The 52,623-nt window shown below is 34.6% G+C and overlaps 3 protein-coding genes across 6 annotated transcripts; 2 read left to right on the top strand and 1 right to left on the bottom strand.

Annotated features, from left to right (window-relative positions):
- Positions 1-2,439: 2,439 nt before the first annotated feature.
- On the top strand, positions 2,440-11,167 carry LOC106054294 (suppressor of fused homolog). The gene is made up of 12 exons (XM_013210102.2): positions 2,440-2,618; positions 3,266-3,400; positions 3,593-3,729; positions 3,830-3,972; positions 4,858-4,943; positions 5,593-5,665; positions 6,169-6,376; positions 6,946-7,012; positions 7,177-7,320; positions 8,526-8,664; positions 9,197-9,265; positions 10,458-11,167. Exons 1-12 carry the CDS (start codon positions 2,470-2,472, stop codon positions 10,527-10,529), a joined length of 1,422 nt encoding a protein of 473 aa, XP_013065556.1. The 5' UTR covers positions 2,440-2,469; the 3' UTR covers positions 10,530-11,167.
- Positions 11,168-11,812: 645 nt separating this feature from the next.
- On the bottom strand, positions 11,813-29,949 carry LOC106054293 (biorientation of chromosomes in cell division protein 1-like 1). Of its 2 annotated transcripts, none has more exons than XM_056018343.1 (16): positions 29,641-29,949; positions 27,890-28,014; positions 27,164-27,230; positions 26,481-26,652; positions 24,816-25,944; positions 22,692-22,855; positions 21,349-21,510; positions 21,081-21,193; positions 20,176-20,341; positions 18,519-18,655; positions 18,223-18,402; positions 17,073-17,265; positions 16,747-16,876; positions 16,468-16,593; positions 15,762-16,376; positions 11,813-14,801 (listed from the first exon to the last, which is right to left on the bottom strand). In XM_056018343.1, the coding sequence occupies exons 1-16, from the start codon at positions 29,776-29,778 to the stop codon at positions 12,827-12,829; spliced, it is 5,592 nt and encodes a 1,863-aa protein (XP_055874318.1). In that variant the 5' UTR covers positions 29,779-29,949; the 3' UTR covers positions 11,813-12,826. The 2 variants fall into 2 exon arrangements, with proteins under 2 accessions (XP_055874318.1, XP_013065554.2); XM_013210100.2 differs by having other exon boundaries at positions 21,349-21,513; positions 29,641-29,948.
- An 8,695-nt stretch (positions 29,950-38,644) lies between these two features.
- Positions 38,645-52,000, top strand: LOC106054292 (mitoferrin-2-like). 3 transcript variants are annotated; one of them, XM_013210099.2, is made up of 5 exons: positions 38,645-38,932; positions 42,191-42,410; positions 42,811-42,867; positions 43,331-43,914; positions 47,638-52,000. In XM_013210099.2, exons 1-4 carry the CDS (start codon positions 38,807-38,809, stop codon positions 43,885-43,887), a joined length of 960 nt encoding a protein of 319 aa, XP_013065553.1. In that variant the 5' UTR covers positions 38,645-38,806; the 3' UTR covers positions 43,888-43,914; positions 47,638-52,000. The 3 variants fall into 3 exon arrangements, with proteins under 3 accessions (XP_013065553.1, XP_013065552.1, XP_055874317.1); XM_013210098.2 differs by having other exon boundaries at positions 38,646-38,932; positions 43,331-43,883; XM_056018342.1 differs by lacking the exon at positions 38,645-38,932 and adding an exon at positions 39,012-39,035 and having other exon boundaries at positions 43,331-43,883.
- The last annotated feature ends 623 nt before the right edge of the window (positions 52,001-52,623 follow it).

Below are 52,623 nucleotides of genomic sequence, written 5' to 3'. Positions count from 1 at the left end.
AGACTGACCAGAACTCGGTCTTGACAACGTTAAATTGTTTTGATAAAAATTAAATAAATGGAGTGAACACTATCAAACTCTTTACACCAAAATTCACCAACGACTCTTCTACCTTAGAAAGCTAAGGAAATTTAACATCGACAAAACAATAATTAAACTTTTCTATACAGCAACCGTCAGCAGTCTAATTAACTTTGCCATCACCTTCTGGTATGGTAATACTTCACAGACACAAATACATAGACTAAATAGACTAATTAAAAAAAGCATCGTATATCACTCGAACATATCTACCATCTCTTGAAGAGCTTTTTCATGAAAGATGCATTTCCAAAACACTCACGATTCTTAAAGACAACCTGTAGCCTACCCATTAAACCACTGTTAGCCTACATCGGATCTGAACGAAGTGGTCGTCTCCTTTCCATTAAGACTAAAACAGAAAGATTTTTAAAAACTCCTTTATCCCACTTTCGGTCAGAGTGTTACAAGATCATTTGTCGTCATCGAGATGTACATAGAAGTCTAATTCATGTGTATGTGTTTCATGTGTGAATGTTGTTCCCTTTTGCATCTATATTGTTATTGTTACAGGAGTTACGCTGAGATGGTCAATTGTAGTCAAACTGAATTTCCGTTTGATTGGACCAATAAAAATTATCTTATCTTATCTTGATAAGGTATTCAAACGAATGAAGGACTCAATTGTCCAACAGTTAGTACGAATTGAAATTTACTATAGCCTCTCAAGTCTTTCTAGATGTAGAAATACTAAACGTTAAATTAGGCCTACATAACCCCACAGCATTCTTGCATTCAGTTTTCGATACATTATCTAAACTTAAAACTATTTTAAGGCACTCAATATGGTAATCCCAGGGCCGATTTTGACACCCAGACCCAGTCCGTCCCTGATAACGCTCCCACCGCTCGACCACCAATTAAAAGGAAAAAAATGGCATGAACTTAAATTAGCAGACACTATATGAAACATTGAATTTAAATAGAAGAAAACAAGAAGTAATATTGCTTAGTTCTGAGTTACGCAAAGAATAATGTGGTCATTGGAAAAAAAAAAGAGAATTTAAAAATACAATTGGGAAAGTTTGGTATTGCTTGAAACATCCTACGAAATTGTCTTGTCTTGGCTTATAAAAAAAAAAACACTTTTTTTTCGGTGAAGAAACTGTTAAACCAATATAGCTTTAGGGCTAAACCATATCTCCAAATTCCAAATATTTGCAAAATGTGTAGCAGCAAATTATTGAAAGACAGCAAAGATATCGCTCTCAAGAAAGACAATCACAGGATGCATTGAGGAGCTTTAAATTGTCATGATGTATCGATGCAACTCAACTAGAAAAAAAGATGAGCTGCCCCGCAGGAAAGAGGACTTTTATTTATGCGATGAAAATGGATGCTTGATTTAGCATTTTCAGTTGATGTTATGGGCCATCTAATCTAGCTGTCCTAAATTAAAACTGCAGAGCAAAGGCGACGTTTTTGCGTAGCTTAATTAAGTGATATAGATCTAGTAACTTCATTTTGTTAAAACTGTTTCTATTTCTATCTCGGAAAACAAGAGTTACTTAATATTTAGAAGAGCATAGTGAGTATGTTGAAAATCAAATATAAAATTATAGAGGTCTTTCATATTCGTTGTAATGATTTTGCTGATAAAGACGACCAACTTGCATTTATAAATCAAGCTAGAGCTATAAATATTCACTGGGAAGAAAGAGATTATTTTTATAACGGAAAACCTGCAACGAACCCCCCCCCCCCTGAGAATTAAATTGATGGCCTCACCTCCCCCCCCCCCATTTTCACATTTTCAACCGCCCCCCTTCCCTAGTCAGGACCTGGCGCCCCCTCCTCTTAGCCCTACGGACCTAGTTAGGTTGGGGCGCCACACAGTCTGATAAGCGCTGACTTTGCCTTTTAAAATGTACTTTTACAGATAATGCTAAAATACTGAAACATTTTTTTAGGAAATAACTATTTTGTTTTTAAAGAACACAAAACGACTTTGTATGCTACTCATTTTAAAAATTATAGATTTAGTAATCTTTAGTAATTTAGGAGTCTAGTTGGTGGCCTAGATTTGCGGCTACGCAAACTAGACCTATCAGCTGTTAGTGTGAATCATGGTGTGAACGCAGTAACTCATCCTCATCATATATATGTAAGTGGGACCACCCTAATTTTGACTTGCTGGGTGGTCTCTTACATTGTTGTGGCTGTTCCATTGATTGGTATTAACACACGTCTTATTAACAATGCATGAATGTTTTATAAATTAAAGTTGATAGCATATTTCCACCTTAAAACAAATAACTAACTCAAAATAAATATTTTTCCAAAGGCTTTAGATATTAATTGGCATTTAAGAAAACATTTTGAAAGGTAATATATTACAATTTATAGAAAGCACGTAATTAGGACACAATAGCCACTAAAACTTCCAAAATGGACGACAGAGAAAGAGTTTCGGGTGTTTATACTCCTGGAAATATACCAATTACTCCTCCTGGATTAGAAGCTATTTATTCTGCGTGCAGAAGACTTTACCCCGATCAACCAAATCCATTACAAGTTACTGCTTTAGTGAAATACTGGTGAGATTGATTTCTTACTTTTTAGATCGATTGATAACACTATTTACAGAGTCTACAGTACTCTACTACAGTGACAGTTACAGTTACTACAGTAGTCAGTACAGTGAGTGAGTAAAGTAACTGTAAACTAAAACTAGATCTAGTTTAGTAGTACTAGACTAGCTAGTACTCGTAGCTACTTAGTACTAGTAAGTACTACCACTACTCCTGTACTAGTACTAGATCTAGTAGTGAGTAGTAGTATAACTGTACTGTAGTGTGTAGTAAACTTAGTTCTAGTTGTACTTGTAGTGTAGTGACTAAGACTGTGTAAAGTGTGTTGAGTAGATTATACTATAAAAGACTATTAGTCTAAAACAAAGTAACTAAAATATGTCTAACTTGAACAAATTCTAGTTAGTCATCAGTTTATCAGCCAGATAGCCTGTAGAGATGTTTTGCATGTTCTTTGTTGTTTACCAATACACACAAGTATCCATTTCATACTGAGTTGACAGATGATGTCATAATATTAATAATTAATAACATTCTTATTCTTACCTTTCCTGGAAATCAACAAGACATTAGCTTTTTAAAAAAAATTGCTACCCTCAACCCTCTAATGTTTAATTATTAATTTAAAATTTTTATTTTTTGCTCTCATTTAGGTTGGGCGGACCAGACCCCCTGGATTACATAAGCATGTACGCTAACCCTGGAGATCCTGATCGTAATATTCCACCACACTGGCATTACATTAGCTTTGGACTTTCAGATCTTCATGGTGACTGCAGAGTCTATGAGTATGTGGAATTCTATTTTTAGATCTCAATACTTTTGTTAAACAAAGCTCACCTTTTGAACAAGAATAAGCTCCGTTACCAATATAAGTGTGTATAAATATATATGAAAATATATGTAAAAATACTTAATGATTATTTATTTAAATATATATCTAGTGTTAATGTATGCTGTTGTTTTCTTAAATTTTACAGACTTGGAGTCTCAGATGGCCCAAGTGGCTTTGGCTTTGAATTAACATTCAGATTGAAAAGGGAGCCCGGTGAAGCGAATCCACCTACGTGGCCCGCAGCATTAATGCAAGCACTTGCTAGATATGTCTTTCAGTCTGGTAATGTATCCATCCCTAAATTTTCCAAGCGATCTTACTTACTAACAAACTTACTATCGATGACTTTATTTCTTTACATGTAACTAATTTTGTTGTGCAGAAAATGTGCTATGTAGTGGGGACCATGTTTCATGGCATACACCCTTGGACGGCAGTGAATCACGAATACAGCACATGTTAATGACAGAAGATGCACAAATGCAGCCTATCTCTTCAATTTTGGGCGTTGTCAACTTTATACAGGTACGAAAATATAGTAATGAAACATTCATTCTAATGACCTATGACCCCTAAAGTTAACTGTTGATTCACACTGGAATTGGCTGAGTACTTCTGTTGTTAGAAGGTATTTCTTGTTTCCAGTGCGAATGGGAAGCATTAGTTGTTGTTTTTTTCATCAATGTTCAATTTACTAACAATTAGAAAGTGTGTTGGTGTAAATAGTTTGATTGCTTACATTAATTAATTAAAAATGACTTGCTTTGTGTAATTTGTTTGTTAATTGTGAGCTCTAAAGTAAACATTTAAACCATGCATAACAAGCCATATATTTATGTCTCTGTCTCTCTACTTTTTAAAAAATCAAGCTAAAACTAAAAATATAACTGTTGCATTCGGAACAATTCTTATCTAATCATATAATTTATCATACAAGAAAGAGAGGGTTAGTAGCTATAAAACTAAATACATTACACTATATTATTTATTACATTTTTTCATAAAAGAAAAAAAAAGTTGTTAGTTCTAAATACATTATTAATTATTTTTCTGATATTAATGAACTGAAAATGTTTCTTATTGGTGCATTAATGTAATATAAATATTTTAAAGTAGTTTAATTTCTTACACGTATAGCATTAGTGATTGTTTTCATTAATATAATGTACAATGGTGAACAGTGTATATAAAAAAACAACACATATAAACATAAACTTGTGGTCCAATATTTTTCAATGTAAAGACCTCAACAAGGGAACTGTAGGGAAGGGAAGTATGTAGGTCAAGTATCCATCAAAGCTCAGGAGGGTGCCCTTCTAAAATGTCAAAGTAAAAGTACAATGTTTCTCTTCATACTGATAATCCTAGGAAGTGTCTTGAAGAATTTTTCTTCTTTCCTCTGTAAATCAGATAGTTGGTGTGTGTGGTGAGGAACTCAAAGCAGCGCAACACTGGAATGGTCCAGGTATTATAGAGCTCCTCAGATCTAAACCAGCGTAAGTACTAAAACATAACATTACTCATTGTGTCCTACTGCCAATGTTTACTTGTGTTAAGTGGTCCCTACTGTTCCAAACATATCTTCTTATTCATTTACATAAACTGGATTTTAAAAAAATAATCCCCGAACCAATTATTAGAAAATATATTTCCCAAAAATAAAATCTAAATGATGTCTTGAACTTTATTTATTTTTTTTAAATGAAACTAGCATAGCAAAGACATTGACATTGTTTGTCATATTCTAATTTGTTGACTTACAGGTTATTTGACATACATTTTTTTGAGACTCTAGAAATGGATCATTTAACATGTAATGTTTGATATAAAATTCTATTTGGCCTTGTGGCTGAGTATTTTGAATCCCTATGAAGATCCCTATGGGATTTTATTTTTTTGGAATTTTAAGACTACCGGTACCATGAGTCCACCCAACTTTAATGGATACCTGACATACACTTGGGAAGTAAAGGCAGTTGGTCATTTTGCTGGTCACATGTTCATCCTCATAACCTTAAAAAAAAAAGGAGATTTATATCATCTGCCCACATAGATCTCAAGGTTGAAAAGGGGTACTTTTAAGATATTATCTTGTCCACTTTATTTGATGTCCAGTCTTATTCACATATCATTTTTTTTTTTTAGAGCTGGAGGTGCATGGCTAGTCACAGACATGAGAAGAGGGGAAACTATTTTTGAGCTAGACCCACATTTGAAGGTAAAGTCTTTCTTCCCTTCTTTTTTGTGTCATATTTAATCAAGGGCTTCCTTATCATGGTATCAAATAATTGATTTTTCAAGGAAGCAAAAGTGTTGGTTATTGTATGATCTTTGTGAAGGTAGAAGAATAAAACTGATGTGTTTTGAGCATCTTTTGCACATTTCCTTAGAATGTTCTTTTCAAACAGAAATCTGAATGTGATTGAAGGCTCAACAGAGCCTAATAAGAATCTTGTGGCCATTAATTTAAGAAAGCAGACTTAGTTGGTACAGATATTGCGCAAAATCCACTTTATTTGTGAATAACTTTTTGTAAGAAATAGTAATAAGGGGAAAGGTAGGCTTTTGCAAGAAATATGCTCCACAGGGTGGGATGCTGCTGGCATAGGAAATGGAGTGACTTTATGAAAGATTTTTTAGACTGAGTAAATTCAGCCTCTTGTACTCAGACCTAGTCAAGTTACCAGCTGAACAAGTTCTGACTTTTTTGTATTTTTGCAGGAAAGATTAGACCAGGGCATTGAACAAGAAGGGTCCAATCTGAGCGGAGTTAGTGCTTGGTGTTCGTGGGATGAACCTGGAGAAAACCACAGCTCCGACAGTGAGGACGATAAAGAAAACAAAAAAGACAGATATGAGGATGAACTAGAAAGGGAAGAAGCACGCAGGAGTGGGAATGAATCAGACAGGAGGGCAATCAGTCATTATGGTAAGCTTTTTTAAATATTTTGTGTAATGCCAGGATCGACTACTACATGATGCATAACAACTGTGTCTTAATCAATCATTTTAAGTAAGATGCTTTGTCCAAATCATCAGTATAACTACTGCATCCAAATCATCTGTTGGTTTTAATTTGTATAAAAATCATCTGTAAGTCTCAGCAATGTATAACTTCTGTGTCCAAATTCTCAGTCAGTGGTGTACGACCACTTTTCCAAACCTAGACAAAAGACACCTAAATCTTTGCATGTTTTTTTCCTAGGAGATTTAAACTTCAAATTTCAGGAGGTAATTATCTTTTCATCTCATCTCATCTCTGCCTGTGGTCCCTTCTGGGGCATAGGCCACCAACTTCCTCCAGGCATCTCGGTTCTGGGCGAGTCTCTCCAACTGTCCCAGTCTCTCCAACTGTCCCCACATCTTGCCCAACTGTTTGGCATCTGCTTCCGAATCCCGGTGCCATGTATTATCTTGTATGACCTAAAAAAATCTTTTTTTTAAGGAATATCTGTAATGTGTAGGATGTATATCATGCTGTCAATTTTTCTATTTCAGATCAAGAACAAATCAAAGCAACCTTGAAAAAAGGTCTTAGCAGCACACATCTTAATGTTAAAGATGAGTAAGTCAAGATTAATATAAGATAATTTATTGTAAGAAACATTTTGTTCTGGAAAAAACTTGCTACAGTTTAAGTTTTACAATTTACTTTTCTTCTTTAGTATTGCTAACTTCATTAGTTCACATTTTAATCAATATATAATATATTTAAATTCTTTTTTCCAGCTCCCAGTCCCAGTCGAGGAAAGAGTCCTTTGACAGCACAGTCAGTTCTGAAGGTCCAACCGAGTTGATTAGAACACGCTCACTGGATTCAGTGCATCTTAAGTTCAATTTGGAAGCTGGTTCACTTCTACCTCTAGCTCTTAGGTATTGTCTTATTTGATGGACTATTATTGAGAAAACCAAGTTTAGTCAAACCCCAATTTACATGTGCCCTGTTAAGGCTCCCGCGCGGTGTTGATTCTTTGAAATATAACTAGTGTAGATCTACGTCTGACTGGAAGTAACACTGAACTCAAACTACTTCAGTAACACCGGCGAAAGGCCGAAACAATCAAAATATGTAGTCGACGCTGATGTTGGTCTACAAATATATTTAATAATCACGAAGGGAATCGTCTGATGTCAGCTATGTCCGTAAATCCATATATCTATTCTACTGCTCTACACGAAGCATCTTCTTTGTAGCGTCACTTAGAGTGTTCTTGTTTTTTAAAGATCTGTCACGTTACTAAGTAAAACTTTCCCCTTATTTCCGAAACAAATAACTAAATCCTAATCATGTCATAACAGCCCCCAAATGGCAGTAGCTTTCCAAAACAAAGATTGGATTTTGCAACCATCTTTCTGTACACAAAAAGCTTAATTTTTTAATGAGTTTCACAAGTTCCTTCGGATAATAAAGCACTAACTCACTCAGGACGATAAGGGATGGGAACAGTAAGGGTTCAAACTTGGGACCATTGTGACAATTCAAAGCGGATATCACATAACCAGGCAGCCATCTTAAACTGTGATGGCTATTTTATTTGGCGCTCACTGGGTATCACTTTCGAGTGATCTGGCATTTTGTTACATTAGCTATTCTACTTAAACTCTATTTATACCAGTCCTCATAACTTTGCAGTTCAGTTATAAAATGAAAATTAAAACTCTTTTTAAAATATTTTTTTTGGTATACATTACATTATCTTCCACTGAATTAAATAACTAACAGTTTTAAATAAAATTGTATTTGACATAAGTGAAGACAGTATTTTGATAGTCACAAGATTTCAAGGATAGGGCAAAACAGAAAAACATTACAAGTTTAAATTTTGTTTTGAAATTTTTTTTCTTATTGATATTTGTTAATTAAGTAATACTTCTATGCTCAAGCCCCTTTCTCCATATTTGTTGCATTTGTTTCTTTTATTATGGATTGTAAAACAAAGTTAGGGCTAGGTAAACCAATGCTCACTGTTGGAACTTGTGGCAATTGTTTTACAACTGGCTCAAGCAAAATGTTAACATGCAAAAGCATAAGTCATTGGTAGTTTAATATGCAGTATCCCACATTTTCTTTCTTTAAGGGGGCGCTTAAAACATGGTCGGCATTTCACCTTCAAAGGCATAATGAACGACATTGCAATTACTCTAGTCTCTTCATCTGTCGTTGGTTCTATAACAGATGATGAACATCCATTTGCAGCACATGGCACATGGTTACAGGTAATGGCAATATTTGTCTTTTTTTTTTTTTCTAACTAATTCATCATTTCTGTTTGTAGTCTTCTAATTTGTTGACTTCCAGGTTATTTGATTTTTAGGGATACCCAGAGTCCATCCAACTCTATTGGGTACCTGACATTAATCACATTAATTAATTAATAATCCTAATTATCCATTCAAAAATTTGTTTTTCACATAACAGTACAAAAAAAAGAGAAAACAATGTATATGATAGCACACTACAATGCAAGAATGATATAAACTTTGTATTTGTGGACAAGTCACTCGTACAGTGGAGCAATGATGATTGTGAATGAAGGGAATAAGAATGAAACTTTTCAGTGTCAAAGCTAGACTGTTGAAAGGAAATGGACCCCCATTCATGAGAACATTTTTGTGTCAGGCAGTGCATTATTAAAAACGAATGTTATGCTTCTGTTGTTTGGACTTGTTTTGAATCCATGTGTGTTTATGATTTTATTCTGTGATTCTATTATTCACTGTGTGTTTGAATACAAATCTGTTCTACCAGGTGTTGATTCAAGAAGATGCTATTGATGAGATGATTGATGACCTCGATGAATTGTCCAATCCTGATGAGGTAATTCTAGGCGTTTCGCTAGTTTAAGAGACTAAGACAAATTTAAACTCATTAAATGCTATTGCTATTGTTACGCTCCACTTGCTCCACACACAAGTAGGTAGAAAGTTTCCGCATAGTGGGTCAAGATTTGTGTGTGTGTGTGTGTAAATGACCAGATTTTCTTGTAGTGTTGAAGAGATTTGGTTAACAGGCAGGCAACGAACTGAAAGAAGGCTTGAAGAAATAGAAGTAATGTAACTGTCTAGAAAAGTCTTTTCTGAGATATAAAAGTAAAAAAAGGCTAGCTATTGGGGTCATTAATTGTTGGTCATTGATAGTCAGTCTTTTGATCAGTAACTATAGACTATTTAATAGTAATATTATTTGTTAGTCAAGCTACTTGTAAAACGCCATTTATGTTTTATGTGAATTTTGTTCATGGCTGGGATAAAATTGTTTTGTAGAATTGAGTTTGAAGATATTAAAATCAAGGAAATTGTAGTGTTTCAGCAGTGTGTTTAATAGAGGCATTTCCAAACCCACATATAAAACATCTAATGGATAGCATGAACAACAGAACTCTCAAAGCAGTGTAAAGTCTTAAAACTTAGGGGGAAAAAAAGACATTTATATCGAAATAATTGTAAGAAAAAATTCTTGTGAGGCCATATTAATTTTTGTTCAAAAATTTAATGCTTTCTAATAAATTATTTAAAAAAAAATAGAGTTTGAAAAAGAAAAGAAAAGATAAATGACTGATAAAACAGTGGTCAACAGAATGGAAATATTTTTGTGCAGTTAAATGTTTTTTTCTCAGGTCAAATCATGTTCTACATGAAATGAACATATTTTGGTTCATTTTATAACCTACCTATGTGAATATGTTATTGTGTTTCGTTCTAACTATATCAAAAGCTGTTTAATACATAAAATTTACAATTTGTAAAAATTTAAAATTAAAAAAAATAATCTCTTTGAATTCAAAATTCTCTAATAAAAGCATATCAGTTTTTCTTTCGTCACCCATCAATATCAATTTACCAAACTTCAAGGCATCAGTTCAGGGACATAAAGGTGTAAATTGTTGAGATGTGAATTTTTTGTTTTACCAAGACCACAACTTAAGGTTGTTGTTTTTTTTCTGTTACCAGTACAACTGAAGGTAATAATTGTGATGTAATAGTCTTTATTTGTATTTGTTTATCTGCAGATATTATGCCCCAAGACTTACAGTTGGCCAGAGAAAAAGTTGTGCATAACAATCTTACCAGACGAAAGCTAGTGATTTACGTTCTCTTAGAATTAACTTCTTTTACATTTCAAGACATCAAGTTTTTTTTTTTCTTTTACTAGCGGAAGTATAAAACTAAGATCTGTCAGACATTGTGTTCATTTGACTGTTGCCTCTTAGTTTACTGTTCTTCTCTTGGACTTAATGTTTGGGAGGAAGGGAGGGCGGTAGTAAGGTGACGAAAAATAAAAGTTTTTATAATTGAAGTATAAATCTGTATATTGAAAAGTAGCTTTTGAAAAAAAAAAAAATAGATCTATTAGCAGTAAGTTTATGATTGTTTTTGATTCTGTAAATATTTTTCAATGCTGTGACACATTCTATTATTATAGAATTAAAAAAAAATGTTATTTGGTTACAATAATAACCATTAGCACTTCAATATTATTTATGGTATCTCTCTCTAGACCGCTTTTTTTTTTTTTGTGGTGCACATGATTTGTGCATGGCATAGACCGACATATCAAAATAATGTCTATAAGTGAAATGATTAATTACTGATCTTACCATGTTTATGTTGAGTCTGTACCTTTAATTTATTCACCTGAAATCATTTGTCGTTTGTTGTGTCACTTTGTTGTATGTAAAACTGGGCATTTAATTTATTTGGGGTGTGAATGTGGAGAGATTACAAAACTGGAAACCAAAAATCATTTTAGACCAGCATTATTTATACCATGTATTATATGTATGTCAAATTGTTGTGACCCATGATTGAAATGCAGCTATTACTATTGAAAAAAATTAACATGTACAGGCCATTCATTGTTTTCAACTTTAAAAAAAATGCTCTCATTAAAATCTTTTGGTTTCTTGCAGAAACATTTTTTTTTTGGACTCAGTATCTGAATTGTTGTCATTGTCCTAGATATTATTTATCAAAAATGATAGAATTAGCAACTAAGATAAATTTAAATGATGAGGGCATGTTATTAAAAGATTTTAATGTCTTCATTTCTTTGGTTCTTCTAAGTGATTTGGTTTATTTCAGTTGTGTAGTGTTTTTTAAGGGATACTGAACAGATTATGTTAATTTGTGAATTAGTTCCCCACTTGTTCAAAGCAAAACTGTACTGTGAAATTCACAGGAGATTTGAATGTCAAGTACAGGCTTTGAAATGGTTTTGTTAAATGATCATGTTGTGAGGACTTGCTAAACATTTGTTGTGAAATACTTTCTTATTATTGGATGTCTATTTTTGCTAACATGTTGAAGAAAGTGTGAGGTCATTAATGTAAATAAATCTTTATACAAAGTCCAACAAATAAACAAAAACTTTGTTGTTTTTTTATTCACAAACAACATTGGAGTAGCCAGTCAGTAACAAAAAAAACAGTAACTTACAAATAACAAATATATGCTAACCAGAAGAATGAACTATACAAAAAGACCAATGATATTAAAATAGTGTCAAGAAATGTAGACCAAGTGTATAGGTGCAGACATTCAACAGAACTAGAGGAAAGCCGTAATGTAGAAAGATCCCTGATTTAATGACTGGGAAGCTCTGAATACAAACTTGTCATCTCTCATGTCTAACTTAGAAACACAACTGTTTACATCAATATATGTATTACACAGAAAGAAAAGAATCCATATCATGTAGTTTATCATATAAAACAAAAATCAACAAAAATCTTGTACAAATTTCTGTAAAAATAGTAAAAAAAACTAGGCAAAAATATTTGGTATAAGTGTTAATTTCTTCTTAGTGTCTTAAGTTATATAGTGTCTTGTAAACAAAACAGATTACAAGTTAATGATTTGTATTCAGAGCTACTCTCTGTTACACTGGCACATAACAGCATGTATTGTATACAACAATCTGATATTTTTAATAACTATTTAAAATAAAAATAGTTCTAAAGTATTGGACCCAAACTTATTTCTCTGTTGAAGAATCTTATGTAGTCTTAGGCAGACAAAATCCAGGATCCCCCCAATGACACATCCTTACACTCAAGTGAACAAGATAAATGTTGAACATTAGAAATGCATTTAAGTTTAGATGGTAGAGAAAGTTAAAGGGATTTTAGCAAAGACATTGACTTAAAGTTTGCCCCATAAGACAGTGTCTCCATCTAGTTTTGGACAAAGAATGTCAATGGCAGTAAAAGAAGGAAGCTCCCAACATTTGAATACTAAAAAACAAAACTGAATCCAACATAATAAATTTCATTGTAGTTTTTCCCCATACATAAATAGTTTAATAATTGACTAAAGCACGATTCATATCCAGGTTCTACTGTAAGCTGGAATTCCCAGCACATTCTGAATCTGTTGATTTCTATACACTTTCTGAAGCTTTTGGTTCATGTGTTCTATCCACACTTTCTGAATCTTCTGGTTCATGTACTTTAGCCACACTTTCTGAAGCTTCAGGTTCATGAACTTCATCCACACTTATTGAAGCTTCTGGTTCACATACCTCCCCCAAACTTTCTAAAGCTGTTGGTTCATGTGCTTCCTCACCAAGGGACTGTGAAAGAGAATGGTCAAAGTTTGTTTTTTGTATACACTCACCAATGAAAGTTCCCATTGCTTCATCAACATCTCCTTTGAGAGATTTTGAATCTGTTGCACCACTTGGGATCTCAGAAACATCATCTATAGTCAGCATCTCATCTCTTTGAATACCTGACTGCTCTTGAGTTTCTATGTCTGAAAGTTGAACTCTCGTTGGCAAAATGTCTTTGTCATTCACTACTGTTAAAGATTGCCTATTGTCTGTATTAGAATTAATAGAACTACATTCTACTACTGTAGTGTCAGAACCTTCTCTTCCCAAATCACTTTCTTCAACAGCCGTTTTAACTTTCTCTGGGATGCATTCTGAGGTACCTTGTGATGATGTCATGCGGCTATAATTTTCAGTTGCTAAAAGTAAAGGAGGCTCTGAGTGGGGCGGAGTTGAGCTTGAATGTTCAGAAACCTCTAAAAGTGGAATGACAATATCCTCTTTGGCAGGAGCAGAATCTTTAGGGCTTAAAGAAGGCTGGGGACTAGGTCCTTCACATTGTATTTCAGGCTGAGTATCAATAGCGGAGTCCGGGTTAGACATTTGGACACAAGAAGCTTTCTCTGTGACGGAGTTCTCAGCGCCACTGAATTCTGTTTCTTCTGTTATCTCTCCATCTTCTTCTGGTGATGAAGGCGGGGCCTCAGGTATTAAATGGTGGGATTCAGGTGGTGAATGTGAAGGTTCAGGTGGCATCTCAGGCAATGGTGGTGGCAATGGGGGATTGATGTCAAAGTTCTGGGGAGACGGCGGTAAAGGAGGTTGAAATCTATCAATGTCTTCTTGTTGAAGTGGGGGGTGGTGTGGTGAAAATCCTTCAAGGTCTTGTTCTGGATAGTCCGGCAATTCACCTGATGAAATTGAACTTCTTCCTGGGGACATTGGTGGCCGCTCAATGGAAAGATTGTCATCATCATCATTTTCAGCTTCCGACATTTTCTTGGGTGATTTCAATCTTGTAGGGGAATAAATTAATTCACTAGATGAAATAGATTCTTTGCCTGGCGACTGGCTGCAGCGTTGCTTTTTATTTACAGGGGACTTTGAAGATGAGCTTCCTGTAGAGGAATCACATTGAGAAGAACGCCTTCTTTTAACTTTGACCTTAGGAGGGGACAGCGGGGGTTGAGGCTCGTCATCTGGAAAGTAAGGCAGTTCATCTGATGAAATAGACTCATGGCCAGAAGACAGTAGACGCTCGAGTAACTGGGGTTCGGAGACAACTTTGGGCATTATTTCAGGCCCTTTGATTGGAGAAAAAGTATCTAGGCTTTTACTGGAGGAGAACTTCTGCCTGACATTTGACACTTCTTTATTTCTGCTGCTTCTCCGCCTCCTTCTTTTCTTCTTGCGTTTGGCCTTTTCACGAGAGGAGTGTGAAGACGAAGTGGATGAAAGAGAGCTGGAGCGAGAGTGTGAGCTAGACCTTGACCTTGACGACGAGTAGGATCCCACCGACCGAGATGAGGACGACGATGATGACGACACTGGCGAAGGTGGTGATACTGGTTTGTACAGTCCTGAGGAGCCCACCTCCGATAGAGGAGATCGCCTCTTTCTTGTGTTCACGCCTTCGATGGGATAGGGAGGAGGAACATCGTCCCTTAGTCTGACAGAACACCTGCTTTGGGAACTTGCCTCTGAATCAGCACCATCATAGCCCAAGGGAGACTTTGAATGAGATGTTAGGATTCCCTCGTGACTCACAGGATACCTTTGAACATTAGGTACATAGCTTGGAGGCCTAGAGGACAGACAAATACAACATTAATTGATGTAAATTTATTTGGTATGGAAACGTGTGTGAGTACTAATGACATTCATTGAAAATATAATGATTCAAAACTTAACTCCTCAACAGATATTTTATAAAGCACATTAATGGAAGTTAATACTATTACACACTTAATTGGTCATGCTTGACTGCACATTTAGGGTAGAAAATGTGTAAGGCAGTCAAAAAGGATAGCTGTTGGTCAGACCGAAACATTGAACTCATATTTTGTAAACAAAGTCTTGGCTCAGTATAGAAAAGCATTCCAAAGTTCAAAGGAAGCTTCAAAAATAACTTGTAAAGCAAAAAGGTAAAGTTCCCCTTTCAGACCTTGCGATCTATAGAGCAGATGATGTTAAGGTCATGTTCATGTGACCAGCATAACAACCAACCGCCTTTACTTGTCCCCAAACAAGCAGGGTGTAATGTGGTCATCAGAGCTGGGTGAACTCAGGGACGCCCTAAAAATCATGAAACTCAAAATCCCAATCTTCACAGAGATTTGAACCCAGGAAGGAGCCAAGGAACTGATAATAGTGAACAACACAACTCTCAAATAAAACAATGACAATCAAATGCTAAAAGTGTACTATCAGGTGAGAGAACGCAATGATCAAGCAGAGAATGAGGGGATTAGAACAGTTTAACCTTTAGAACAACACAACTCTCAAATAAAACAATGACAATCAAATGCTAAAAGTGTACTATCGGGTGAAAGAACGCAATGATCAAGCAGAGATTGAGGGCATTAGAACAGTTTAACCTTTAGAAACTCCTAGCATAACAGAATTACTAGTTAGATATCATCCCAGCAGCTTAAAATCAATTTTCAATTTAAAATATACAAATAAGAAACCATTATACTCAGATCAATTAGTTATCACAATAAAATGCCATGTAAATTAAGAAAACAAGAATTTCAAGGCTTACTCTGTTGAGGTCCAGGTGTAACCACCTCTATAAGAGCTGTGAGTTGCAGAGCCTCTGATGGGTCTTCTATCTACCACCTCTGGGAAGTAGCCGCGGCTTCCTCTTGCCCTTTTCTCAGCTTCACCAAAATCAACAAGTTCAATTGGTTTTCTGTGTGCGGCTCTTTCTTTCTCTTCCTCACTGTCTATCTTGTCATCCTCGGAGCTACTTTTAATCTCTCCCTCATCAGACGCATCATCCTCCTCTTTCTGCCCAGCCGCTGGCACAGCAAGGGGCGTCTCTGTAGAAGGCGGTGTTTCTTTCTTAACAGAACTCACGGGCTCGTCAGAATCCTCCTCCTCGCCATCTTCTTGTTCAGCCCCATCAGCATTGTTAACACAGATTTCTTCTAAGGGGGTCTCCTCCTCGTCAGATACAGGCTCAAGTTCAAGGTCAGCCATTATATCTACTGGCTCCTTAACACCTGCATCCTCTTCTGCAGCTGTGGCTGTGACCAAGTTGACCTTCTCTGCTTCTTGCTCTGATGACTGCGATACAGTCTGGGAGGACACTAATGAATGACTTTTCTGAGAAAATCTATCATCATCAGACTGACTGTCTGTGCCTGCGATCACCCTTCAATAGAAGAGAAAGTAAAAGATAAATTACCACAAGCTATAATTAAATAGTCAAAGTTACAATGAACTTTGTAGTACATTAATCTTACTTGCTCTCCAAAGGCACAGCGGGAGGTGAAGTGGCTCTTCTTCGATTTGTACGCGGCTTATAAAGATCATCCACTTCATACCTTTGGCTGCGACTATTCCGATTTTCTGTTAGCTCAGGTGATTTCCTAGAAAAAGAGAATGATGTTAATACAAAAACAAAATGTTGGTAGTGTTTAAAAGGTGCAACCTGTTCTGTTTTTTTACTATGACAGAAGTTGACTTAAAACTTCTCAGAAATGACATTGGTATTCATTGTGTTACCAGTGAATGAGGTCTACCTTTTATCTGTCACATCAATGGCAGTACTGTTGGATCTAGTAGGGGCTATGTTTTTAACTGAAGATTCCTGGCTAACTTCAGTCTCATCTAATTCCACGGAAGACTTGACATCTTTACTGGCATCCTCATCTAAACAAAAATATTTGAGCTAGTCTAGGATAACATTCAAGTTACCTTACAAATGTTGTAGATTAATGTCAGTAGAAGGGCAACAATACCATAGTAGTGAAGTTTAATGTGTGTTTTGAAGGCTAGTTGAATGGTGAGCTTTTTTTTTTTAAGGAATGTCAGTAATCTATAAGAAAAATAAAGAAAACCTATTTACCTATGTCTTCTCCTGAGTCCAAGTCTTCATCGGAGGAGACCTGCTCCATTTCAACTGCCATGTTCTGGTCTTCAGATGACATGGACTTGTCAGATATGTCACTGTATGGAGATGGGCACTGCAAAGTGAGATCCTCTGTCTTCTCTCCGTCTACCACATCCACTGTTTCACTGACAGTCTCCACTACGCACTCCTGTAGAACAATGGAAAACAAGCATCAGTCTATATTGTTTTATTATAGATTTCTGAACTGGGTAAAGTGCAGTCTTTGAGCTAGATCCAGTTCACCATCATGTTCCAGGAAAGTGCAGTCTTTGGGCTAGATCCAGTTCACCATCGTGTTTCAGGAAGCCTGCTCCCTTCTTATTTCATGTCTGGAACTAACCTTGAGATGGCATATGAACACTAGTAAAGTAGAGCTACTCTTTTCAGACCTTGCAATCTGTGTAGTCAGATGATGTAAAGCTCATCTGTTTTGGTTAATGAAGGTGTCATTTTAAGACCAATTTCCTTTATTTCCACAGGCACCCCCAATAGATTTGACTGGACTCAGTAGGGGGTATTCTAAAAATATCCTACTTTACAAATTCATGTCTCTACTGGGATTTGAACTCAAGAGTTGTGTTGTTGAGAAACATTTTTACATGCAAACTAAACTAAAACTAAAATGGCATTACTAAATTATACTGATTGTGATATTTTTATATAAGAAATGTTGTGCTTGAGAGGTAAAGTGCTTGGCTTCTGAACGAGAGGGTCCTGTGTTCGAATACTGTGAGGACTGGGATTTTTAATTTAGGGTGCCTCTGAATCTACCCAGCTCTAATGGGTATCTGACATTAGTTGGGAAAAAGTAAAGGCGGTTGGTCATTATGCTGGCCCCATGACACCCTCGTTAACCATGGGCCACAGAAACAGATGACCTTTACATCATCTGAGCTATAGATTGCATGGTCTGAAAGGAGAACTTTACTTCTTTTTTTCTCATATGTTATATGAGAAACAAGCCCTAGAAAGAAATGTTAGACAATAAAAAAAAAAGCTTAACGAGCCAAACTTGTAACATGTATACAATATTCTTCATTTGTTCCATGCAGCACTAATAAGTTCAAATATTTTTGGAGTAGAACTAAACTCTATGCAGACTGACCTGGTCTACTGTCATCTCAACTACTTCTAGACTTCCATCGAACGTAACAATGTCTGCGGGTGGATCAGTGTAGCTTTGATTTAAACTTTTACGTTCAGTGAAAATTGAAGTAAATTCTTCTGAGGCGTAGCGGCGATTGCGAGTTCTCCGCCTAGAAAGGGCAGCCTTTCTTTCCAATACCTAATGAAACAAAAATTATTTGAAATAAAGTGTAAACCTTGAAACAAAATAGATTTATGAGTTGCCAACTTTGATAAAACTAATTAACTTAACAAATGCAATATTACAAAATTAACCTTTTGTTGGTGCAATTGTTCTTTGAGTTCTGCTTTCTTTCTTCGCTTTTTGGGGGAGCTTTTGTTGGGAGACTCTTGATCAGTCACAGAGGTCACAGACACAGAGGTCAAACTAGAAGGATCTTCTACTTTTGAAACTGGAAATTTAAAAAAAAATACATTCCAAATACATTGTATAACATAATCTACTGTCACACTTTGCTGTATTGAACTTTATGGGATATATCCAAGATTTAAAAGACCTAAGGTGATAGCAGTTCTCTTTTAGAAATTCTAAAGACTACATGTGACCATTTTTTAAATATTACTTTAATGAACAGTATATATATTTTTTTTTTAAAAGGATCTAAGCACTGCAAAAAAAAATATCAAATAACAGTGGCTTAATGTTAGTTTTACATTAATAAATCTCATATCAATCAAATGTCCACTGTTACTGTGCTGCATGGAACAATGTAAAGCTACATGTGTTAAACCCTTTCTACTTTGTATCTTGTATTAAATAAGCCACAAGGTTTGACTAGACTGGTACAAACTAAGGAAGTACTTTTTGTTCAATGCCAACCGCATACCACCCTCAAGGAGCAGAGACTTCCACGAGGTCAAACCTCAAGCTCAACTGGATCACGGACATGATTTTATTTTTTTTAACTTGAATAATAAACATGAACCAGGCATGTATAAAGGTAGGTCTAGGCTTGTGAAAGCCTAATTTTGATTGAAATTTTAGTTGATTTAGACTTTGGTTAGGCCAATTATAGAATATATGCATCCTCCGTTTGGGACCCCTCAACTCAAGGATGGCTGCCTGGTCGTGCGGTTTGCGCGCTGGACTGTCGTTCAGATTTATCGATGGTCCAGGGTTCAAACCCTGCCCGCTCCCATCCCCCGTCGTCCTGCGGGAGGTTTGGACTAGGAAGTAATTATCTTCAACTCTGAAGGAACATCCGAATTGTGTAAAACAACAAACAAAACATTAAGAAACTGGAACAGACACAAAATAGAGCAGTGAGATTCATAACAAACGAATATTCACATTTGACTAGAGTAACACCTTTAGTAAAATCACTAAATTTAGAAAGCCTTCAGGACAGAAGACTCAAAAGTAAAGTAGCAATTATACATAAAACACTGAACCATAATCTTCAAATAAAAAAACAAAATTTAATAAAATACTCTGAAAGACACAAAGATAAAGGCACATTCCTCGTCCCATATGCTAGGACAAATTTGTACAAATACTCCTTCTTCCCTAGTGCTATTAGAGCGTGGAATGGGTTGCCTGAGCTAGCCAGGAAAACCAGTGACTTGGCAGAATTTAAGTCATTGGTGAATATGCATGACTAAATGCATGACGCGTAGGACGTAATCATCTTCTTTTTTTGAAGTAACGTCTGTATTTTATAAGATAAGATAGGAGTCAGGATTTTATTAAGAATAATGTTTTTATTTTAAATGAAAAGAACAGAGATGGAGTGACCAATTGATAAAGACAGTAAGAAAAGGGGAGGGTTGGTCCTCAGGAGCTGAGGCTTACAGGGAAAGAGTTCAGTGGCTAAGTGGTGGTAGGGTTAAGTCAGGACTTGACAAACATACTAAATAATTAGAATTTTAACAAGGTTTGACTGAACGAAGAAATAGAAACTATGTCAGTTACCATCATCAGTGATTGCCTCGATTTGAGTTTCATCCTTCTTGTCTTCTTCAAGTTTCTTCTTTTCTTCTTTAAGTCTGGCTTTTTCATCTTCTCTTTCTTTTCTCTTGGATTCCATTTCAGCTCTTCGCTGTTGTCGTTTCAGATACCGCTCTTCTTTTTCTTTGGCCTGGAGAAAAGAATTATTACGACACATAAATTAAAACTAGTAAATTACTAGAATGTATGGTTAACATGGATAACCTAATTAAAAAGATATGACATTCATGCTACTTTTAATAAAACATTGGCAGAGACATATCAGCAGCCAAAATTCAAAGAGAAACTAATGGAACGATTGTAGATGTCAGAGATTAGAGATGAGCAGTTCAGGATCATTTTCTGACAACTTTTTCTAAAACGCATGTGTATCAATACTGGAAGGAGGCATTTTATTATAGATTATATTTTATTATAAAATGTTATAGACTTTACTGGGAATTTGACGAGATTATAATTAGACTATTTTAGACGGACCTAGGAATTATGGGAATTAACTAAATAAGGAATTATGGGATGGATTTTAACTGTAGCAGACATTAGTAGGAACGATCAACAACGGCTCACTCCTCTTAGTTAATGGCGAGACCTTCTTTTTGTAGTAACTGTCGACATTTGGACTGTGCCCCTTCATTTTCTGGATTAAACACTATTGTTAAGTATCTATCGTTTTCCTTAAGTATATTCTACAAGTTGTTATATGTTGTTGGTTGAACGGACTCCATCTAGACCTAAATCTACATCTCAGACATCGGTAATCTTGTTCTACTAAACAACCCACAACAACATACAAAGGATTAGAGAATATGAGCTTTTCCAATTAGATCCATGTTAAGTGCATGCAAACAAAACAAGTTTCCAGGACTTACGATTCTGGCCTTTCTTTCCTCCCTTGTTTCTTCCTCTTCACTATCACTGTACCTATAGGAAAGAGACACCAGCTTGCGAGGCCTTGCCATTTCGTTGCTGCCTTTTAGTTTCACTGGTGGGACGAAAATTATTTTTTTATCAAATACATTAACTTGAAACTTTTCTCGTTTGGAAAAAAAAAAAAAAAAAGTAAAAATTCAAAATAAATGCTGCCCCATTCTTTCGTCAACCTTTAAACACATTTTCTGAATGAAGAAAATAGCTAACCTTCTGTTTCTGGTGAAAGAAGCTTTGCTTCAGTGTCTTTAGCTTGAACTAATTCTTTAGTTTCTTTAGAGTCTGGGACAGCAGCGGTAGTAATGACCTCAGCAGGTTTCTCATCTTTTGGCTCTGCTATGTCAGCATTTATTTGTGAGTTATCTTCCTTGTCTTCTGTTTCAATGTAATAGCATGTGAGGAAATGTATAGACATTATCTAGTTGACTAATGGAAAGTACAAATTAAGCCCATCCCTCAAAAGATTGTAGCACTCCAGGAGCAGAGACTTACACGAGGTCAAACCTCAGGCTCAATAACAAATAGATCTTGATCAACAAAGGTATTCAGAGCTGAGAGAAATCAACGCCACTATGTCAAACTGGGATTAAAACTCAGAATAGAAAAAAAAACATTTTACACTGTTTACCATTCTGCCCCCACAGCATTCAAATTTATTTAAAACTCTGTTCCTGCCATAGATTACCCATTGATATCTTGCCTACAAAATATCCACTACATAAAACAATGTAAGATGGTGCAGAAATATTCATTATACAAAATTTCCTTTTAGAAAGATCAAGTATCAAAAACAATTGAATTCTAAATACTGATTTTAAAAAATATTCAGGCACTCCCAACTTCACATCTTCATATGTAAAAAATTTCCAGGCAATGCTTCCTAGCCTCATCGTGGTGCTTGGATTGAAACGGTCGTTAGAGGAGATGATTAGGCTAATAAGGAAGCAAAAAATGAAACCCCTGTACTGGCAGGGATGAAAGAAAGCCCCAACATAAATGTCACTATCCAAACATCATTCCACAAGGGGCAATTTTTTATGGCAGACAACTGCACGGTGTGCTCGGCCTTTGGCCTCCCTTCTAGACTAACAATAAAAAAAGCAACTATTAAAAATTTAAGACAATAAGGGGGAATAACTTGAACACAGTAACCACTCAGCTAGTGGAGTGACTATGAACTTGGAAGATTGTGTAGTTATCTACTGTTTCTATAGTCTCGTCCTATTTTTCATATTGTGTTCACTAAGACTCAGATGACGACGTATAAAGGGGACTAATTCAGCTTACACTATCACTTCAGTCAAGTACAAATGCTTACAAATAATTAATTACCAATAATTAATTAACTAATTGGTTTATTCTTTTTATTGATTATTGTGTTGTCAGGTAAAAGAAATAAGTGTGCAAAATTACCGCTTGATTAGAGTTTGGGTGTGGGAGAAATAATGTGTACAAACTTTTTACCAGAGTAAGTTGTTACAAATTGTGTAGAAATTGAGAAACACACCTCTAAAGTATTAAATTAAGCACAAAATTTGGTGAACACTGATTACCCTGATTAAGATTCTCCTCTGTTGCTTCTGAAGGTTTGTCTTCCTCTTCCTCACTCAGACTCTCACTGCTAGACGTGTCGAAGGATGAAATGTCACTGGTGTGAATAGAACTAACAGTCACGTCGGAGAGGCCGTCCTTGTCCACGTCCCATGCAAAATTGTATCTGAAAAAAAAACATTGTCGGGGAAAATTTGAATTAGGTAAAACAAATACCTAAGTAAACATAACACAGAAATAATGAACAAATAAAATTTGATATTCAATCACAGAACAAATGAACAAATACAAATTCACATATTTCAAAGTAACAGAACAAATGAACAAATTAAAGTTTGAGCACTGGTAAATAAATGCAAATTTACATTTTTTAAAAAAACATGAATTCCAATAAAAGGTAACTCAGAAAATAAAAAAGGACTTTCATTTCATTTGTAATTTCTAAAACGAGAAAATGGACAGGCCATTAAGTTGATTACCTGTTGTCTTTCGATGATAATGAAGAATTGGACAATTTTCTTTATTTATCAGGCTATCACATTTCAACAATTATGTATAAATAATGTAATTTAAAACTAAGCATTTCATCACCCCGAAATTATTTGTTTCTCTACAATAAATATTAAAATAGGTTTAAGCTGGATATTACAATTTACACTGTTACGTTTCTTAATTAGATTGGATGTGACTTTGCATCAAACTTGTTTTTTAAAAACATGAAAGTAATAAATTAATTGAAACAAAATGTATTGTTATGCATTTTTAATGATAAATTTATATATCTGTATATATATGTAATTATTATTAGTAGTATTATTTATTATGTATGTAATGTGTTTTTTTTATTGATTTATAAACAAAATTATGAAAACAAAAGCAAAATTAAATAGAAAAAAACAACTATTGGGTTAACTTTAAAATTGAATCATTTATTTTGTTTAAAAGACATAAATAATCGATGGAAAAACTTTGCACCCATGATCATACACAAAAAACATTGAGCGAATCCCTGAAACTGTACATCATTTAGCAAAGTCAATTACATGAAAATAAACAAATACAGAAATACATCTTCGATAAGACAACTTTGTGAGTCACTGTAAGATACATTTTGTTAAGATTTCAAATCAGTAAGGTAATTCTGAACATTTTTCATTTTTTCAAAACCTGCGGAATAAATACTAAAACACACTTCTTTAAAAAGATTCATGCTGAATCTGACTCGTTTCATAATGAAGAAGAAAAAAAGGAGAAAAAATTATTTGAAATCCTTCACTAGTCTTCTAAAAAGTTTAAGAAACTCTTATCACATAAATACATTGTCTAAGGACAGATCTAATGGACATATGAACAGAAACGTCACCCGAGTTATGTTGAAACAGATCTTTTGACCTTCTTTTTGTTTTATTCAAATGGGTGTATTTGGGATATTTTATAGTATCGATAAGCCAAAATTCCTTAAGAGAAATTGTAAAATCCATCACCAGAGACATACTTATGCAAACATATCTTGAGTCGCAAATTCAAACGAAAGAGACAAATATAACTTGAAACCAAAATGGCAGTAAAGAAAAATGAACGGAAGAATAATGCTGTCTTAGATTTTGATTGTCAATTAAAAAAAGATTAAAATCGAACGACAAAAATACACAAAAAAAAAAAAAAAAAAAAAAAAAAAAGCAAAATAAGGGAATTTAAAATTGTTGCCAGGCCACTCAAGCATCCGGCGTTGAAATGTAAATATTTTCTTTTAACAGGCTTAAAGTAAAAACAAATGTTATTTCTCACGCCAGCTCCCCATTAACATGATGACTGTAAAAAGAAATAAAGCTCTAGTCTAATGGAGTTTGTTGATTACATTAAAATCTACATAAGTGTAATTTACGCTTGCATCATAAATCTTTTTATATTACTTCATTAACAAAATATTTAACCCTAATAACTTTAAATTAATCTATATACTGCTATCTGAACAAACAATATAACGATATTGCAAAAAGAAATAATATTCAAAAAATAAATTAGAAAAAAAATATTACTTTAAAGTTTTTAGGACTCCTATTTTTTTGTTAAAAAATTAAAGTGAAGTGTCTTTAATGAAATAAATACTAATGATAAGAACTAACCTTTTTCCTGGTTGGATGGTAGGTGGTTGTTCTTCATCCTCTTTGTCCGAGTCCTCAGAGAGTACAATGCCCTGTTTATGTCTGTCTTCTGCTTCTGATTCATCTATAAGCATATTAAAAGCTTCTTCATCGTCCGAGACATCCTCAGCAGCTTGAAACACATCCATTAAATTGTGTTTTGGTGGCAAGGGATCCTCCTCAGCTTTCACGGCTTCCTTCTTTTTGGCCGCAGCTTCTTCTTTGTCTCGTTCTGCTTTCAAACGTTCATATTCCTTCATCCGCTCTTTACGTTTGGCTGCTCTGATTTCATGTTTGGAGAGGGGCACCCCTGACTCAGCCATCATGGCCTCCGCCAAAACCCGAGGAGAAAACATAGTTGCTAGATCTGCCCCCCCAGGTGTGCCCTGAGCATTGCTTACAGTCTTAGTGATGAACGCGGCAGCCGTTTTAAAAACAGCTATTTTCTCTGGCGTCAATTCATCTTTGGACACTTTAGATAACGTGTGAGAAATTAGAGCAGGTATGTTTGGAGTGGTAGGGACATTCGGACGAACAAGAGGGGAAACGGGTGGTGCCATTGGAGCCCCTGGAGGAATCAACGGGGCCATAACTGGTACAGTACCCGGAGGTGGTGGCACGGATCCAGGTGGAGGCGGGCGAATTATCGGTCCAACAGGAACTGGGTGAATGCCAGGAGGAGCAACTGGGCTTGACTGGGTAGAAAGTCCAGGAACACCAGGAGATGAACCAATACTTGAATTTGCGTTCATCAAGGGAGAGCCTTGAAGTCCTGGTGGTGGTTTGCTAAAATCTGGCGTAGACTGTGCTGGTCTTGGTGATGTGTTGAAAGCAGGATCGGGCATTGCTGGTGGAAACGGTGGTATCATTGGCTGCCCCGGTATCATTGGATTCATGGTTTGATTAAAGCCTTCCATACCAGGTAACCCTGGACCCCAGGGACCCATAAATGAGAAAGGCTGCATCATTCCACCAAAGCCCATATTGTAAGGTACACCTGAGCCTGGACCCATACCAGGCCCTGGACCACCCAGAAAATTTGAGTTGCCAGGAGACCATGACATATCATTAGGAGTTGGAAGAATGCCAGATCCAGATGAAAAAGACTCATCTAAAAGTGAAAGAAAAAAAAAAAGGTATTGCTAATTTAATTTCAACTAAAAGCTAATTAAAAACAAAACAGTGCCATTTAATATAGTCTTTTACAGTTTCTTTTTTTGCAAATAAACAGAAGCCCTTTTACATGTGTTGATATGTATTATTTTTACACTGGTCAATAACTAATTAAAGTTCACTTATATTTCTTTAATCACCTTATAAATTTGAAGAATATTTTTATGTATTTCAAAATGTAAAAATTACAATTTTTAAACCTTTTATTTCCTAGTTTAGACATACTAGTGTACTCATTCCTTCCAAATGGATGTCTGCCTGGTCAAATGGTAACTGCTTCAGACTCAAGTTCGAACCCTAACTGCTGTCATACCCTGCCATCATGCAGATGTTGGGCTAAGACATAGTAATCTTAATTTCCAAAGGAACGTTCTAAGCGTATCAAATAAATGTAGGAATGGAATGGGAAGCTCAACAGAACTGTGCATGAATGTGGCTAATAAAACAAAAAATAGCAGTTGAACCTAGCCATACCATTTTTCATATTCTGGTTCATCATGTCCTGCATGTGCTGCTGGTGTAGTTGCTGATTCTGAAGCATGAGACGCTGTTTTTCTTGCTTTCGTCTCTGTTGCTCTTCTTGCCTAGATTTGAGATCAATGCCCAAGTGCTCACACACTGCCTCATCGATTCTTGGCTTTATACCCTAATACAAAAGGTTGACATTTTAATTATTGACTACCTGAATAAAAACATTTGAAAAATTCTTGTTAACCAGAAATGAAATGAAAGAAAACAAAATTATGAAAATATTTTACAAAAATTTTTTTAAAAAGTTGTTGTTTTTTTTTAAAGACAATTCCTCCTTTATACAGCTGACCAACCTTTGTAAGAGCGATTAATCTGCACGTAAGTAATGAATGATAGATTAAAAAAAAAAAAATGAACATTGAACTCCAGACCAAATTTAATTTATAGATTATTATGTTTTGAAAAACATAATGATCAAACCAGAGTTTTAGCAGTGCAGACAATTAGCTAATAATTCTGTTCTTAACGATATACATATGTATAAGCTGTACAATTTCTAGGAAAATCATCAGAGCCATTTTTGAGATCAACGTCCACCCACCAATGAAGAGTTTGTGAGCTATAAAGAGGAATTGTAAAAAAAAAAAAGGATAGCCTTAAAGTAAACATGTCCTAGCAGTACAGACCAATAAAATCTTGGGATTGACAACTTGCTCAATTATTCTATCAACACCAATACTCATGATTCCTGAGCTGAGAAAAGAAATGTACAACAATACAATGAACATTCCCTTATAAGACAAAATGTCAATACTATTATATTTTAATGACTCTTTAAATTGTAATAGACTTATAACTTATATAGACCAAGAATCAATAGGTTGCACTTAGTTAATACAAGTTTTCAATGGTATGAAATGGTTGGTCATGAATTTTAGGAATCTTTGTTTTCTCTTTACTTTTGATAAAAAACCTTCCTTAGAACCCCATCTAAGTTTGAGTTCTAGTAAAAAAAAATAAAAAAATATTTACAACAGAAATTTTTCAAAACCTAGAGCGTAAGTTACTCTGCTAGACACTACAAAAAAATACAAAAAAAAACTCATATTTTAAATTTTATTGTTCCTTGCAGGTCAGATTTTGATAGTAAAAGCCCATAGTTTTCAATGTTAATTAAAAAAAAATTATTGTTCATTGTTGTATATAGTTTTCAGATTTGTAATCTATGTTTTAAAATTATAATTAAGGTTTCTGATTTCAATTAAACAATAGAATTTGGGGGGATTTAAGAGTAAATGTGACATAAACAGAATCTTTTGATACTTTTTGTGACAGCATGACTTTGTTACCAATACCTAGATATCTATATTATATATATATCTATTCATATGCAATAATTACTCTACACATACTTATTTAACTGACGTCTCAAAGTTTCCCGCAATTGATTCTTATTAACATTCGAAGTCCATTTTTGGCCATTTAGAAATCTTTCAACAAATTTTTCCACTCGCTGAATCAAATTATGATAAGCAGGCTGAAAATGAGTTTGAAAAATAATTGTCATTAGTCAATGAAAAAAATACTTCTACCTAGAAAAAGGATGGAAAAAGAAAAACACTGTTTCACCATACATTATGACTTTATTACTTCATAGTCTCTCTCTCAGCTGTCTTCAAGTCAAGAGGAAATAAGATTGAGCTCATCCTTGACCTTGAAGAAAGAACTTGAAAGCTGCCTAGTTTTAAAGTTGATTGAGGGGGGGGGGGGGTGATGTGTTCAAACCCATTCAATGAGAGACTTTAAAGGATATCAGCAGGGTGGGGTTGTGGAACTAGCAAATAATTGAAAGAAGATAATGACAGAGAACGGTGCTGCAAAGAGTCAAATATTTCACTTCTGCCAGTTTATGTAAATAAAGTTGAACTGGGAACCTGCAGGAAAACTGAATAAAATCTAAAGCCACAGGCTGGCTGTCCAGGGAAAAATAGTCCTGTGACATTACTTGTTATGTTGCAGGTGGTCCCACCAATATATTGTTCTATCTAAGGAGAGGTAACTAAATGTGAAACAGGGAGATAACTGTATTTGAACTAAGAGGAGTGAAGTGAAGGGAAATAATAATCTTATCTATAATTGATGTATCCTCCAAGAACTTGGCAAGGTGCAATATTTAAATCCAAACCTAGGATATTGTCAAACAGACCTAGAATCTTGACTAAAACAAGACTAAAGAGAACCTTAAAATTTATATATATCAATATTATTAGAATCAGTAACATTGATAACAAATATTTATAATCTAGTTAGATCTAGAAAATAATGTAGATCTGGTCTAGAATCTGGTTGGAAAGTAATCAAAATTGCACCTAGGCTAAAGCATATTTTTACAATTTATTATTGAATATATATAATGCTGAAATGTTGAATAGTTCAATAGGAAAATACAACATAATAACAAATCTAAATAAAAGACAATTCATAAATATACATCTCAATAGGATAATCTAGATAGAATCTAATTATTATTATTATAGATCAAATATTATTAAATACATTTAAATATAACTTAATTCTTAAAAAGACAAGTTAATTATATTTATAACTTATATAGACTAGAGTTTAGATCTATATTATATATATAATTATATGGATCTAGATTAGAATATAAGTATATTCTTATATATAGTAAATATATAGACATAGTGTCACATAGATAACATCTAAATTCTACTAGCTACTCAACTCTATGAGTCTATTTATATTTATATTACAGTATACTTAATTAACTTAATAGTATACTAGTATACTATTTACTAGAGTAACTCAATAACTTAGTAACTAGGCCTACTACTTTTACTAACTAGTCTACTAATTAATTTAATACTAGACTATCTAAAATTCTAATCTAGACTCTACCTTAAATTAAATTAAAATCTAGATTCTAGACTAGATTTATTGAAATCTAGACTCTAGATCTAGAGAGTAGTAGAGTCTAGAGACACTAGTGAATGACTAGAGTTAGAGTGTCACTAGAGTAGTAGAGTGTAGACATTTCTAAATACTAGTATTGTTGTATTTTTGTAGAATAGATCTAGATCAATTATTGAAATGGATCCAATCAATAAATATAATAACTATAATAATATATTTAAGTCATTACTTTTGTATCAACATCAGCCAAGCACTCTTTTCTAAATTGATCAAAAAGACCCTGTGATTTCACTTTGTTTATAACCTCCTCTATGGCTTCTGAGTCTTTATTGCCATCTTCATCGTGCTGCAAATTTTCTTGCTCCATGATTTGATTAAAACCTAGTAGTAGATCAAAACAATTTGACCACTTTGCTAATGTAGTGTCATTTTAAAATTTTCTAATTGATGTTCATATGAATTAAAGGTATTAGAATAAAAAGGCTGTCAATTTTTCCATGGAAGTCGCCATTTTAACTAAAGGATTTGATCTTTGGGTCATTCCATTCAGTAGCGTAGGGGTGTACAACTGTACATGTATGCACACAACAAAAGTATAAGAATCGTCTATTTATGACGTCAGTTTATGTTTACATAAGTGTAGTAATGTACTAAATATGCATGTATATCATGGGCGTAGCCAGGGGGGGGTTCTTGGGGTTCAAACCCCCCCCGAAATGAAATCCCCCCCGCGCGGGGGGGGGGGGATTAAGTGACTGATTTTTGCTTTCATTTGTTTATTTTAGGTGAGATTTTAATACTAAATCATCACTTACCACAGCACAGCCGAGGCAGTTTTTTAGTTAAAAACCCTCTACCAGGGGGTTTTGAGTTTAAATCCCCCTACCAGGGGGTTTTGAGATTTTAAAAACCCCTATCAGGGGGTTTTGAGATACAAATCCCTCTACCAGGGGGCTTTGAGTTTAAAACCCCTACAGGGGGTTTTGAATTTTAAACCCCCTACCAGAGGTTTTTGCAGTTAAATCCCCCTCTTCTATAAAACAAAACAAAAAAAAATGCAAACAAAAATCCCCAAATTCCAACAACACAGTTGAGGAAGATTTTGATTTTAAAACCCCATCCAAAATTTACGATAACCCCATCTTCAATATGAAAAAAAGCAAATTATACACTCAAAATTCTATGAGCGTAGCCAAAGGGGTTTTGAGTTTAACCCCCCTCCCCCTTCCAGTTGGTGTTTGAAGCTAAAAAGTACCTCTTCAATATAAAACAAAGCAAATTACACACTATAAAATGTATGAGCGTAGCCAAAGGGGTTTTGAGTTTAAATCCCCCTCCTCCAGATGGCTTTTTTTTTAAAGTTTAAAACCCCTCCAGATGGTTTTGAGTTTAAAATTCCCCTACAGAGCGTTTAGAGTTGAAAACCTCTCTCTTCAATATTATTTTAAAGCAAACTACAGTCACCAAATTCTATGATCGTAGCTAAATGGGGTTTTGAATTAAAAACAAAACAAAAAAAAAACCCAGAGATTTTTTAGTTTAAAACCCCTCAACAGATGATTTGACGAAAAAACTTTCCTTTTCGATATAAAATCTAAAGCGAAATACAGGCATGTAATTCCAAGAGCGTAGTCAAGAAAGGTTACAAATTTCTACCAGTGGCTTGGGCTCCATTAATTAAGTGTGAATAGTCTTCTGCCGAAATTGAAAATCATTAAATGTGTCTCAACAAAGATGGCTAAGACAGATTTTAGGAGTCAGTCATAGAGATCGGGTCTAAATCAAAGAAATAATATGCCAAACTGGGAGTCGAATCCTTAGTAACGTTGTGACAAAGCGTCGCATGAGGTTTTGCGGGACATGTTTTCCGACAAAATGAATTACGCAAAATAAGAGTTGCGTAACAGCTTGCCGGAAAATGCGCCGAACGGCGCGAGAGGGTCTAAGTCAGTAAGAATAGCACATTAGGTTTTTGAAATAAAACTTTTTAATAGCAAGATAATGCACTGTAGATACCTCAGAATATGCATTTTGTTGGCTTTCAATACCAGAAATAGTGCTCCCCCAGACCCCCTTGCTAGCAAGGGCGGGGAGTCTACAATAAACAATAAAAGTCTTCCGAAAGGGTCAGAATGTAATAAAGATTAATTATGTACACACACACACATATATTTATATATATATAATTTTTTTTCGCGGGTGGGGGGGGGGGGAGGAGGTCGGGGTCGGGGGGGGGGATTACCCCCCGCCAAACCCTCCCCGAAAAAAAATCCTGGCTACGCCCATGATGTATATATAGACTAACCATGTCCTATACAGTTATTATAATATACTTTCCCTATAGGTAACAGAAGCTATAGATTAGGGCCCACCACGCAAATAGTTCCAGAGACATTTTCAATTATTTTGAAGAAATAAGAGTAAATTTATATTGATTACAATGGACCCCATATTTGGAGGCGTAGCTGGGAATTTTCCATCGTTTGTGGGCCCAGGGGGGGGGGTTGACCTTCTTGGGGGCCCATGTATTTTGCGTAATATTTATTTTTTTAGTGTAAAAAAAAACACCCATTCGCCCCCCCCCCCCCTCAAGTGCATGGGGCCCGGGGGGATTTTCGAATTCCCCCTCCTCCTTCCACCCTAACTACGCCACTGCCCATATATCTCAAATTGCTTAGGGCCTTATAAGGTCCGATTTTGCAATCTCAAATATGTATATTTTTAAAACAACTCTTGTATGTATAATTAACTAATTTCTTACAAATAAATCGCTTTAAAAAACAACAACAAATTAACTGTTTGGAAGAGTAGGCCAAAAATTATATAAATTATTTGTAGCCGGTATATTGGCCTAGTCATTTATGTTGTTTCATTTTAGTAAAACGGCATACTTTTTCTTCATGTTGAAGGGTTCAGATGACCAATATCTGAGATGAACTGCGCAGTGGTTTCTAGATCACTCGGGCAGTTGTCCATATAGTTTCTCTTCCATAAAGGTGTTTTGGGACCAGTGTCTTGTTCGGGCCTCTTGATGTGGGATGCAGTCAAGAAGGACGTGGTGACGGCATTCTCTTGTGACACAACGCATGGGCAACTTTCACTCACTCACTAGTCCCAAATTTCAGCTTGCGAAATGTATATAGGCCTACATACAGTGCTTTTTTGTGACGGTACGTACCGGTACGGCGTAACGTAGCTTTTTCGATGTGGGGAAAAAAATCTTGTAGGCCCTATCTTAACGTTTATTACTAATTTATTAGTTGATAAAAGTTAGGCAATCCATCACTGAGTACCGGTACCTATTTTTTTTTTACAAAAAAAGCACTATAGGCATATATATATATATATATATATATATATATATATATATATATATATATATATATATATATATATATATTGACATCGGTTTGGCTTCTTACTTAAATTGTCTCTACATTTTAAGCCCATTTGACAGCATTTAGAGTTACAGAGTTAGAGAGAGAGAGAGAGAGAGAGAAGACTCGGATATTTTAGAAAGCGTGCTAAGATTCTCAGTTGTAGGCCCTATGTAGACGTGTCGGCCACACGAGCTCACGTCAATAGACAACAACGCACATCTGCGTGGCCTTGACCTGCAAAGGTTATGAACTGCCTAGACTGCCATCGGATGCTTTTGAAACTAAACCCTTAAAGTGCTGAGCTGTTTTACAGTGAAGGCATACAAAAATGAAATTACAATGTTCATGTTTAGAGGCTAAACTACCACACGCATTGTAAGGGTTAAGGAATAATATAATACTAGTCTCTGGCGGCGTAGCATACGTCGCTATTTTGCTGGGCCGACCTTAGGCCACTGCAACCTATGCGACCGCATTGGGCCCCGCACTTTCATAGGACCCGCGCTAATTCTAGGTGTCTGTGGCATTTTACGTCTCGCGAGACGATCTTTTCCCTTTGCAACTTGTTGTGTGACTAAAGAGGCCAATCCTTGATACACAGCTGCGATCACAGGTTGGGCATATAAAATCACCAGGCGCCATTGCATTTTCACCCTTCTTTCTGCTTCTGTTGTGTATGACATCTGCAATCTGTGACCCTTCCTTTATGCTCTCTCTCCATGTGGATCTGTCCAGTGCCACCTCTTCCCAGTTGCCAGTGTCGATTTTGAAGAGCTTCATGTCGCGTTTGCATACATCCGTATAACGTAAAAGTGGGCGACCAGCGGCTCTCCTGCCTTCAATTAGATCGCCATACAGGATGTCCTGTGGAAGTCGACCTACTGGCATTCTACGAACGTGGCCAAGCCAGCCAAGGCGTCTGCTGCTGATAACAGAGCGGATGTCCTGGCATCCTGCTCTATGTAGCACTTCCTCATTTGTTATCTTATCTTGCCACCTTATTTTAAAGATCCGCCTTAGGCATCGGAGGTGGAAGACATTCAGCTTTTTTTCCTGCCATGAGTAGGTTGACCATGTTTCACTTCCGTACAGCAAGGTGCTCAACACACAGGTCCGGTAGACTAGGGCTTTAGTCCTGCTAGTCAACAATATGTTGTCCCAGACTCTTTTCTGCAACCGTGACATGGTGGCCATTGCCTTGGCTATCCTGTTGTTTATGTCTTTATCCAGTAGAGTGTTGTTGGATATGATGGAGCCAAGGTAACAAAAGTGATCAACAATTTCTAGTGGTTGGCCATTAATGCTTACTTGAGGTGCAGTGTTTGTGTTTTGGACAAGTATCTTAGTCTTGCTTTGACTGATGTTTAAGCCGAACTTCTGGCAAGCAGCAGATAGTTTGTCAACCATGAACTGTAGCTGAATATCAGAATCAGCCACAATAGCTGCATCATCGGCATACAGGAGTTCCCTGACGAGTAGCTTCCTAACCTTGGTTTTTGCCCGCAGCCTTGATACATTAAATAGTTCTAGGTGTATAAATTATTAAATTAAACCATTTTATAACTTAAAACAAATTTTTCGCGCCTTCCTGTCGATTTAGCAGGAGCTCTAGGAAATATCCCGAAATTACAAAATATACGAAAAAGTCCTTAAAATATACGGAAATATAAAGACAAAATTGTCATTTTGGGGTGTCATTCAATATGGAAAACGTCAATCCTACGCGCGATAAATAAAAACGGCATTAAGCATTAGCCGTAATTGTGTAATCTGGTGAAAGAAGCTTCTCGCGCCTCAAACTAATGAAGAATTACTTGAGGTCAACAATTCTTAAAGATATATTGAAACATTTGGTAATTCTTGCTATTGAGCGTGATCTATGTAGGAAACAGAATTATCATGATATACTGTATGACTTTGCTACACGCAAGGCTCGTAAAGTAATTCTGTACGTAGTAAAGAATGAATAAAATGCATAGACGAATTTATTTTCCAAAACAAATTCTTAAATTTCACTTATTGTCCGCTTGCCTACCCAAACTTGGCCACGCGAAATCCGTTTCGCATAGGGCCCCACAATGCTTAAGTCCGGCCCTGCTATTTAGTGACGGGTGAATATTCATAGTAAATTACTTGTTCTCTTTCCATGACTTCTTGGTCAGTCACAATGGTTAAGTCCGGCGCTGCTATTTTAGTTTGTAAAATATTTTACATGTTTCGGATGTTCCTTCAGAGTTGAAGATAGTTTACTTCTTAGTCCAAACCTCCCGCAGGACGAAGGGGGATGGGAGCGGGCAGGGTTTGACAGTCCAGCGCGCAGCCATCCGTAGTGAATACCCACTTGTTCTCCCCCCCCCCCTTTTTTTTCCCCTGGGGTTACTATCCGCAGAAATAAGAGAGTGATCTTTCCTTTCCGTCTTGCTCGTCCAAACTGTTGAGCGAAGAAGAAAATTATATATATATATAGATTAATAGACTCCATATTGACATACTTTTTCAAACTATATTTACAACTAAGACTTTAACTAAAGATGCTTGCGCTCCATCATGAACATACTTTGGCAAGACCGCACTGCAAACAGCGACGTCCTTTTGCGAACGCCGGTATGGATCGACAGTTGCGCTTGTCAGGGAACGTAGCCCGTATGGGTGACGAACCTATGCCAAAGGCAGTCTTTTTTTTTTTTGTGAGCTGAAAGGTGGTCGACGTAACAGAGGCGCCCCCACGGAAACGCTTCAAAGACTAGCTTAGGCGTCAACTTTCCTTAGCTGACATAGAAGAGAGCACCTGTTCCATGTGGCCTCAGAACGAGACAGCTGGAGGTCACTCACGAAGGCCGCGGGATACCAATTTCTTTTATAAACATATGGCCTACATATTGCTCTATGGGCGTTAAATTAATAAGATCCCCCAATGAAAACTAAATGATGCTACTACGCCAGGGGCGGACTAGGTGTCAAAATCGGCCATAATGCCATTAACACACAAAGCGACCAACATGACTCAAATATGATGTACATCTATTGGTACCTGGCCTAATAATAAATTAAGTTAAATAATGCAACTAAAACGTAAAGCATGAATACAAACATGATAATCCTAACGTTTTGTATAATTATATATAGGTATACTTAGAGGCTATATGAAATTATAATGTGTACCGAAAAAATGTACAGTAGGCCCACAATCGCAACCTAAACTAATTTGAATTGAATACTTTATTACATGATTTTGAATTTTTTTTGATATTGCTTAATTGCTAAAGCATAACACTTGAAAATGGAGCAACAAAAAGTTCCTTGTACTGTACATTAACATATCAACAACATTCACGGCATAAGAAGATCCCTGATCAACAAACTACTCGCTAACAGATCATTTATGATTGTGAACAAATTCTTTTAGATTAGAACAGGGGTTCTCAACATGTGGTCGATTGACGATTTGCCAGGGGTCACCTAAGACCACCGAAAAAATGAATTGTTTTTGTCCATTCTTCTATTGCTGTGTGTGTATGCGGAGGGGGGGGGGCCGGCAGAGTGGGGGGTTGTAAAAAAGGGTCGCCGAGCCTAAAAGGTTGAGAACCGCTGGATTAGAACGTCTTTACCAACACCCTTCAATGAAAACTTACAGTTGCACTTAGGTTTGTGCAAAAAGTCCGTCTGTCACACTCAGATCTCGAAAACTAAAAGAGAAATGAAAAATATTATTTCACCATGCGATGCGATGCGGCTTGAAAATTTTTTAGATGCAACGGCTACTTTTAGTTTTCTAAAAGCAAACCGTTTAATTTATAGAATTAATTATGCAATTATACGTAAAAATACGGACCGACTTCAAACTCAGCAACTAGAATTCCTGTCAAATTAAGAGAAAGATTTAAAATTGAGCGGCCAATGAATTCTGCTTTAGGGTTGACTTCTAGAATACGCTTTAAGACATTGTAGTGTTGACCTTTCTTGACAATATCAAAGCCTTAATCTCTGCAGTCCATTTTTTTCTAATTCATACGAACGTAGTTTCAAAATCATTTGCATCGATCCCGGCGTCATGCCTGTCTTTAATGTCAGTGAAGCCAAGACTCACGAACTAGTACTCCGTCATTATTCATTACCCTAAAATTGTGGAAGTTAGATCCAACTTTTAAATGTCAGGTGTACTATCGAGAAATATTTGGCTTGTTTAACTTGCTGTATGATTTATTTGCATGACCACCAAAAATTTTATTAAATTCGTTTTCTATTTTAGTAAGTTTGGTTCGAACCAAATTTCTCTCAGATGTGGATTCTACTTAGATAGTAATTTCACTAACTCCAAAATAAACGTCTAATCTTTCGACTCAGGACCGGACACAACAGAATGAAACAACATATGTACCGGAAACTCAAAATTGGAACCAATGAAATCTGCCCATATGGAATGTCACCAGAGAATGTTGACCATGTCCTTCAAAACTGCCCTCTCTACCAAAAGGCCTGTACAAGACACTGGCCCCAAAACACCTCAATAGAAAGAAAACTATATGGAGAACTCAGTTCATCTCATAGTCCTCTGAACGCTCCAACATGAAAACGAAGAAGAGGACAAACTAAATGCCTTAAATTTTATCATTTTTCTATTCTTCCTCCACTTGTTCGTGATGCTCTTGAGTGTCAGATTCTGATTTGAGAGAAAACAAATGCTGTTCAAAATGTCTCTTTTACGTACTCTTTCCACATTTTTTTCTTTCTTGTTCATATAAATCCTGAGCCTTGCTGTCAATACTGTTACACGCAGACAAATTTCAAGTTCTTTCATCGAGACTGAACGTGAGCTCTGCTGGTCGCTTGATTTTCAATTTTCGCTGATATAACCGCCACCACTTATTAAATCCATTTTGTTGGATTTTAGATGCAGATTTAGCCTATTTTAAAAAATTGCTAATTAAATATTTGTTTAATTTTCACTTCAAATAGAGTAGCTTGTGTTTGTACAATGTGTATTTTTTACTGAGAAAGTTTTTCCTTACTTTGATGCCCCTCACCACTTTGATGCCCCGTGCGGCCCGCACGTCCTAGCTACGCCACTGCCTTCATCATCATCATCATCATCACTCCTTTGTGTCCCTCATGGAACATAGGTCCTCGACAAAAACACGCCACTCTCCACGGTCTCTTGCTAGTTTTTGGATGGTGTCCCAGCTCTTCCCGGTCTTCTCTGCTTCTTCAAGTACACTGCGTCGCCATGTTCTTTTTGGTCTTCCTCTGCGTCTTGTTCCCTGGGGGTTCCATTCTAAGGCCTGCCTAGCTCTGATGCTGGTATCTTTTCTAAGGGTGTGACCAATCCATCTCCACTTCCTCTCTAAGATCTGTACTTCTATATTTTTCTGTCCACTCATCTCCCACAGTTTGGTGTTTTCTACTTTGCCTTAATAGCAATTAAATTATTGAATAAAATAATAAAATTCACATTTAATATAAAAGTAAAACTGTGTTATGCACGCGCGCCTGCTAGCCCTATATTATAGGCCTATTCCATTTGCTATATCGTATGATTCGTTTGTTATCAGTAGGCTATATAATGTTTTATGTGTGTTCAAGGCAAATTTCCTCAATACTAATAAAAATTATTATTATTTAAAGAAACAAAAGTGTTCAATTTTAGAATAACAGTTTTTCTTTTATTTATATTTATTTGTGGTGAAATCGGATCCTCGATAGCGCTTTAATTTATTTTTTTTTAACATGACACACAACACAAAACCTATATATTAGTACATAAAGGCTTTTCTCTTCGGAAGAAGTTCTATAGATCTAGATCTAAATCTCTTTATCTACAATCTACATGCTGTTTTACCCCCAAAGGAACGAGTCCATTGTTCAAGAGTTATCCCCTCGTAAAGGTCGCAACATGGCGGTTATGTGGGTTAAACTGGCCACATGAAAGATAGGATTTAGAGAGTCGCTCTTTTCTTCCTTAAATTGTGTCTTATTATTTTTGTATTACATCAATTGCTTTTTTCTTTCTGGATTACAATGGAAGAAGACGACAATCCTTATGAAACGTTAGGCTCTTCAACATCTATGACTACACATATGCTTGCCGGTGCTGCAGCTGGGGTCATGGAACATTCAGTAATGTATCCCATAGACTGTGTTAAGGTGGGTAGTACGTGTTACCTTACACATGCATGATGACTGTGAGTGTGACATGGCATGATTTGGGTCGTTTGCTACAATGAAACACAATTCAAGCTAAATAAATGTATTTTATTGAATCCACTGAACTCTTCAAAGTCAAAAATTCTCTCTACTCTTACTAGAATTCTAGAGTTATGTACAATATTTCTAGATAGATTAGTAGATTCATTCATTATTAAATAATATGTCATCTTACTCATATCTCTACGACTCCAGTATGAGTATTGTATTCTATATCTAGATTTAGATCAGTAGATCACTTCACCCAATCGTCAATATAAATAAGGTCTAGATCTAATCAGATTAGAATTAGATAAATCTATATATTATATAATAAAATAAATAGATCTAGAAAAAAATATTCTAGGACTAGATCTAGTTCCAAAAATAGTCTATAATAAGAGGATTTTTAACTAGGTTGCATAACATTTGACATTTTAAGTTTTAGATTATGAACTTTGGCCTACATTTACATTTCGATCTAATTACAGCAAAGTGTTTTAGACACTTTTGCTTTACATAACTGATCTATATTATATTGTGTATTAATATTATAAGTATTATGTATAATACACTATATAACAACAAACTAAAATCTATTCTAGAACTTTTTACTTTTAAATAGAAATTTTTAAACCCAAATAAAATAGATTAAACATCAAATGTTTATTCATTCTAGGATGTTGAATCATTACCTGTCCTTTCTGTTCCATGGGCATGGGCTTTTGCTTGTCTTCCCAGTTCTGTCAGCCCTCTGAGCTTCATCTAGTACACTACTCACTACTGTAATCATCACAGTATTTCTTTTTGGTCTTCCTCTGTATCTTGTGTCCTTGGGGGTTCTAAGCAAAAGCTATGTTGTTGGCATCTTTTCATAGACAAGTTAAGGTGTGATTAAATCCATGTCCAATTTCTTTCTAAGATCTGCATTATAATATATGTATAGTTCTCTGTCTACTCATCTCCCACAGTTAGAGTTTTCAATCTTCTATCCTGGAGTATCTCTACTAATGGTGTAATTACACCAGTAGTAAAACCCCTTAACGTAGAGTATATTCCAGGACAGAAAATTGAAAAGTAAATGAGAAATAATGCATACAATTATTTATATTATACAAAAAACACTACATGACCTAATAAATTACACAAAGATAAAGTCACATTTCTAACTCCTTATGCTAGGTAAAAAAATTGTATTCTTATAGTACTATTTCTTCCCTAGTGTCATGTAAAGGTTGCCTGAATCAGCCAGGAAAACTTAATGGAGTTAAAGTCTAAAAAAATTCTAATTGAAATGTTAAGATGTGGGCTAAGAACTCTATTATTTGTTGTCTGTGTTTTTTAGGAGTGAAAGTTTATCTACAGGGTCTGTATTCTATTTTTAGAACTGTCCAGCCATTGATTCTTAGCAGAAAAAAAAAAGTTTTCTATTTGTAACTCCAGGCATGATTATAGCCCCTTTAAGTGTTCTTAAATGAAATACTGTCATATAAATGTCATGGTTTATTATTGGTGTACTGTAGATACTTAAAAAGCCAAGCTCATGGAGATGTTCTTAGCTATTATGATGTGAATTCCACGGCTGGTTATTCTGTCAAATGCTACAGTTTGTTATGATCTTTCAACTTCGATTTGTAACACTTTTGAAGATCAATTTAATGTAGATGGTACTATCCTACACCCCTGTATATCCCCTGTGTTTGTTCTGAACCATTGTGCAATAAGACAACTCTTTGGAGGCTTACTGTACTTAGAGTGATGGGATAAGATCTTAGATTTTTGCTAGAAGCTATCCTCACACTACACACGTAATTGCACACACAACCTCAGAATGTCTGTTTACTTTTTTGAATACCTTGGTCAACAAAACTAAAGTTACAAGTTAGATTTTTTTTCCAGCCTTTTTTTTTTTATACTTTTGCTTTAAAAGCTGAATGTATATCTCTATGCATGTGCAGTCTTTTGTTTTTCTTGGAGACTTTTTTTTTTTTTTTTGCCAGTATTTGATTTTTATGGACCTTTCTTTTTATAGCCTCCTAGATTTAGCCAAGGTATCATTACCATTAATCTATATAACTTAAACACACACACATATATATATATATATATATATATATATATAAACCATCACAGTTTTCTCAGGAGCATTGTATTTGATTGTATCTTTTTGTTTGTGTTGTATTATGAACTAATATGACCTTTGATCTTCTTTTTGTTGTGATCTTGAATCAATCACTATTGCTAAAAATAAATCTTGTTAAACAAAGAATGAACTTTGTCGAGACCCATATTGTGCACATTGTTTATTGTAATGCTTAACAGCCTTGTTAACTCGTCAAATTAATTGAAACAAATATCTGATATATTTCCTGTCTTTTATGTGCCATTTTTTTTTTGGTTCTTTAGATTTTCAAAAAAAATGTCTCTCTGACAATCCTATATTGCTCCATTAGCAAAATTCTTGCTGTAATAATGTGTCCTTCAACAGGATTACCCTTCTTTTTCAAAGTTTTTATCTCTTCATGTTTTATATTCAGTCATAATTAGTTTTGTAGGTTAAGTAACTATGATATGCAATCATCTCAAGTATATATTATTATATAATAATAATAAGGTTTGTTTTCAAGTTTGGTTAACTTTTGCACCAGAAATCCACATATTATAATAACTAATAATATATTTATATATATATATATATATATATATATATATATATATATATATATATATATATATATATATATAAAAGTAAAAGTAAAGTACCCCTTTCAGACCTTGTGGTCTATAGGGCAGATGATGTAAAGGTCATCTGATTCTGTGGCCTACGGTATACGAGGGTGTCATGTGGCCAGCACAACGACCAACTGCCTTTACTTTTCCCCAATTAATGTCAGGTACCCATTAGAGCTGGGTGGACTCAGAGGCGTCCAAGGATCCCGAAATAAAAATCCCAGTCTTCACCAGGATTTGAACCTGGGACCCCTGGTTCAGAAGCCAAGCGCTTTACTGCTCAGCCATCGCGCATCCATATATATATATATATAGTTGTGATAGACACTCCTGTTCAAATTATAACTGTTGTAATGTTTGTTTCAACTTTTCTACTTTTATCACCTCACGTTATCTTCCTTAGTCATTAGAGATCATATGCTAGGTTAAGTTCCATTCCAAACCAATTCTTTGCAGCCTAATAAAGATTTGTGTGTGTGTCTGTTTCAGACTAGAATGCAGTGTTTAGTGCCAGACCCAAAGGCAGACTATAGAAGCGTGATGGATGCCCTCAATAAGATTGTCCGGCATGAGGGGATCAGAAACACTGTTCGAGGTTTTAGCGCCATGGCACTAGGGGCGGGCCCTGCTCATGCTTTGTACTTTGCTTGTTATGAAAAAATCAAACATGTCGTCAGTGGTGGAAAACAAGGCAACCATTTGGCAAATGGTGAGTGCTAGAATAAAAATGGATTGCTCTTTAGTTGCCAGTCAGAAAGTCATTGCATAAATAACTTTCCTCACTAAGCTTGCCCCTTGAGTGAATTAAGTTGATTTTTTTTTTCAGTGTAATAATTTTCTTGTAATATTACCCAATATTAAAAGTGGTTCAGAAGGTTTTTATATATGGAAGATAAGCTTAAGGCCACACATAGTTCTTATTAAAGTATTTTATTCCAATAATTTAAAGATACATTAATTTTGACCAGAGATTAATATATATATATATAACGTGGGTTTAAAAAAAAGACCTGCATTATTTTGTTTATTTTTAAACATTATTTAAGTAAAAAATAAGGCGGAATATAATCACAGATGTCAAATTTAAAAATAACTTTCTTGTATTTTAGGTTTAGCAGGTTGCACTGCTACTTTGCTTCATGATGCCATCATGAATCCTGCAGATGGTAAATTTTTTAAATATTTATTAAAATGATAAATAGATTGATTTTAATAAAAATGCATCTTAAAAAAATGTAAAAAATATTTATTAAGCGTGTTTAAAAAAATATGCAGAGATGTCCTTAATCTGATTCAATTTATTTTTTAGGCTATATTGTTAAAATAAAAATAAAAAAACAGGACGAAGACATTGAACTGCATAAATGATACAAAGGACTGAAGTTCAAAATTGTAGATTGAAAAAAAACAACTAACTTAACATGTAACTAAAAATAAATTACAGTTTACACAATTTTTATTTTTCTTAAAACCCCAATCTTTCATGATTTTAAAATGATTTTTATGGTACAGCAACGGGTGAGCAGCTCTGGACACGTTTGCTAATTGTGTCTACTTTATTTTAATTAAGTCAGTAACAAGATGTTAATAGTTTGTGCATGCTTTAATAACATGTTTGTTTATTTGCAGTGGTGAAACAACGTATGCAGATCTATAACAGTCCTTATCAGTCAACATACTCTTGTTTTCGAGATATCTTAAAGACTGAAGGTGTCGGAGCCTTTTACAGGAGTTACACAACTCAGCTTACCATGAACATACCTTTCCAGGCGATGCAGTTCGTAACTTATGAAGCCATGCAGGATATACTTAACAAAGAACGTCAGTATGATCCCAAATCGCACATAGTTGCCGGTGCTCTAGCCGGGGCCATAGCTGCCGGTGCCACTATGCCTTTGGATGTGTGCAAGACATTGCTGAATACACAGGAGCACTGTGCTAGAAATCACTTGACTTACATCAATGGCATGGCATCTGCTTTCAGGACTATTTATGAATTTTGTGGTATATCTGGATTCTTTCGTGGACTCACAGCCAGGGTGATCTATCAGATGCCGTCTACGGCTATCTCTTGGTCAGTTTATGAATTTTTCAAGTATATTATTCACAAGCAAAAACAACAGCAATCAATAGATGAAAGATACCTGGGAGCTTCCGTTCAGCTAGCTGCAGCCACGGCCAGGTGAATTTAGATTTTAAAAAATTAGGAGCATGTAAGTTTTCTTGACTTCAAACAGGTGCTATATTCTGCTTTATTGTGCTTCTTAAGAATATCTATCAATGCAGCAAGCTTTTATTTTTAAAGCTTTTCCCACTAGGCCATTGGCACACTTTTTGCATTATAAACATAGTTGCGAAATGTATCTTTATTATGTTGTATTACATTTTAATTAATTCTGCATTACAATTAAAATGTTGTTTACATATTTTACATTTTTATTATTTATAATAATATACATCCATTTAAACAGATGTTAAACTCTTACAAGTTTGCCCTTCTTTCTGCCTCTAGTTTTAAATCTTACAAATTAGCCATTCTTTCTACTTCCAGTTTTAAATCTTACAAATTTGTCATTCTTTCTACTTCCAGTTTTAAATCTTACAAATTAGCCATTCTTTCTACTTACAGTTTTAAATCTTACAAATTTGCCATTCTTTCTACTTCCAGATTTAAATCTTACAAATTTGCCATTCTTTCTACTTCTAGTTTTAAATCTTACAAATTAGCCATTCTTTCTACCTTCAGTTTTAAATCTTACAAATGTGCCATTCTTTCTACCTTCAGTTTTAAATCTTACAAATGTGCCATTCTTTCTACCTTCAGTTTTAAATCTTACAAATGTGCCATTCTTTCTACCTTCAGTTTTATATCTTACAAATGTGCCATTCTTTCTACCTTCAGTTTTTTAATTTACATCCAAAACAACGCACATTTTGTTTCTAAAGCAAGTAAAATGAAGTAAAAAAAAAATTAATTAATTTCCCCAAGTTGTATTCCATTGAGATCTTTTAAATTGCCATCAGTTATTTCTTTGAAAAAGTTCTGAGTTGTAAACACATACACAATGTTAAAGTCTACTACATAGATCACTTGGATTTTTGAAACAAAATTATAGAACTATTCATGCATGAATGTTGAAAAAAAACAAAGTTTATAAAAAAAAAGTGCAAGACCAGAGACATTAATGTCTATTGTGTAATGTACCAGTAAACTAACATAATTGACCAGAAAAGACTAGCGATAGTAAGACAAACCAGAGACAGATTTTTATTTTTAATGTTAATGTTTTTTTAAAAATAGGAATTTTTGCACCAATTTCTAAAAATTAATAATAAAAAAACATTTTAGAAATATTCTATTCCGAAGATTGATGCAGTAGAAAGACAATGTAAAAGTCTTTCAAGTGCTGTTTGAATTTCTTTCATAAAGTCTTATATACAGAAATATATTTATCTAAGTGGGTTTTTTTTGTTCAGTTATATTTATTAACATCAGCATTAAGCTTTTCCAAATTAAATTTGAATGGTAATAGTCAGTTTAGTACCAGCTGGCTGATTGACTTCAAAGTCTCTCTCTCTCTCATGTAAACATTTGATTTAGTATGATTCATAATTATATATAAATATAAGTTCTGAGTTAAGTATGCATAGATCATCTATCAACTGGTCTAACCTTTTTATTTTTAACTAATACAGTCTTTTGAGAAACTTCATCAGATAAAAGATAATAGATAAAAAAGACCCCTAGGCAAAATGATTTAGTTTTCATTTGTCTACCAAACTGTTCAGGGTTAGCTTTGAGTAGAATATAAATTAGTCCACATTCATCATTATCTAGTTCTAAGTCTTAAGTATGATTATTGTTATGGTTTTTAACAGTTCTCTATTGATTAGCAGCTCCAGATATTGTGCTGAGTGACACTTTTTCCCCACTAGCTGTACGTGACTAAATGCTGTGTCATTATCTACTCTTTGATTGTCTGCATATCATGTTCACTGAACCATGTCCTACTTTACTTGGCCAGTACCAGGCCTTGGAAGGTTTTATCACACTTAGAAATGATAAACAGCAGGGGCATGTCTGTTTCTTGCCAACCTATTTTCAGGAAAATAATATTTCCTATTCCTGTTTAAACTGTACAGGCCTTCTTCACCTTATTCCTTCATTTATTCCTCTATCCCCCCCCCCTTTTTTTTTTCTCTTCTCAAATCATTAGTTACGTTCATTTTTCATATTTTTAGAAGTGCCTCCCCCATCATACAATTATAAAGTCAACACTCAGCTTTTTGTAATTCAATGCATATACATTTCAATTAATCATGATTACTTTTTTTTTTAAAGTATCATTATAACAGAGAAGTAGTTAATATTTTGATTTAACTCAGTTCTTAAGTCTATAGAATACTAATTAAAAAAGACAGCATGGCTAAAGAAAAAAAAACCACTTTTTGTTAGTATTGTAAATAACAAAAATGGATACCGTTAGGTTAAGGGTGTCTCCTTCTGTTACAGCATTGCAGTAATGATTCACCAATATTTGTAGACAAAGCATCGTCATTTTTATATTATTTAAACAGAAAGAGCTTACATAACCTCACATTAGACATTAAAAAATAGAAAAAATCTGATATATATATATATGAAAAATAATGACAATAATGTAGTAAACATATTGTTGGTTTCACTTTGAATGAAAGCTCAAGACAAAACAAATATTAAATGGCAAATTCAAAGAACATATTTCAACATTAATAAACATCACGACATTGGACAGCCTGGTGGTATAGTGGTAAAGTGATTTGCTTCTGAACGTAGGGAGTGTTGGGTTCAAATTTCGAAGAAGGCTGGGATTTTGAGTCCACCCAACTCTAATGCCTAATGGGTATCTGACATTAGTTGTGGATAGTAAAGACATTAATTTTGGATTGTAAAGGGAATTGGTTGTTTTTCTGGTCTAAATGTGGTATTTTTTTCTATATCATTATATCTGGTTGTATTATAAGGTTAAAATTGTAAATGAAGTGTATCATTATATTATTTATTGTTTAGTTTATATTTCTTATATCTATATATATATATATATATATATATATATATATATATATATATATATATATATATATATATATATATATATATATATATATATATATATATATATATATATATATATATGTGTATCACTCAGAACAAAACACTACTGTATCACTATTTCACTTTGTACAAAAAAAAAAACAAAAAGTAAAGTCTCCCTTTCAGACCTTGCGATCTATGGGGCAGATGATGTTAAGGTCACCTGATTCTTTGGCTAATGGTTAATGAGCAGGTGTCACGTGGTCAGCACAATGACCAACCGCCTTTACTTTCCCCAACTAAAGTCAGGTACCCATTAGAGTTGGGTGGACTCAGGGGTGCCCTAAAAATCTGAAATTCAAAATCTCAGTCTTCACTGAGATTCAAACCCAGGACTGCAGGTTTGGAAGCCAAGAACTTAACCACTTAGCCACTGCACTCCCTTAGCTCAATTTGCAGAAATAAAAAAATGTTTTCGTCTTGCTTATTAAATTTAATAATTGACTATTAGTTGTTATTGTCCCCATTGTTCATATTAACAAAAGACGATTTTCACCTTTCTTAGTGCTGTCCACCATTGCCTAAATTGAGTTTACATTGTACAGTGTTTATTACTACATTGTTGTCAGTATGACATTAATAATTGTCTTAAAATAATGATTTGGAAATTGTGAAAATGTGTAGTTTAAAATATGTATAAATTCTTTTTTTTTTAAATGCTCATACATAATAGTCTTAGGGTAGGGTCTTTACTAAAAGTATAATCAACACTTTAGTGTCCTCAACATTTTTGATAACAGGCTGAGAACTGTGATTAGACCCCATGCTTTGAATACAAATGTTTTATTGTTTTCTCTTTCAGTGCATCCCAAAGATAACAGGAAGAAATCATCACGAGTCCAACATCACAGTGTTCTCTTTTGTTGCTGTTTACATCTAGAGAATGTCCAGAGTTCATTGTTGTTTTACAAAGATCTCATTCAAGTGTTTGACTAATTATTTTTTTTTTAGGCTACGGTAAATCAACAAACAAAAAAAAAAAACATTTTGAGAAAGTACACATTTAAAAAGGTCAGTTTCTGCCCAAACAAAGAAACAATGTAGAAATGTACATATGGGGAAAAAAAAAAGAATTGAAACACTAAGACGAAAAAACAAGAGATTTTTGTTGTTGAATATAAGTGATAAGAAGTTAAATTTAGGACTTAAACAAAAATATTTGGTTCTAAAAAAACGAAATGCAGCTTATTATCAAACTGTGTTCGGCTAATATACTGAAGAGGTTTCATCTATACTTTTTTTTTTATTTATACTCAGTCATTTTACAAAATGATTTTTTTTTTATAGGCATGCATCATTAATAAATAATTGCATTTCTAGTGTCTTCATGCTAGGAAAATATTATGACAATAGTAAAGTTGCGAGTGTCACAACAGTTGTTTGCTTGACAGAAAACATGTCTGAAAGTTGTCTTCAGTACACAATTATTGTATAGAAAAGTGTTAATGTGGGCAAAGTGTAACATTATTAAATTTTATGCTGATATCGCATGCTAATTTGAAATTAGAGTCAAGCTTATGCGACATGTATACGTATATATATGTATGTATTATGCGACATGAATACTTGGAATTTTGAAAATCAAAATATATACACAGGTCACAGTTTGGAAAATGGACACAAATGTTTGCAGTTGGTCCTGATGATTGAAGGGAACGGTGTGTGCTTAGCAGAGTACTATTAGTAGTAGATGAGAACTTTTTATTTTGTGTCTAAAGATATGAGTGGAGCTCAGTGTTCCTTTATGCTCCACCTTCCCAGAAGTATTTTGTCTTAGATTATTGTATTAGAAGTATGGTCCTCACCCAGCACTTTGATTGTTCCATTTAAAAGTTATAAAGTATTTTGTGACATGTTCCATCTATAAGGTATATAGCAACAGTAGATATTTTGTGACATGTTAAAAAAAATACATTGAATTCTTTATTTCAATAAGTGTAAAACCAGCTACATTTATTTGTGTGTGTGTACAAGTTCAGTACAAGTGTAGGTGGGAAGAATTAGCCTGTAAAATAAAGTAACACCCCCCCCCCCCTTTTTTTTTTTTAAAAAGATAATTTAGGTAACAGTAAATTATGTTTTATTGATTTGTTCAGATAAAAATGTGTAACTTAAAACTGGTTAATGAAAGTCTGATGGTAATATGTTGAACTTGTTATAAGCAATAGTTTTCATCCTTGACTTGTGTAGTATTCAGATTGAGGGCTACTATCAATACTGTTGGGACTCTACAAATGTTGTGAGTTGTTTAAGAAGACCACATTAATATTACGTGTGAACAAGAGATGAAACAAAAAAGTGAGATCTGAATTTTGTTGTGTTCTGATGCCAACGAAAGTTTGTCCAACAAAGTGTGAAATATGCAGCAGATTCAGTGTAGAGTAGTAGAAAGTGTCTGGGTTTGATAAGTTTGTATCTGTGGCTATAATGCTAGAGTGTATGATAACTATCAGCGGCTATATTGCTAGCATGTATGGTAAGCAACTCTGTGGCTATATTGTTACAGTGTAAGATAAGTACCTGTATATCTGTGGCTTTATAGCTAGTGTGTATGATAAGTACCAGTATATCTGTGGCTTTATAGCTAATGTGTATGAGAATTGTATCAGTGACTATTTTGCTAGTATATGATAAGCATATATATGTGTGTCCATATTGCTTGAGTGTATGATCAGTGTATCTTTGGCTATATTGCTAGAGTATATGAATGTATCATTGTATAGGTCAGTGAAGGTCCTAGACATACAATGTATGTTTATAATTAAAAGTTGATAAACTATATTTTTGTTGATATGGGCGGAGATTTATTCCTCTCATTGTTGTAAGGGTTTTGTGGGGTAGGTATATGGGGAAGGGAATGGTTGCAAAATATTTGACTTTGGGCTATTACAAACAACATCTATATCTATTTCCATGCAATAAACTATTTCAATGAATGAAACAATTAGGTCCACTTGTATCACTGATAGTGGACTAGGTGTGTAATGGTTCCTAAAATTCAAGTTTCTCCAATTTAATGAATGTGTAAAGTTGCCTTTTGATACAAACAAGATTTGTTGAATTCAATACACTGATTGACAGTCAATTATTTTATTTCATGAACTAAAGTGTATATTTTTTATTATCCCAAAGTTCGTTTAATATATTTTATTTTATTGAATGGATAATTTACAATCCAAACATTTGATATTTTAGTGGGAACTTCTAATCTGCTAGCACTGTGTAGGGTCTTTTTAGATTGATCATTCAGAGAGTCACACAAATCAAGTTTTATGAGTTCCAAGTTAACATCTTAACAACACAGCCGCGTCTAGTGCACTGTATCAGCACTTGAAAGTCTGGCCTAGGCTTTAACATCGTTGAATTTTTGTCTTGTCTTGCTGCCACTCTTGGATTGCTAAGAACACCGGAGATGATCCAGTTATGGCCTTGACATTGCTTTTTCTTTTGTTTTTATTTGTGCATGTACCTGAATTTTAATTTGTGTATCAACTTGTCAAATGGAGAACATTTACAAGTTTTTGTACATTGGTTCTTAGGCTTTTTTTTTGTGTTTTGGTCTCAGTATGGTTCATTCTTTTGGCACTTTTAGAAAAATTTTGAAGAATATCCCGAAGTAATATAAGGTACCATATTGCAAAACTTGTTACTATTTTATGTTACAGGTCAAAAATCAAAACTTGACATTTAGCCATATTGAGCCAAGCAATTTTATTTTTCCCAACTGATTCATTCAGTTATTACCATTATATATTTTTAAGAATTTTATTTAAATTTATAAAACCAAATCCCAAACCAAGGAAAGCCCTTGTGAGATGTAGAACATCTTCAGGTCCGTGTACATTTTGTGATGGTTTGGTGATGTTATAAGCAGAGCTCTCCTCTAGTAGTGTACTGATAATCACTTTTGTGAACTTTGTAGCATTAGTTCTGTAATGACTTTCTCTGTCTGTGCATTTGTATTCTCAGTATGGAGGGAACATGGTGGCTGAAGGATCAAGTGCATGGCTTTTGTTTGAGGGATTATATTATGGTAAATTTAAATTGGAGATATATGAACATCCTCACCTTTTTAGTCTGACATTTAGAACAAAAAAAAAGGGGTGCGGTGTAAATAGTATTTTAAAGAGGGGGAAAAAAAGGCTCTGCTTTCAATTTCAATCCTTTTTGAACTTGACAGGTGCAAGGATGGGTATTTAAAGATTTACATCTTTGTAGTTTTGAAATTGTGAATATTAAAAGTCAAAGTATGAACACAAAATACTAACTTGAACCAGCCCATGCACAGACCAGATGGAAGACATAACATTGCATGATTTTTCAAATTTTTGGTGAAATGTTTTTTTGTTGACCTATTTTCTTTGACTTTGTAAGTGACTTGGTGAGACATGTCAGGTTCTTAAAGGCCTACAGTCAGTTGTAAAGAAAACCTTTAGTGTTTTTTTTTTTCCTTAAATTAATGCAAATTAGCATTTCCCACTATCAGGATTACATATTTTATTACAAATATTCTTTTTATTTTGTAAGACAACTTGTCAGACCTACAAATGTTTACAAGTTATGTACATAGTCATTATTGGCAAACTATTTTTGCATGGGTTTAATACTCTTCTTTTGGTTCTGCTAGATACTGTTAATGTTGGTATTTGTTGACGAAATTTAACCCAGAATAAACCCAAATATTTTTATTGAGAAACCCATCCAGAAGCACCCACCAACAATGTATGTTATTGGATTTGAAGAAGTCCAGTTTCAAAAACAAAAACTATTTTGTTATAACATTGTCATCTTGTTGAATTACACAAAAAATTTTTTGCTGCTCATTGATTTTTATTTTCTTTTTAAATTGTTAGGATGTTAAGGCACTACTAGACCTAACTGCCAAGTAGGATTAAAATATCCTGTAGGCCTATTAACAATTCATTTACTAGACAGGATTATGATGTCCTGTAGGTCTATCATTCCAACAGCTGCAAGTCTTTTGAGTAGAAGAACAATTAATTTACTTAAAAAAAAAAATCAATGACCAGCCTGACCTATGTAAAAAGACACTAACTCCTACAAAAGTTTTGACAAGGTTTCATGTTAGATTGAGGAGGTTTACATGGAATCTCTGAACTTTGGAATGTGATATTTTATCTTGAATAAATTGTTTCAGTTCTCTCTTCATGTTTTGTTTTTTAAAGCATTTGTTTTACATCTCATCATACTGTAGGTATCTACTTTTTACATTTTTGTTAAAAGATGCTTCTGGTACATACTCAAACTATACAAAATGTCAGTGTCAAGGAAAGTCTAATTGACAATTTATACATGAAATAAGTAAGAAACATATGTCCTAGCTTAAAACTCGTGCAAAAAGGGGATGATGGCAGGCAGTGTTCAAATCTGAGACCACCTGTGAAGGCAAGAGTGCATACCAAAAGACCAAGCAACCATATAAAAGTTGAATGTTTTTGGATAAGTTTAGAAATTGAATACCGGTACAAGCAATTTTGCTATTGTTGATACTAATAGTACTGAAGGTTATACAGAGGAATCCTAATAATTCATTAATTTGAATAAGTGGAAATTCTGCTTATTTTTCCCCTTCTTTGTCCTTTTTGGATACCGGTACAAATAATAAATAGGCCCAATTTGATGGTTTGAATAAAATAGAAAATTTTTCATCAACACATAACAAGCTATCAATTTCTAACATTCAATAGGTGTGGTGTCTAAATTCTTTGAAGAGAAACTATAAATATTTCAATTGGAAAAAAAAATTAATTGCAGCAGTATATTGACC

This window comes from Biomphalaria glabrata, chromosome 1 (assembly GCF_947242115.1).
Source record: "Biomphalaria glabrata chromosome 1, xgBioGlab47.1, whole genome shotgun sequence".
In the NCBI taxonomy this organism is placed as follows: Eukaryota; Metazoa; Mollusca; class Gastropoda; family Planorbidae; genus Biomphalaria; species Biomphalaria glabrata.
This window is presented reverse-complemented; position numbering and strand designations above follow the sequence as displayed.

Bases quoted from the DNA above. Each gene is read 5' to 3' on its own strand.
- LOC106054294 (XM_013210102.2), top strand. From the start codon at position 2,470: ATGGACGACAGAGAAAGAGTTTCGGGTGTTTATACTCCTGGAAATATA. The intron at 4,944-5,592 runs GTAAGTACTAAA...TTTTTTTTTTAG, and splicing joins CTCCTCAGATCTAAACCAGC to AGCTGGAGGTGCATGGCTAG. The intron at 5,666-6,168 runs GTAAAGTCTTTC...GTATTTTTGCAG, and splicing joins AGCTAGACCCACATTTGAAG to GAAAGATTAGACCAGGGCAT.
- LOC106054293 (XM_013210100.2), bottom strand. From the start codon at position 29,778: ATGGAGCAAGAAAATTTGCAGCACGATGAAGATGGCAATAAAGACTCA. The intron at 21,514-22,691 runs GTAATCAGTGTT...ACATTGAAACAG, and splicing joins AGAGGAGAATCTTAATCAGG to AAGACAAGGAAGATAACTCA. The intron at 16,877-17,072 runs GTAAATAGGTTT...ATTTTTGTTTAG, and splicing joins GGACTCAGGAGAAGACATAG to ATGAGGATGCCAGTAAAGAT.
- LOC106054292 (XM_013210098.2), top strand. From the start codon at position 38,807: ATGGAAGAAGACGACAATCCTTATGAAACGTTAGGCTCTTCAACATCT. The intron at 38,933-42,190 runs GTGGGTAGTACG...TGTCTGTTTCAG, and splicing joins ATCCCATAGACTGTGTTAAG to ACTAGAATGCAGTGTTTAGT. The intron at 42,411-42,810 runs GTGAGTGCTAGA...CTTGTATTTTAG, and splicing joins AGGCAACCATTTGGCAAATG to GTTTAGCAGGTTGCACTGCT.